This window comes from Gadus macrocephalus, chromosome 14 (assembly GCF_031168955.1).
Source record: "Gadus macrocephalus chromosome 14, ASM3116895v1".
Lineage (NCBI taxonomy): Eukaryota > Metazoa > Chordata > Actinopteri > Gadiformes > Gadidae > Gadus > Gadus macrocephalus.
The window spans coordinates 21472319-21544015 of NC_082395.1; the positions used below are offsets into that span (position 1 = coordinate 21472319).

Consider the following 71697-nt stretch of genomic DNA (forward strand, 5'->3'; position numbering starts at 1 on the left):
ATTAGGGCAAGTAAGATCTCAGAGGGGACGGTTCCCGAATCAAAAACAAAACATGCATCACAAATCAGTAGATATTCACTGATAAGGACAAACTGCCCAGACCACTCCTCTCCCGGCAGAGCCAGTTCGGTGCAGGGGGACCAGTGGACTCAGAGGGTGTGTGACCGGGGTCTGGCTGAGGGGTTCCGGGTTCCAGGGGCGCCCAAAACCAAGCCACCCGCTAGGCTCCTTTCATCCCGGCTCAGCCACTTGGCCAACGCATCCTGGGCCAAAAGGACGAGGGAGAAGAGAGAGAGGGGGGGGGGGGTTGTGGGAGATGGCCGGATTCCTCTGTGTCTCCCTGCGGGACCCCCCCCCCCCCCCCAGCGTTTCATCCACACAACCTCTGCGTTATTCACCATGAATTCTCTGGAACACTTTGATACTGCTTAATTTCCATGTATGCCAACAGGCTTTTAATGTATTTAAAACTTGGAAGATGTTCAAAGGAAGCTATAATTCCTCTGAAATAGGCCTTTTGAAGGCTTTATCTTGTTCTTTCTCTTCTGGCTAATCTCGGAGGCCCCTCAGCATGCCAGTGCAATTTTTCTAATGCCAATTAAGCTTGACATTAGCATAAAACAGCTTTTAAAGGGTTTTTTTCACCCTCCTTTGAATCAAAGAAAGATAGTTGAATGGATTCTTATTTACATTCAAATCATTCCGTTCTCAACATTGAACCACCTCAACGAGAACGGAGGCAGACCCTTCATGTCCGCCATTGTTGCTGCGCTGGCGATATCAAGGCCGCGATATTCCCCGTAATACCTCGACACGTTCTCCTCCGCCCTAATGAGCAGTCTCCCCGGCGAAACATAACTAATTCTGCTTTTTGTCCACCAGAAGGTTATACTATTAATGCAGAACATGTTGGCAGCCCCTTTTCATTTCTCCAAAGAACTGTTGTAATTGCCAACGAGTTGTGCTTTGAATCAATTAATTACCATGGGGGGTGCGGGGGGGCACACCCAAAGCGACGTGGGGCTCGGAGCAAATGGTTTTTCATTTGGTACAAATGTGTAAATGTGACCCTAAGGAGTGTATAAAAAAATATGCATTTAAACTCTTTGCAGATTCCCCATGCATATTATGCTTAAATTATGTGAACTATGTAGAAGTTGAGAAGCTTTTGCAGCGACTTCACCGGGGAAACCGAGGGACATCACGTTGAGGGGAGGGTGTTTCTCAATAGATTATTTATACTAATTTGGCCTTCAGCAAAATCTGGAATGGACTTGGCCTGCCAACAGATGTTGTGTGGGTTATTATCTGGATAACAAAGCGCTTCATTAAGGCAAATCGTTGTGAAATAAATATCCCCAGTGGAGTGTGACGTGACGTGAAGTTTGGATTCAGAACCCTCGTGATAGTGACAGTCTGGTCACCTGGCCGGACATACTAATCATGAATCGTAAGGAGGTTCAATTGGTTCGTATTATCAATGGTGTAAAGGAGATGAATACCACATTCACGGAGAGTCCCGAAGATAACTTGTGTTTGTAGGTTTGAACTAAGCCGAGAGTGCTGACACATTCCCAACGGAAAGTTGGAAAAGTGGCGGTGGGCTTTCCCTCCACCGGGGCTGCTGACAGGCCCAAGGCCAACCGCAACGCCGTGGCGAGATCCCTGCAAGGAAGTCACCAAAGGGCCATCTCTCGTCGCCCTGCTTTCGGTTTCGCGCCGGTGATACAACCCTTTAATCACACATTCGAGTCGTTTGGGGACAATTAGTTGCCGCTGTCGGGCTGTCATGTGAGGCCTCGCCCGGCCACAGCAGCTGTGATGCGCCGACCAAGAAGAATCCCCGGCCTTCCACGGCCTCAGAGGACCCAAAGAGAGCAAGAGAGATATCAGAACAAGAGCCGTGCAAAACGGGCCGTCAGTCTGTCTGAGTGTACGGCCAGGGGCGAACACATTCGTAAGGAAAACCCATTATTTTTCCTGAAAGGAAATAATGAAACTTGGCTGTCCGAGAGTGTGACACAGAGTCTTATTAAACAAGTGAAAGCCATTAACGAGCAAGTCACCCAAACTGATCATCAGCATTAGAACGCACTTTCAACTCGGCTGCCTGTCAGCAGGCCTGGCTATCTTGATGCAGCTTAACTTTTACTCAGAATCCTAGCGGAAGGGCCTGCGATGATAAAAATCTGCTGGAACCGTTTCATCTGTTTTCTGTGGAAAATGAAGGGGGTTTAAAAGGTTCAAAGCAGTTTGAATGAGACAGAGCAACCTTGACCATCTGAGACTGGTCACAAATGGGAAGAGGTGGGCGAGTGTTGAGAGGACGGTGGGGGGGGACGGCGGGGGGGGGGGGGGGGGGTTGGTCCGGGGGATAATCTCCCGTGTTGAAGGTATAGATTAACATTTTGTGAAGTGGATTCCGCCCCCAAAGTCTGAGGATCAAAGCGGCCTGCTGTCGGTTCCTTTCCTTTCCGGCGGTAATGGCTCGTGTTAATTTGTGAAATGTTGTGCTTGTTAGCACTTTCCCCCTCTGCCAGGCCAGGGCCAAATGTGTTTGCTTTCTGGGTGTTTGGGGAGAGGCACCACAGCACTGGTTTCTTGCACAGTGCACCGTTTGTGTAAACACACTGATGAACCATGGGTTCCACATGCATGTGTGCACTGAGACGGGATTGAGGTGCTTCTTTCTTTCCATTCAGCGGCCATGCATTGCCTGTTAAACAATTGATGTTTGTATTGGTTTGGATGTGGTGTGGATCATTGTATTTACCATTCATTCACGCTGTATGGAAGAGGCAGCACCAGGTAGTTGTTTGTCTAGGGCATATTGGTTCTGTGTGCTGAAGCGGTAATCATCGGTGCCAGCTGGCCAATGGGAGCTCAATACAAGCAAATGAACAAAGCAAGCGAAGCATTGAAATATTAACATCTGACAAAGCTCCCTTGTCAACGGGGAGCAAATACATAAATGTACTTCCAACTCGGAAAGCCGACATTACAGCATATCCACTGCCAATCTGGTGAACAAACAATGAAACAAATTTAAATCAGGCTTGAACATTACACTGAGAATTCTGTTACGAGGATTATCCTGTAATGAAGAGTTTAAAAACTGCTTATGCATGTACATCTTTGAAAACCCCAGACAGACAAAATATCCGTACGGCAATAGTGTAATAAAGTTACCTAAATATCTTGTCTGAGTTCATTAGTGGAGGAGATTTCTGTTTTAATGTAGGCAGAGCTAATTCCAGTCTGGCCTTTGGTATATGTGAGGCAACCCTTTAAAGGCGGCTGGCTTTTGAAGCATGCTGGTCGAGCTGTTCAAAGCTGCAGCTGTTTTTTGGCGGTGTTTGACAGCTATAATTGATGTTTATTTTGGCATTGAGTTCCAGTCCTTTCATGCAAATGTCCTGCATGCGGTGAAATGGGTCAGGGCAGCAATGGGTGGGCACAATTTGTGTGTGCCAGGATGAGAGCAAAGCGCTTAACGAGATGAATTTACATTTTAGATCAGAGTACCTCAAGGAGCAAAGCATGACAAAGAGCAGCCCAAGCCAACTCTTAAAATTAAAAACAAGGCTTAACATGTCTCTCTAATAGTAATTTGATAATGGAGGCTGAAACCATTCCTACATTAGTGGAATCAAGTCAACACTTAAGAGAGATACGTTGTTGTACTTTATTGACTGTCAATAAACGGAAAGCACCTTGATACATTTCTACCTCCAGTAAAGTAACCGATCACAAGATTGTATTTCATTATTATATAACTCATAAAACACCTTGCATAAAAGCATCTGCTTAATTTACTAAACGTAACAGTGTCTGAACGCAAAAGCCAGCCGTGAAAAGGGTCTCGACGTTCACAATGTGACATTCCTCTCGCCAAGGCCCTGCTGTCAGCAAAAAGGGAACGTTTTTTCTCGCAGAAGAAAACTGAGCGCTTAAAGAGGGATTGCGCCCGTGAATCACGCCGGCCCTTTAATTCAGACTTCCAGCGGGCACGAGGGCTGTTACGTTTGGAAGTCCTCTGGCCTCTTTGGCTCCTCCAGGGGGACCTCAGAGCCTCTGTGGCCCCCGGTGGCCCCCGGTCTGCCCACCTGCCCCGAGACCCGGCCCTCTCAGACATTCTGGCTCACCGCATGTTTTCCCCGAGACCCCTCCACAGCCTCGTTTCCCTCCGCCAGGGCCAGGCCTGACATCACCGGTGAGGCACGCAGGGGCCTCCTCCGTCTGCTCCCAATTACGGCCGCGCACACTCCTCCATGGAAAGGGTTTGGTGCATGGTGAGCGCCCCCTCGGAGGAACAACCTGGGAGTGGGGGGAAAGAACCGACGGACACCGACGCCACAGGGTCTGGGTGGGGCGGGGGGGGGGGGGGGGATGAAGGCGGACATGTTGTCATCTGGACGTTAGGAGGATGTGAGAAGAGCAAAGTGAAGGAGGGGGAGAGATGCTGTCTGATTCTGGTATTAAACCCCTGGATTTGTGTCTGGCATTCATTCATAGATGATAAATAGCACGCTTACAAAATGGATAAATGTCTTCTCCCAGGCCAACTTAAAGAAATGAATTCCAAGTACAGTAAATCAAATTTTGCAATCTTCACCTTCACCTTGACTTTTTGAAAGCTTGGTGTGGATTGAGCTACATCAAGTAGACTCAGAAAACACATTTAAAATCGCACCATGGTGCTCAGTCAGGTGTTTGAAACAAGGAAGGTTCCCAGACAAGAGTCAAAACTCGAATGTAATAATACAATAAAATAAGCTGCAACTGCTGAGGTGTACAGCTGGTACTTGTTTTCTCATTTCGATAAGATCGCTCTGTAAATGAACGGTAAAGCAAATCAACAACGATAACCCAACCGGGAAGATATCGACAGATATCTCCTTTTGCGTGTTTTACAACTGGTTATGGGAATCTCTAGGAAACTTTAACCCCCACAAATCACAGGTCACAAAGTCCTGGTTGTGTCCACTCCAGCACCCTGTCCATCGCACTCTAGTGAATCCGGATGATGCCTCCTAACTAGCCCTGAAGAAGTGGAATCCGTTACAACTGAGCTGGTTCAGTAAACCACGGATGAGTGGCTGTGGCCCTCCCTACCTCTGATACCATCCAGCCGCAGTGTTTCCACAGGTGATGGTAACAGCATGACCTGGCAGTGGAGAGTGTCCTTCCAGAGATTCTTCTTGAGATTTGTGACGGTTATAGTGACGGCCAATCGGCCATACACTCACCAGACGGGCTCCCTGACGTACAGAGGGAGGACGATTGGATCCACCCTCCGTCTGAGGAACCAATACTCAAACTTTATCATACTTATGCTCTATCAAACTGGTACTCTATCATACTCATATGCGATCTTACTCATATTCTATCATATTCATACTCTATCATACTCAAACTCCCCAAGATGTATCTGAATAAACTGTATGAGGGACGAAAAGGGTTATTTTTTATTATAAACAACTGTGTTTGTTTTAATGCAGGGATTTTGTCGTGGGAGTGGATTTTACTGGATAAATGTCTGAAAAGATGTAAGTGGGGGGAAATATACATGCCTTGCTCCACAATAGGGGAGATTTCAATACGTGCTGAAATATCTTTAATACTCTTTTAAAGGGGTATCTTGCACCAAATACTGTATTTTCCAGAGCATTTCTACCACTACCATATACATAATACATTTTCCATGTTCGTATGTGCCAGTGCATTCCTTGGACAGACAGACAGACGGACGAACGGACAGACAGGTTTGTCAACATTTCCCTATGTTTCTCAAGTGTTAGGCACGTTAATCGTCCACATATTAACAATAACCATGATTATTCAGCTCCTGACATACCCTGTCAATAAATGCATTCATTCCTGCTCTGTAAAGGCTCTACGTTATGATATTTAATTTCTCCATGATGTCATACGTGACATCCGTCAACATGATATCACCAAACACCACGTCCCACCCCAGCTCCTCCTTCTCTGACCCCCCAGGCCCCTCCATCTCTCTCTCTCTCTCTCTCTCTCTCTCTCTCTCTCTCTCTCTCTCTCTCTCTCTCTCTCTCTCTGTCTTTCTCTGTCTATCTCTGTGCATCTCTCTCTCTCTCTGTCTCTCTTTCTCAGTCTATCTCTGCGTGTCTCTCTCTCTAAATAACTCTCTCTCTGTCTATCTCTGTCTCTCTGTCTGTGTGTCTGTGTGTCTGTCTGTCTGTCTGTCTCTGTGTGTCTCTCTCTCTCTGTCTGTCTGTGTGTCTCTCTCCCTTGTGGCTCTCCTTCTATGGGAGCAGTGCGCTTCATTAGGGAGAAGAATTGTGTCATTGTGCAGGGCCCAACGGCCCCGTCGCTGGCAAGACAGGGCGGGCCCTTTGCTGGACATCAGGGCAGCACGCCGTGCCCTGGCTTCAGGGGTCAGTTCACTAACCGTTTGAAAGAGGGGCTCACGTAACGCATCGCTGGACCACAGCAACCGCCCTCCCCCCTCTTTCTCTCTCTCTGTCTCCCTCTCTCTTCCTCTCTTTGTCTCTCTCTCTCTCTCCATTTCTCTCTCTCTCTCTTTCTTTCTTTGTCTCTCTCTCTGTCTGTCCCTGTCTCTCGCTGGCTTTTCTCTCACTCTCATTCCCTCTCACTCTCTATCTCTCTCTCTCTTTCTCTCTCTCTCTCTCTCTCTCTCTCTCTCTCTCTCTGTCTTCCTTTCTTTCTCTCTCTCTCTGTCTTTTCTCTCTCTCTCTTGCTCTTGCTTTCTCTCTCTCTCTCTCTCGCTCTCTGTCTCTCTCTTTTTAACTCTCTCACTGTCTCTCTCTCCCTCGCTCTCTTTCTGTTCCACAGGAAGCGGAGGTCCCTGTGAAGATGATTGTCTAAGAGCCAGCCTGCATCCTGCGCTCCTACTCACTCTGACTAATTTAGTTTGCTCCGGACAAAGTTTAGCATCCCAGAGAAACAGTCACGGTTTCATTCAGACTTGAAGCTTTTTACCGTAATGGTCGATTTTTGCCAAGGCTTTTTTGAGATCAGCACAGATTGGACCATTTTTTGCACAAACTCCTGCCAATATTAGTCCAAAGAAGGGCCAGCCGAAAAACCACCTCATCTGCAGCACGGCTGTCTATCTGCACGCTGATCGCTCCATCTGTCTCTCATGATATGCTTGCGATCCACAACTTCATGATGCGCCACTGGGATATTCCATTACGTTCATATCCAAATACACCTGGTGTACCCATTCGATTCTGTTTCACCTAAGGGCGATATCACGCATTGATCTTTGCAAAGCAGTCGTTACTGTTTGCTCGCGGTCGTAGTGAGAGTTACCTATCCTAAATAACGCCCAGAGAGAGAGAGAGAGAGAGAGTGGGCAGCGGAGTGTTCAGTCCATTTTACCCCGACTGCAGTAATCGCCTTAGGTAATGTTGCAACACTTTCCTCTCATTGCTTGTGTAAGCGTCTGTAAGTCCGGAGGACTTTATCCAGAACATATGGAAAGTGGATGCTGTGGAAAGTGAGGTCTATTTCCCATGAACCTATAGCCCCTTGTATTTACGTTGGTCACGTTGGGAGAATTGATCAAACCTTAGTCAATTTCATTTAATTGATGAAACCTTGAGTTGAAGTAGGGCCATTACCATTACTCCTCTCCTCTTCATTAACATTACCAAACCATTATTATTTTATCTGTTGAGTCATTCAATATTTGTGAGACTGAGATGTCAGTTATATATTTACATTTGTAAATGCAGACATGGACGCTTCAGCTGATGCAGGCAGTTTGAATTTGAATATGATTTGAATAATTTGAATAACTTAGGATAAGTAAGTTATCTCATGTCAACCTTCTCTATAGGGGAAACCTTCATCACGCTATAACTTAACATCACTCTGTTATCCTTGTCTCATTAGAAACCTTCAACATTACTCTGTTAACCTAATCTTACTGGTAACCTCCAACAATACTTTGTGATCAAGGCTGTGAGCCACCTCGGAAATATTTGATTGTTTTCTTTCAGTCAGCATTATCCAGGGTTGTCCGGTAAACCAAGTGAGATTTATTTTACACAACGATAGTTCAGCTTCAGTGAAAGCGCATGATTGCCACTAGAGTTTTCAACCCAAGGACTGACTTAGTTAATACTTCTTTCCTATAGGTTTCTTCTGTTCTGGTGTTTTCCCCTTCCCAGTGTAAGCAGATGGTTTCCTGGCCTCCGCCTCATGTGTAGGTGAGAGGTCACGGGGCTTTCTTGGAGAGGAAGCATTGGCGCAACCAGAGCCTTCGGCCCCACTGGGCCAAACTTCTCGCCGTGTTATTCTGACGAGGGCCGCTCTACCGGTCAATATTTGGATATTTGTGGCCCGTTTTTCGGCGCCGGCTTTACGTCTGACAGCGCACCGAAAACACTGTGAAGAAGACATAAAACCCGACCGCCGCAACGCGATCACGTCCTCGTCACTGGAGCGGCGAGAGCAGTTGCTGCTCCAGGTCTATTGAACCATCTCGCCTTGGATATAAGATCCGCCTCCACCATTTCTACCTTGAAATCCAGCCCAAAAATCCACCTTTACTCCCTGGCCTTCCTTGTTCCCTAACCCTGTACTCCTGCTCATTTTCTGGGTTTCTGTGTTGATATTGAAGGTTACCTTTCATTTATATTATATATAATTACTATTATTACGACATATAATTACAATACTATTAATGACTATTGATTGAATGTGTTTTTAGTATTATTTGTCTTTTCAGTTATCCACTGTACAGCACTTTGGTCAGTTATGCTGTGTGTAAATGTGCTTTATAAATCAAACATACTTACTTACAGAGAGTTTCAGAGCCCGCTGAAACGCTTCAGAACCCTGACGCCCGGTGAATTCATTACCAGGGCCCGGCCTCCGTGTGCGGGGCACTCAGACTAAATAAACCCTGTCTGGCCGAGAGGTCCCATTGGTGGCGGCGAGAGCCTGTAGGGACCAGAGAGGGGGTCTGGTCTCCCAGAGTTCACTAGGGCACCCCCCCAACCCCCCCCCCCCCCACCCTGCTGCTGATGAGCTCATTTATGCCGAACCTCCAGTTTTACAACTCAGCTGTGCTCGGGGGAGAGCTTGGCTCCTGCTCATAAATAAAAATCCATTGTCACAGGCTGGCCACGCCAGTTTTCCACGGCAGTTGCCCTGGCTCGAGCTGATAGGAGACGTCTGAGGCCTTCCCATGGTGGGAGTGGTGGGCTGAGATGACTTCGCCCTCCACCCTCCCTCCCTCCCTATCTCTCTCTCTCTCTCTCTCTCTCTCTCTCTCTCTCTCTCTCTCTCTCTCTCTCTCTCTCTCTCTCTCTCTCTCTCTCTCTCTCTCTATCTCACTCTCTCTCTCTCTCTCTCTCTGGCTCTCTCTCTCTCTGGCTCTCTCTCTCTCTCTCTGGCTCTCTGGCTCTCTCTCTCTCTGGCTCTCTCTCTATCTCTCTCTCTCTCTCTCTCTATCTCTCTCTCTCTCTCTCTCTCGGTCTCTAACTCTCTCTCTCTCTCTCTCTCTCTCTCTCTCTCTCTCTCTCTCTCTCTCTCTCTCTCTCTCTCTCTCTCTCTCTCTCTCTCTCTCTCTCTCTCTCTCTCTCTCTCTCTCTCTCTCTCTCTCTCTCTCTGGCTCTCTCTCTATCGCCCTCCTCTCCTCTCCATTAACTATTCACATTTGCACCTTATGTGCAGATCACCATGGCTGCACAACATGGGGCCCGGCAGTTCAAAGAGCAGCGTTGCTTGGAAGTGTGTGCGGCTCCCCGGGGGGGCGCGGGCCTCAGACACCTGCAGAGTGGAGGGTGCTGAGAGCGCGGCCGTGTTTGGATCAGGGACGGAGTCTTCCCTCTGAAGATGAGGGAAAGGTTTATGGCACACTCCCGGGAGATCTGCTCTCGCGCTTTGAAGCTCCTGTCTTGGTGGCTGCTCTTATCTTGGGAAAGGATTATTTTATCTTCGCCTTTCTTTTTGTTTCACGCTCTCTCTCTCTCTCCCTCTCTCTCTCTCTCCCTCTGTCTCTCTCCCTCTGTCTCTCTCCCTCTCTCTCTCTGTCTCTCTCCCTCTGTCTCTCTTGCTCTTGCTCTTGCTCTCGCTCTCCTTCTCCTTATGTCTCTTATTTCTTCCTCCCCATCTCTCTCTCTCTCTCTCTCTCTCTCTCTCTCTCTCTCTCTCTCTCTCTCTCTCTCTCACTCTCTCTCTCTCTCTCTCTCTCTCTCTCTCTCTCTCTCTCTCTCTCTCTCTCTCTCTCTCTCTCTCTCTCTCTCTCTGCGTTCTGAGTCTCCTCAGGACCAGTGTTCACCCTCTCACCCTCTCACCCCACTCCTGGTTACCCCTCTTAAACAGTACTACCATGCCCCCCTCCTCCTCCTCTCCCTCCTCCTCTTCTTCATGACCCCTTCCCCCCTCTCTCTTTCTCCCCTTTTCTCCCCCACCACCTCCATTCTCCTCTTCCAGCACATGACAGACTGTGTAATTAATGAGCATCATAAACCTCTCTTTCTATTAGCTGGCCATTAGTAAACCTGGCAAGCCTGTCATTTTGGACAAAAACACACAGCCCCTTCATTTGATCCCCACATCAAAGGGGGAACCCCACTGTTTTCGGCTGAATACACTAATTGTGTCCTCGTTCTGGAGGGGGGCCGGCAACCCCGCAGCCTTAAAAAGCTCCCAGTGCGGACGGCAGATAGCAGAGAGGGGCCTCACAAGGCTGGGACAGACCGGGGTTGTTAAGTGCTCCATGCGGATGTTTGTTCCCCTGCCGCGGGAGGAGGGAACGCGGTCAACGTGCGGGGATGTGGAGGTGTTGTGCGTGTTTAGTTCTGTCGACAACGTCATCTTTGGTTGCGCACCTCCACGCTGAACACATTAAGAACACATAAAAGAGCTTTGGGGGGATTAAGGTCAAGTTAAGTTTATCTTTTTTAATTTATCCTCTGCCACACAACACATTAAAAAGAATTTTAGAGTAGGGCATAAAGGTTATTCGCTACGAGGCAATAGCACATTTCTGGAGCATGGATGTAATTAATCGTTGAGAGTCCACTTCAAAGGTTAGGCTCAGTGTTTGCATAAATTGTCTCACCAAATTGGATCATTTCTAAAACAGTATTTTGTCTTTATATAACTTATGGATTGCCTACCAAAGAAAAGCTTGATTTCATCCCATAACTAAAATGTTGTACTATTTCAAATATGAATTCCAAATGAGTACACGATCGTTTATTCTGTCCTGTAATAAAATGTCCCCAGACCTATTGTTATATGCCATATATAAGCAAAGTGACTTTAATTTGATGTTGTCAAATTATGGCATGACATGCGAGAACAAACCTAAATACCATTCTGTCTACACTACACTTGTCTCCACTACACTTACACAGTGTTCTCTTCGCTGTGTAAGTGAAGTTGAATGCCGCCGGAATGCAGTCTGTGAAATGTCTCACTCACATTTCGAGCAGTGTTTAAACTAGCGGATTGATATTAAACTCAGCAAACTACAAAAATATGAACACCCAGTACACATTCAATTGCAACGAGTGGAATTCGAAATTGCGCTCATGACACATGTTTGACTTCAAAGTTGAACTCAGGTCTTTATAATATTCATCGGTGCGTGATTGCCAGCCAGAACTTCCCCGGCCCAACGCATTACACCCTGGGCCGTGAACAGCCCTGAGTCACCGCTGCTGCAGGAATCAACCCGGTACTTCAATCACGATTGTCTTCTGCCCTTTACAACACGCAGGGCCTTTTGTTCATGCAGATAAAGGCAACCGTCACGTGTGTGCTTTAAGCGCCTAGCAGCTGTGTTCCAACCCCCCCCAGCCGTCCTCCACTCCGTGCCGTACCTCCCACCCCCCCCACCCCCCCGCCACGGTGGGGTCCCCAGGCATCGGCCCTTAACATTGTTACAAGGACATAAACACAGACAAAACATTGGACCCCCCCCCCCCCCCCCCCCCCTGGCTGAATCTGGCTGGCTGAAAGCGCCCTGTGATGCACGTTTCCAGGGAGAGTACAGCAGGGGGGTGTGTATGGTGGAGTAGGCCCACGCCTGGCCACCAAGGTAGGATTTCCGCCAGGGCCGGTTAATACCGGATCATCCATCAGGCAGGTGTTGGAGTGCCGATCCCTCGGAGTCAGATGGGAATAAAAAGGCAGACAGAGCCTCACCGATCTGCTATGCCAGCAGTGCCCTCTGTTTATTGTTGTGGCTCGCCTCCTTGTTGGGTTTGATGAAATGTCTCGCGTTCTCAGGGTGCGCCTCTGTCATCCCCGGGGAGCGGGATTGTTTGGCTGGAGGTTCTGGGGTCCGTGGGCATGAGATTGGAATTGTGGCTTTACACCCCCCCAGCCCCCTACCCGACCAACAAGCAGCAGCCGCGCCGCCTCCTCCTCTCTCAGGCGCTTCAAAGGGAAGGCTGCGGAGTCGGGCCCCGCGAAGCCATCTCTCCGTTGGCCTCTTCAAAGGACAGGAAGTGTGTCAGAGGGACAGGCCCTTCTTCCCCAGCGTAGTCAGCCGAGCGGCTATAATAACAAGCTCATCTGCGTGTCTGTGGCACGGCGGTTCAAAGGGGAGCCCGATTCCTGCCGGTGCGACATGTGATGAAAGGCTCAGGGTGCGGAAACCTCTGTTTAGCGCGGATGCGCGCGAAGGGCCTTCCAGACACGGGTGTCCAGTCCGCTGTAATGTTGTCACGTGCGCCGAAATACCTGGTGGAACAACATGGGCGCAGTTACACCGGGAACTGTTTTATATGTAAATCGGTGTCTTGGTTACTCGGTGCAGGACTTTGGCAGACGGACTGCGCCGGTGGAATACTCAGTGCTGCATGCGGTATACAGGTCAGGTAGTGCAGCTGCTGCTGCCCCGGTACAGACAGGTTACTAAAGGGAGCCTACTTCTACTACTGGGCCAGTCGTGTATAAACATGTAACACGTCGGCAGGCCCTCCTTCCAATGTGGGTTGTGTGGGTGTGTGTCTTTGTGTGTGTGTGTCTGTGTGTGATTCTGTGTGTGTGTGTGTGTGTGTGCGTGCGTGCGTGCGTGCGTGTGTGTGTGTGTGTGTCTGTGTGTGTGTGTGTGTGTGTGTGTGTGTGTGTGTGTGTGTGTGTGTGTGTGTGTGTGCGTGCGTGCGTGCGTGCGTGCGTGCGTGCGTGCGTGCGTGCGTGCGTGCGTGTGTGTGTGTGTGTGTGTGTGTGTGTCTGTGTGTCTGTGTGTCTGTGTGTGTGTGTGTGTCCCTTGCGTTTGGTAGGCCCATGAGATGTAAACCAGGCCTGTGAACTTGAACATGGCCTTCACTGTAAAGAAGCCCCAAATGACTCGGGAGCCATGACTGTTAGACCCAAGGGAGCCATCCACTCCAGTAGGCCCAGTTCTATACATCTGTAGTCAGAGTCGCCATCTCCAGTCTGGACTTGTACTAACCACCGAATTTATTTTGCCATCGAGCTAAAAAAAAATTCTCTTATTTTGAGCTTCTTGTCTGGTTTTTCCGGCATTGTATGTGAAATATGTCCATAATGATCATTTATATATATATATTACGGTACTATAATATGTAACGTGTAATGCAACACAACTTAACAACAATTCCCATGATCTCATGATTCCTTTCCCTGACCCCTTAATTTAATAACTAAACACAATTAGGATGTTGTGCAGAAACATAACCATTCTTGATCTATACATTCAACCCTCCCTGTTCCGAGTGCGTCAGTAGGGAATGACAAGCAGTCATTGTGCCCTATAACCCGTTTAGGGTTAGGGTCTGGGACTCTCCTGCCTTTAGGTTTATTGTTCCAGTGGAAGGAGGAGTGGTGCTGAGGAGTATAGCAAGTATTTACCGGATGAACACTCTCTACTGTAGCTGGCAGATGGTAAAGTAAAGGTTTGCATTTTGAGAGTTCCGACTTCTCTTTATTGAGCAAACGATACAAACAGCAGGAAAATTGCCCCACGGGTACAGTACAGTAAATTGAAAATGTACTGTCAATTTGTGTCAACAATAGTGTATCATGGGCATTCAGTTGTGCCACAAAATGTAACAATAGCCAGCCATTGATAGATAGATAACGCATTATTAATTAATTAATTAATTAGTTTAATTTTGGCCGGCCATTATTATAATTTTTTTCTAAAGTCATATGAATACTTTCATAATCGTTAAAGGTTGACAATCACACGCCCATATAGCACGCGTTCGTTTGGAGTCTTTGTCTTTACAATGTGTAAGTTGTGTAATTTTTGTTGTGCAGAACACAAATCAAGCTGTATCTTATGCCAACCTAGTTTCATCTAATTTACAACAATTTGTGATGAGGCACCGTCTTTCCTCTGATATTCAGATTAGCCATTGAAGCTCCACGGAGCAGTCAGGCTACAGGCTCATAGTGCGCTCAGGCTGCTCTTTTTTTCTTAAAGTTTTGAGACTTCAAGGAATTTGGTTTTACTTTCATGTGCTGCGTCGGCCCAATAAAGCAGACAACTGCCAGCACCTCGTGTAATCTTGGGCGAAGTGTCAATCATGTTGTTTGAGCGGTTGAAGTGCGGGTTTTGGTAACCGCCTCCTGTCCGCTTGGAAGAGAGAACAGGGGGAAGGGAGGGGGGATGCAGGGGGGAGGGGGACTCGATCAAAGACTCTCTGGCTCTCTCGCCGTAGGATGTACTGCTGAGCGCAGACTTGCTCTCTGGACGGACGGCGTCTGTGTTTGGAAATATCGCCGCTTTTGGATTATATTCTTCCGTTGCTCTTTGAATCACAACCAGATGAATAGAAATGGGTAAACTGCATTCGAAACATGGTAAGTTTAACAAAATAAATCTTTGGAGAAATGCCATCTGTAGTGGGTCGGAGCACGCCGGAGCGCGGCGGTACTTTGGAGTTAACCTTTTTTATTGTCTTCTCCCTTTCCCCCTTACTTTGGGGTTTTCTTCGAAAAGCTGCCGTTTGTAAACCGAGGGAGAGTCCGGAAGGTAAGCGATACGACATATCAGTTACTGTATCATTTATTATTTGAGAATTCGGGCAATCGAAACGGCACTTTAGTTCAGAGCTCCAGTGGTTGAAACAGAGCAGCCACCTATGTTACTAACTCACAACGAAGCTGTGCGTAAAGAAAATATCGGTGTTATACTTATACAGACGCGTAAAACAACGTGGATATTAACACGAGTCACTCTTTTGTTTCCAGGCGACAGTTTCGTAGTGAATGCGTGCTTGGCGAGGAAAGGCATCGACGACTGGCTGGTGAAGCAGCAGTACTACTGCACCGGGTCGTCGCGCCTGGAGCACGACTGTCACCACAAGAAGACCTGCGGCTCCACTCCTCGGGTAAGGGCAGGAGTTTTATGAGGACTTACTCACTGATGTGAGGTCAGTGAAACGTTATAGTGGACCCGGGTTTTGGAGAGAGCCATCTGCTGGGCCATCGTGTGATGTACTGGATCGTGTCCGTTTGTCAACTTTCTGCTAGTTGAGTTGATAGTCAAGATGTTTGGATGTTTGATCCATCATGGATATAGGTGTTATCGTAAAGTAGCGGATTTAGGCTTCTCCCGAAGGACTCACGGACGACGCTTTGAAGATGAATAAGCCTTTGAAGATACAATGGAACGCTTTGTGCTTGTTTGAGTTTTTATTGGTAGGCCTACGATTTAATCACAGAATATGTTTATTTGACAATCGGTGATGTCGTCATGTCTTCTCTTTAGGTGAATGACTGACTAAAAATAATCAGTCATTCTCTCTCTCTCTCTCTCTAAAAATAATCAATTAACTTGACTAACATGCCTTCAAAACTCATCCATAAACTTGAAAACGCTCCAACTGAATGAAAAGTACTATTTTACACTGCACATTATGTCGGATAAAAAGTAGCCTATTATTTGATAAAAAATCTGTGGTGCATTGTGAATAGCTCCGAGTTGAAGGTCATGTCTATTTTGTATTAGGGCATTCTGATGTTGTTGTCTGCTTCGAAAATCCTCTGGAATCACTTCAGAGTGTCCCTAAGCCGCTTTGGCTACAACGCTTTCCTCAAGCGCACCACGTTTGAAGAACCAAGGCAAATTAATAAATAAATCATCTGATAGCTAATCCCTTTTCCACAACTCCAGTGTCCTAATTGCATTCTGACCAAAATTAACGAAATCCTCTTCTATTTTGAAAAAAGAAAAAAATCATTTGGATCAACCCCTGATCCACAGATCCACTGTTAATCAGTGGAAGGGCCAATGGCAACGCAGCGCAGAGGTAGAGAGCAACAACGATACAAGTGTGTCCGCAAACTGGACGAGAAGTAAAGTAGTTCAGCACGAGTAATTAAGAAACAGCATCGGGGAATATAAGGTGCTCACTGGAACCTTACTGGAAGTGACACTGACGTATTTTATGCGCAGCCAAATCTCCCCTGATCAGGGTCCAAGTCGAGGTCCAAAGTATTTGGCCGCTGCTGCTGCAGTGTGGTCCTAATAGTTGTGCCCCGGGGAGGGGGAGTGCTAGAATCTGCTCTGGCCGTCAGTGTGGGACATGACCGACAGTGGCCACTTTCTAGCCGCTCCGGTTGGAGGTGACGTGCGAGCGAGCGAGAGTCGCTCAGCGTGTGCGTGCATCAGCGCAAAGCCAGCAACGACCCCCCAGCGACGCTGTCCAAGTCGCTAAAACCTGACATGTGTCCGGTCCACTCATAAACATCGTGTAACCGGAGCCCCCCGCGCACGGAAAGGCGCGGTGTCAGTGTGCGCCGTGGAAAGCGCCATGGGAAACATTTGGGAAAAATGTATTTCAAGTTCCATATTGTTGCTGGAAGTGCGGATTATTGTCGGTCTCAGTCTCGCGGCTGTTGTTTTTGTCACTCGACGCCAAGGTGGTCGTGGGGAATAGCAACCGCGTCCCGGTTCAGATTCACGAGTGTGGAAGTTTGAAAACACATCTGTAGGAATTCTTTTTTCTCCCGCTTGTTGAAAAACAGTGTTATTTATCCAGATGTTTACCCCCCTCCCCCCCTCTCCAATAGCAGCCTTGTTTTTGTTTCCAAGAGGGTGTGAAGAGAATCTTGGCTCTGGTTTAAAAACAATCCCGACTGAAGGGCTTGATGGTTTTCCCTATTCACAATTAAGATTTATGTGCAGTTCTATGGCATAAATAATTCAAATTGGTGTGTCTAATGGATTCCATAGCCAAGGGGGAGTCGACATAAAAGAAGAGGAAAGATATTTTTTCCAATATCAATATTTATTTGGATGTTTTTCTTCTGTTGCGTCCTGTCGGCTAGATTCTAGTTCAGTAAATAGCACAAAGAAGTATGGCAGTTTTTTTTTGCATTAACTCATTGGCTCACATACTCCCCAACACATGTAAGCTACTCCACAATATTACTTTGCCATGTGCAACTGAATAAATCAGTCCCTCCCAAATAAGATGACTTAAATACCGGCAACTAGCTGTAAAATGCTTGTTTCAGATTTCAGTCCATCCCTAGTTTGCTTTTGCCTTCATAATTTACCACCACACGAGTACCGCACTAAGCTCCACCCAAACAACGACACAGGAAAGCAAAAGCCAGGGAGGTCAGAGCTGTTAGCCCTAGAAGCGTTCTGCCGTCAGTTACGTATATATGTGGTTCTTACCCCATCTAAGCAACATATAGATCTATTTGTAGAAGATTCAGGGTTAGATAGTTATGTATACATGTTGTTCTTACCAACTTTGAACAACATATAGATCAATTTGTAGGAGATACAGGGTTAGGTTGTGTCGTTTCTCTCCAAGATTTGGATTCAGCAGAATCTGTGTAGAGAGAAATCTACACATCAACACATAAATCACATAAATCTATTCCTCATCATGATATGTATACTGCTATATTGGGGAATTACTCTTAAATTATTATTTATTATTACTTGTTATTATAATGTGGTGTGTTTCGTTAACCAAAGCATGCTCGGGGCTTGTTGGATGCTCTCAATCTGCAACTGCTCCTGAGTGCCAGCAGGAGATGAGAATAGGACAAGTCCTCAAAGGTTAAAACTAAGGCCCCTTTTCACACCGAAGCATTAGCCTCGGAAAGAAAATGTGTTTTCATTGTTTGCAAAGGGTCAACTTGTGTTCTCTGAACTATGTCATTCACAGGGAGGGAAGGTGGGACACTTTGCTATGAAGAGGCAAAGATTTAGGGTGCTTTTTTAAATATATATTCTTTTAATAACAGACCTTGTGGTTTTGGGTCTGGAGGCGTGGCATCGCTTCTCTTTAACAAAAGATGTGCTGGACTAGCTATCTGGTACATCAACCCACACTTGTAGGCCCACATCAGAGCCATAGACGTAAGAACCAAGACAGAACGTTTTACCTTTCGTGTGACCAAAGTGTAGTTCGGTCAATTCAATACTCCTGGTTTGACACAGGTTGTTAGCACAAAAGGGCCAGTCGAAGAAGGAGAGATAGAGATAGTTAATCTTTTACGAATTGAAGTCTGAAGGGTGCTACGTTAGCTTTGTTTATCTCCTGTAATCGTGACAGTGTACTCGTGATATGAGCAGTATGGCGACAGGCCCGGGAGGTTACGGACACTGACGGCTGGGGGCAGGTGGGGTGCCGCAGGCCATGTGAGCAGATACACTTTCCCTCCGGTCCACACCGCGTTGTCTACACCTCTGCTGGAAATACATCTCACATGTTGCCGTGAGAGACGCGGACGGCATCAAACGCTTCAACCATCTGTGATCTTTCAGTTTGAATTTCTGGTCGGCCGTTTTGGCAGCGATCTCCTGACACTTTGTTCTTCTCGCTGCGTCTCTCGGACGCTCCTGTCTGACGGGGGGCTGGTGTATATTCCGTACCCGAGATATATCGCTTGCTCCATCATGTGATAGCCTTGGTTTGTCTGTACCGCGCCAAAAGTCACGCGATCTATTAGGTGATTTGGCTTTTCTTTCGTCTTTCTCCCTAGCAAAGTTCTCCTTCCTTTCTACTATTAAAAGCGTGTGTACCCCCCCATCCCCCCTTTCCTGCCTCCTCTTTCCTCTCTCCTTTGGTCCTCCTCGCTCCCTTCCTGGACTCCATCTGGTTCTTGGGTTGACTTTGCGGTCGTCTGCGGCCGAAGAAACGAGGGGAACACTTCGAGTGGTTCCTGCCGTGCAGAGAGGTGTGAGCTGTGACCCCCCAGGGCTACCCCTCCTCCTCCTCCTCCTCCACCCTGCTGACGTAGCCACCCCCCCCCCCACCCACTTCCTCCTCCGCTTCCAGTTGAAAAGCCAAACCCCCAACCTTAAAAAAGCGCTGCCTTGCATCGCAGGGCTTTCTTATTTCCTGGCTGCTTCTCCTCTCAACGAGCTTCCATCTAAACAGATACAGTCTCCTAGACAACAAGGCCAGCGTTCATCTGACGGCGAGGCACGTCCCCGTCCCCCAACCCCCTTGTTTCACAGTAGGGGACCGCCGCTCTGATATTTCCCTGTGACTAGAAAGTTTCTCTTGCTTTTATGGAAGTAGGCCTAAAGCTTTTAAACACATTGTTCCTCAAACGCTGAGGCTGATAAAAGACACGGCAGGCCTCGCGCTTCATTCATTTCTCGCCTTCGCTGTCGTGCCTCTCTCGCTCCTTTAAGCCAAGAGCCCCTGTCTCGGAGCTGAAAGCTCTCTCTCTCTCTCTCTCTCTCTCTCTCTCTCTCTCTCTCTCTCTCTCTCTCTCTCTCCACCGTCTCCTCTCTCTGCGGTGCACTCTCTCTCCCCCGCCTGGCCCCCTTATGCGTGCTTCATGTCGCCCCCCCCCCCAACCCTTCTCCCACCGGGCCCCCCCCCATGTGGGACCTCTGGGGGCTGCATGGCTGCTGCTGCTTTTTTGAAGAGGCTGGGGGGGGTGGAGGAGGTGGGGGGGTGGAGGAGGTGGAGGAGGTGGGGGTGGGGAGAGTTTGGGGCCACACTCCAAAGAAAAGAAAAGCCTTGGCCTTTTGTGCACTGGGGGTGGGTCGGGCCTTTGGGGCTGGGTAGGGGATTCTGGGGGTGGTTAGGGGATTGTGGGGGTGGGTAGCGGCTTGTGGGGGTGGTTAGGGGCTCATAGGGGTGGGCAGGACTTCAAGGGGCGGGTGAGACTTGTGGGGATGGGTGAGGCTTGTGGAGGTTAGGGCTTCTGGGGGTGAGTCGGGGCTTGTTGGGTGGGTAGAGGCTTGGAGGGTGGGTGAGGCTTACGGTGTCGAGTTGAGGCTCGTAGGGGGGGTAGGGGCTTATGGGAGTCGGTCAGGGCTTGTGGGGGTGAGTTGGGGCTTGTGGGGGTGTGTAGGGCCGTGGGGGTGAGTTGGGGCTGGTGGGGGTGGGTAGGGGGGGGGGGGGGCAGCACCTGGCTCCAGAAAGGTTCTCGCGTGTTCCCGTCTCTCCGCTTTCCCACGAGGAGACGGGAAGGATGCCGTCTCCCGCGCGTACCCGGAGGTCCACCCCGGGGCCGTCGCCGCGAGGACGGGAGGTTCAAGGGCACGTGGGCGGCGGCGGCGTCACACCACGGATCGAGTGTAACGCCAGCGCGCTCCGAGCTGCGGGGCTTCTACAGCGAGGGGAACACAATGCGGGCCAGGAATCAACACGTCAGGGGTTTTGTTGCAGGGAAACGGTGCCTTCTGGCAGCCCCGTCTGTGAATGTGCCGTGAGGGTGTGTTGACAGTGTACCTGTCTGTCTGTCTGTCTGTCTGTCTGTCTGTCTGTCTGTCTGTCTGTCTGTCTGTCTGTCTGTCTGTCTGTCTGTCTCTCTCTCTCTCTCTCTCTCTCTCTCTCTCTCTCTCTCTCTCTCTCTCTCTCTCTCTCTCTCTCTCTCTCTCTCTCTCTCTCTCTCTCTCTCTCTCTCTCTCTCTCTCTCTCTCTCTCTCTCTCTCTCTCTCTCTCTCTCTGTGTGTGTGTGGATGTTGTACCGGGGGGCTTTTAGTGGTGGGGTTGGGTGGTGCTTCAGCAGAGCCTCTGTGTCCTTTCACTTTGGTGGTACCCCGCACAAAATAAAGGAATCAAACATGGCATGTTCCTTCCTGCCAGGGCTGTCTGATGAAGCTTATTGGCTGAGACTGGGGGCGTGGCAGAGTGTCTCTTGAACAAAAAGTGTGATGGGCTGACACACAGTCCACATCCACCCTCACTGTGAAGCACAAGTCTGAGCGGTAGACCCTGGCCTGAGACAGTATGCACTCTGTTTTGTCGGCCATGTTGACTTTGTTATTTTTTTCCTGCTATCCGATCTTCTCCTCACCTTTATTTCTATGATTGGTCGAGCACTTCTAGGTCGAGGGAAGTTAGTCAATATGAATATATGTTTCTTGGTAAATAATAATTTATTCCTTCTTAATGTAAGTAGGTCATTTGTCCGGGTTATTTATCACTTGTTTTGTGATGTGGTGTGGATTTTTTTATCCGGCAGTCGTTTCGCAAATGCAGTTGTCACTTTTTTAGACGTCTCAATTTGGAAACAAACTCTCACTTTGTTTTATATGCATGCTTGGTTAAATATAGTCAGCGGGCACGCGAGGTATGGGCATGTGGCCATGTGGCCATGTGGTTTGGAGTGGAGCCGGCCTTACAGCACGCACACACAAACGTATACGAGTGTGTCTGTAGGAGCGTGTGTGTGTGTGTAAAAGCGTGTGCGTGAGTTAGTGTAAGTGTGCGTAAGTGTAAGTGTGCGTGAGTGAGTAAGTGTACGTGTGTGTGTTAGCATGTGAGTAAGTGTAAGTGTGTATGTCAGCGTGTGTGTGTGTGTTTATGAGCGTGTGTGTGAGCGTGTGTGTGTGTGTTTATGAGCGTGTGTGTGAGCGTGTGTGTGTGTGTGTGTGAGCATGTGTGTGTGTGTGTGTGTGTAGTGAGCGTGTGTGTGTGTGTGTGTGTGAGCGTGTGTGTGTGTGTGTGTGTGAGTAAGTGTGTGTGAGTGAGTGCTGTGCGTCTAGCGTCGGTAGTCCGGATGCACTCCGGAGATCAAAGGCGTCTGCGGGAATGTGTTTGGAATCCCGAGGGATTAGCGGCGGAGGATTGCGCTTTGTTTCCCCCGGTTATCTGCTCACTGTCCACCGATGGTTTCAAAGCGCCCGCTCTCCTCTCCTCTCCTCTCTCCGGCTCTTCGCCGGGTTTCTCAGGCTGCCTCTGAGTGAGTGCCGGGGTTTGACATCGGAGAAATGTTGTGGAAGCGTGCGAAATGCAAAATTATGAATCTCTATTGAAGGTTGACGTTGGTTCAGGGATGAGCCCGATGTTTTTTCGTGTGTCGTTTCTTTATAAAATCGCGATGCAGACCTTAATCCCAACGGAGACGGCAGTGATTTCCTCCAAATGTCTGGTCTGTTTATCAAATGGAAGATAGCCTGTAGGCTTACTGGTTGCTGTCCAAATGCACACAGCCGGACTCACCCAAAGTGACACGGGCTCGGGTTCAAGAAATGTTCTGTGCTGGCGGCGCACTTTGTACTGCTCCCTAACGACCAGAGTCTGCTTGAGCAAGTGTTCGATCAGCGGGGTCATGATGACTGCGGCTAGCTCTGCTGCACCTTACGATGATCAGCATGGCCAGCAGCACCCTTGCACCTGCGCTCGGTATGATATTGGACGCTGAAGGTAACAGGGGAGGGAAACAGTGAGAGGGTCCAGTTCTAGCGTTGGACTGATTCCACTTCTGCTACTGATCAAGCTCTGGAATTCACGTCCACAGACGTTTTTTGGAGTCACCCGAAATCGTGGGTGTCATGGTTGCAAAGCAATTCTACTATCATGCGTGATCGTAATCGGGGTCATTCTCCGATCCCAATACCCCATTTCATCAATGTATGAGGTCCCCAGGATCGTACCAGTGCAGCCCAGAGCAGCGCCTGTGTCTGGGGGTAGGAGGGTCAGTCCTCCAGGGGCGATTCTGGAGCCAGCTCAGGCTCCCATGGCGGCCCTGAGCCCGCTTTAATCAGCCACTTGAAAGGCTATGCTGAAGTGGGTGTTTAAGTGTTTAGAACCCTGAATCATTCTCTCTTGTTTGTTTATCGGCTCCCCCTGCGGGCTGTGCTTTGGCCCGTGCAGTAAGCGCTGAATAATTCGACAGAGCATGCAAAGTGGCTCTTGTAAATTGCATCAGATCAGCATCTGCATAAAGCTGTTACAGCAGAATCTCAAGAGAACACATGCATGCAAAGACCACACACGCACACACACACACACACATGCACACACACGCACACGCACACAGACAGACACATACACACACACACAACCATGGACAAAGAGATGGACACATAATCACACAAACCGAAACACACACACACACACACAGCCACGGACAAAGAGTTAGACACATAATCACACAGACCGATACACACACACACACACACACACACACACACACACACACACACACACACACACACACACACACACACACACACACACACACACACACACACACACACACACACACACACACACACACACACACAGCCATGGACAGAGAGACAGATACATAATCACATAGACTGACACACACACAAACACACACACACACACACACACACACACACACACACACACACACACACACACACACACACACACACACACACACACACACACACACACACACACAAGCAAGGCACTTGCATATCCTCACACACATAAGGGACACACACATGCTCTCAAATACCTCACGCACAAGCATACACACGCGTCCACACACACACACACACGGATGTGTTGATCAGAACCAGGCCTGACGGGCACAGAGACCCAGCACGACTCTCCCTCCCCTCCCCCTCTCCCCTCCCTCCCCTCTCCCTCTCCTCTGTATTTATTGACGCGGTTCAAAGGACCCCGGGACTTTGGGAGACACCCCGAGACCGGCGGCCGTCTCCTCTGCCGCCCCCACGGGCCCCGCGTTGTGTTTATCCCCCGCCGGGCCCGGGGGGCCCCCAGCGCCACCTGAGGAAGGCAGAGCGGAGGATGTGGTCTTTAGGTAAACAGAGGGGGAGCGTATTGTTCCAGGTCCAGACAGAGAGACCCGGGGCTCTTCCCCTGGCGCCCGCGGGGCCAGGCAGGTCTGGATTGTCTGCTAGGGGATGTTTTCGGTGGAGGGAAAGCCAAACAGAGGGGCGGCTGTGCTGAAAGGAAAAGGCCCCCGCCCCCTCGGTGTGTTTATGCTCCACAGGGGCCCGGGGCCAGAGAGGAGCTCACCCAGGAGGGGCCTGAATGGAGCCCAGGAGCCCAGGAGCCCAGCAGGGCGGTGTGGTCTGCCTGTCAACCTCACACACATGCACATGCACATGCACACAACACACACACACACAGGCGCACGCACAGACACGCCCGGACGCATGCTCACATTTGTTCATACTTTGTTTGTATTTTTTACTACCTTGAAGAAAAACAAATCTCTACACAGCGGTCAAATTCCTGTCTTGTTATAAGAATTTAATTAGGCAGAATGACCATGTGTTGTGCTGAACATTTCACAATAAAACGCACACACGTACATACGCACATACACACAGTCAGACACGCACACACACGCATTCGGACACACAAGGAAGCACTCGCCATCCATGGCAGGGGAAACATTACCAACGAAAAACAACCAATTAGCACACAACTGCCTTCAACAGTTCGTCCTGTCGTAGTCGCTGCATGTCATGTATAAACATGTCACACATTGGCAGGCCCTGCTTCTGGTCCCGGGTCGGTCGGGTCGGTATTCTGCCTGCATCGTGTTGTGTGTGGTGTAAATGCGTGCGCAAGTGGAGGCGCACGCAGGCCATGTGCGCACCACATTGCCAGCGTACGTTCGCACAAGTGTGAGTAACTCCCCCTACTGTGAGTTCTTAACGATGCGCCGAGACACGAGCCTCTAATTCCAGCCGGCTATGAATAGACACATACCACTGGCACCGGGGCGCTTGTGTACAGTAGTTGAAGTGTCTATTTCTACCGACTTGTTTACTCGCTTAGTTGAAAAGTTGTCTGTAATTACAGAGTCTTTAAGTCAGAAGTTAAAAAGGTCAGATGTATGGTATGTTTAGAGGTGGTGGCTTGTGGCTGGAAATGGTCTTCTCCCCAGCCATTCTGTGAGTGTGTGTGTGTGTGAAAAGGAGTGTGTGTGTGTGTGTGTGTGTGTGTGTGTGTGTGTGTGTGTGTGTGTGTGTGTGTGTGTGTGTGTGTGTGTGTGTGTGTGTGTGTGTGTGTGTGTGTGTGTGTGTGTGTGTGTGTGTGGGGGGGGGGGGGGGTGAAAAGAAGAGAGAGTTTGTGTGTGTGCGAATGTGTGTGGAGGGGTTCTTGCGCTTGTGTTTCTGAGTTTATGTGGGGGGTATATCTGTGCATGGGCTGTATTTGGGAGGGTGTGGGTATGTGTGGAAGGGTACTTGTGCAGGAGTTTGTGTTTCAGAGTTTACGGGCGTATATGTGTGCATGGGCTGTATTTGTGTGTGTCTGTGTGTGTGTAAATGTGTGTGTGTGTGTAGAAGGGTGCTAGTGTGTGAGCGTGTGTGTTCTGAGTTTATGTGGAGGTTATTTGGGTGTATGAGCTGTATTTGGGTTTGTAAATATGTGTGTGTGTGTGTGTGTGTGTGTGTGTGTGTGTGTTGTGTGTTAATGTGTGAGTGAGTGGGCTTTTAAATTTTGTGTTTGTGTGTGTGTGTGTGTGGGGGGGGGGGGGGGGGGGGTGAGCACAGCCAACTTGGTGTCCAGGCAGACTTTCCAGCTGTAGAGAAGCTGTTGCTACGCAGTACGCACACGTCTGAGCTTTTCCACACACACACACACACACACACACACACACACACACACACACACACACACACACACACACACACACACACACACACACACACACACACACACACACACACACACACACACACACACACAGGGAGGGAGTGGAGCTGTCAGCCAGAGTGACGGGTCTGGGCAAGTGGTTCTGAATGAAGACAAAAGCGGCGGCCGGCTGGTGTCGACGGGTCGCCCTCACTGCCTGCACGCTGTACCGTCACACTTGTCAATGGAATCCTCATCGCTACAGTTTGATCTTGTGACGGTTTTATTTAGAGATCATGTCGATTTTCAGGTCGATTTCAATGGCACAGCCCTTCATCCCAGTTAAACGCTCCTAATGCTAGTGATGGTTTGATTCTCCTAGTCGTGGTTAAATGCTGCTAGTGTTGGTTAAATTATCCTAGTGATGGTTAAACGCTTTGGGAGCAAGATGTGTCTGGGTAATTTTAAAGACAGAGGCACCTATTTACCAAATGTTTCAGTAATGCTCTCTGGCTGTGATGAAAGGTGGAAACACTGTTTATACTAAGCATCAACACGTGGGCTCACTATCTGGTGCGGGGTAGTCAGGCGACCAGCCTGGTTCCTGTCAGGCTCTGCTGCGCTGGGGAGACAGGCTGCCCAAGCCGTGAAACCATCCAGTCACACTGTTCTTTAATGATACCACTGCCTTATTAACGAGCCAGTAGCCGCACACACACACACAGACATGCTACCACACGCACACACACACACACACAAACACACACACACACACACACACACACACACACACACACACACACACACACATACACATACACATACACATACACACGCGCGCAAGGGCCAGTTCTGTCATCATGAACTACCATCTTCTTCCTTGGTTAGAAAACCTTAACTGGCTCACCTCACACGCCCTTGGTGCTGTTCTGCATCACCAACTCTTTCATTCCTGTCCTATCTCGCAAAAGAAGAGTTATATTCATGTTCGTTTGTAGATCTTGGCAGGCTGTATTTTGTATTCTCTACCAGGCAGCGGCAGCAGGAATTCAAAGCCACAGTTGTTGTGTGCGTTTCGTTGACTCCGTGTTGAAACTGGTGTACAAGGTTACCTAAAGTTAAGCTACACAAGAACCAGTCACTCAGATGTTCTCCCATCTCCTGACAAGCCGGTTTGGAGGCAAAGGGAGATTGACACGAGCAAAACGCCTCTCTGGTCAATGAAAACAAACGTGCCAGAGCCGGTCTGGTTCTCAGGATGTCAGGCCTTGATGTACGGCCCTCCTCTTGTCTCCGGGCTGGGGGAAAGCTTTGATAAACACGCTGATAAATGCTAATTGCTCGGGTTACATATTTTTCAAAGCTAATAAACGGCAGGAGCCTTGAGAGACGGAGGGCGCCCGAGGCGAGCGGCCAGGGCCGTTAGGGCTTATCTTCGCAGGTGTAAAAGTTGAGTAAATGGGTCATTAAAGCGTCGGCCAACTTCCCACATGAAGCGCAGGAGAAAAAAGGGCAGCAAAGGGGAAGGGGGGGTAGGGGGGTAGGGGGGTGGGGGGGGCGGCGGCGGCGTTGCAGCAGCGTGGAGCTGACGAGTGGAGACGAGAGAGCTGTAAATCTCTGCTAATGTTTCACTGAGCCTTTTCAGAGCCGGCCTTTGATGTCGGTGAGGTAATGTGACCGGTCGTGTTTGCTGTGTTAATCCGGAGAGCAGAAATGATTGGTGGCTGCACACAAACGGACTACAAAAGGGCGGCAGCCAATCACACGGCGGCTCGCAGCGGCTGTGGAATCAAACATCTGAAGCACGCCGAGCCGCGCCCGCTCGCACGTGTATGCGGCGCTAAAATGGGCTTTTTTTTGTTGTCGCTTGGAGAACTGTGATAAGCCGAAAACAAATTCACTCCGAGCAAGCCGTAGATGAGATTTACAAATCCTGAATGCATCACATCGTCTTGTAGTCTGTCTGTCTGCCTGTCTGTTTATTTGTGCGTGTGCGTGCATGTAGGGGTGTGTGTATGTGTCCATCTGAATATGTGTGTGTGTGTTTTTGTATGTATACAAGTAAGTGTTCATGTATGTGGTTGTGTGTGTGTCCATCTGTATGTGTGTGTGTGTGTGTGTGTGTGTGTGTGTGTGTGTGTGTGTGTGTGTGTGTGTGTGTGTGTGTGTGTGTGTGTGTGTGTGTGTGTGTGTGTGGCAGTGGCAGTGGCAGTGTACACACACACAAGCATGCATGCATCCGGCTGACGTGTGCGGCGGAGCAGGGCTCAGAGGGTCAGCCCTTCTAGACGGGCTGCTCCCCGATCGCCTCAGCTCCTACACACACACAGCACAGCGTTGAAAGAGAACCACCGGCGACCCACCGGAGCCAAGGACACCAACGTCATTCACCCCAACCCCCCCAAATCTATACCTCGACCGTAGACCTGGAGAGAAGATGTCCACCAGGCCTGCTGTCATTGTGAAACCTCACGCCTTGGAGAGGTCTGCTGCTTTTGGGGAGCCGTCCTCCACTCATAGAGACACTTGATCTCGCGTGATTCAGATGTTTAGACGGGAAGACGCAGGCTGATTTGAGTCTATGGGGATTCGAATCAAAACGATAAACAGAGCACAGAATATAATGTCTCCGAATTCGAATGCCGATACATGCAGAATATTTCTGGCCCGATATCCCTAACAAATACACAAAAATAATCCTAAATTTGGATTTCCTCTTCAGTCTTATAAGTGAGGTTGTTGAAACATAAGATCTTCCTCCCTCTCTCTCTATAAATGTCGTTTAGACCCAGGCCCTTCCGGGCGTGGGGGTCAGCGGGCGGAAGCCTGGGTGATCCCTTATCCTGCAGGGATCCCCCAGGCTCCGGCTCCGTGGCGGCCCGTTGGCTGTTTGAGTCGGCCTCCTGAGCGTCTCGACTTACGTTCGGGGGGAGTCCTCAGTGAGCAACACGACACCTAGACGCTAATTTGCAGCTCCAGAGCAAATAGCTTTTCTTCTTTGTTGTTGTTTGACTCCTTGGCTTTCAGCGTGTTTGCCAACCCTGGAGTATAATACATATGCCGGGGCTTGGAGGGTTGCCCATTAATAATTCCTTCAGGTGGGAAACTTCTAAGAACCAATGATAATAGGGAGAAGACAATGCCCCATTTAGGTATTTTCTTTTAACCCTGCCACAAAGTATTTCACGTAAGCTCTCCAGTATAAAGCTGGAAGTGAATGACCTATATGTGACATGTGTCATTGAGTGTGAGTGTATACGGTTTTAAAGCCTCTGATGTGAGGCCAAAAATTTCCGGCCCATGCTGGGCAAAAAAGTCCTCCTCTATTCTGTTCTATTCTATTCTATTCTATCATTGACTGCAGGCATTACATGAAGACAAAAAGGGCATTTGGAGTTCTTGATACTTGAGCTTTTAAACTAGGAGGTTGTGTGGAGCAGAAAGAGAGCCAGCATTTCCCTCCCTCTGAACTCTCGCAGTGTCTCTGTCTGTCTGTCTGTCTGTCTGTCTGTCTGTCTGTCTGTCTGTCTGTCTGTCTGTCTGTCTGTCTGTCTGTCTGTCTGTCTGTCTGTCTGTCTGTCTCTGTCTCTGTCTCTGTCTCTGTCTCTGTCTCTGTCTGTGACTGTTTCTCTCTGTCTGTGACTCAGTCTTTCTCTTTCTCTGTAGTTGTGTCTGTTTATGTGTCTCTGTCTCTCTGTCTGTGACTGTTTCCCTCTGTCTGTGACTCAGTCTTTCTCTGTCTTTCTCTTTCTCTGTAGTTGTGTCTGTTTATGTGTCTGTGTCTCTGTGTCTTGTGTGTCTGTGTGTGACCTGATGAGCAGAGTCCCGCCCCCAGAGGTTGGATGAAGACTGGGTTAGAGACAGTTATGTAGCCAATACTCCTGCGGCCTGCTTTGCCTCGCTCCCTGGCCGGGGGCCACGGGGTGCTGTAGTCGGCCATGTTAACTGCCTGTGTGGTGTGGTGTGGCAGAGACAGACAGCATGGGTCAAACCCTTGTGGGAGTTGACCACAGCCACGCATAAACACAGATCCCTTGCACTCCAACAAACACACGTCTCTCTCTCTCTCTCTCTCTCTCTCTCTCTCTCTCTCTCTCTCTCTCTCTCTCTCTCTCTCTCTCTCTCTCTCTCTCTCTCTCTCTCTCTCTCTCTCTCTCTCTCTCTCTCTCTCTCTCTCTCTCTCTCTCTCTCTCTCTCTCTCTCTCTCTCTCTGTGTGTGTGTGTCGGTACATACCGAAAGAGGCTGGAGAGGAAGATAGAAATCACTTGGCCCAATCATACGTGTATTCGCTGCCAGGGTTAATATGGTGCTTGACACCAGAGTGCAACATTGCCAGAAATAATCACGTTCTGCTCACGTTGCCTTTCATCTTGTTCATCGTCTCTTTTGTAGGAGCCAATGGATTATGACACTTGAATTAGAGCCTGTTTGGTGATAATACAGGCTCAACGGGTTCAGTAGTGGTTTAAATATTATCCACAGAAAGCTCAAGTGAGTAGGTTGTTGAATGGGAGTCATAGATGCCTGTTGTAGGTGTTAGTAGATAGAGTTAAATCCATACATATCATATCAGTTGTTCATGGATAGCTACAATTCAAACTGCTACCATCCATAGTAAACAATATCATTGTCTACTGTTATGGCATTGTTTGACTTGAGTTTAGCATTTCAAGTAGAAAGTACACATTCATTAAACATGAAGCTATGACAACAGACGACTGACATGTGTCCGTTCTGGGCCGTGTTCATTTAACGTCCCAAAATAAACAGTTCCCTAGCAGAAACAGGCCTGTACACGGGACACTGCAGCGGGCACTTTGTCCACACGTGAACAGCCTGGAAATAAACACAGTTGGGCCGTCCCATCCATCATTCCTCGGTCCCTGCGTCCCCCAAAGAGCCTGTGGAGGGAGCTGGCCGGGGTTGAAAGAGGCACACATTATGCTCTGGTTCCCAGCGCACATCAAACATCACGTCTGGGAAGTTTGTTTTCCAGAGTGTTGAACAAAGACACTTGTTTATGTACCAAAGGCCTTTCTGGGTGTTTGGAGGATTGCAGCGGACTCGTCTGCTTCTCTCACGCTAACTTTAAAAAATACTTACATGGTACTATCGTAGATATCTTCCATGCTAACTTTTGGAAATATCTTGCACGCTTACTATCGTAAATATCTTAAACGCTAACTTTCGTTAATATCTTGCACGTTAACTATTGTAAACAACTTATACGCTAACTTTTATAAATACTTTATAGTATTTATTTGGAGCGTGGAGCATAAGCTGTGACGTAAACATGAGCGAATTGTAAGGCAATAAACACCAGAGAATAGCAAATGTTGATTCTCTGCTTCAATTTGGTCATGCAGGCTAGCAAGTGGGGATATTCACTAAATCCTGTTGGCGTGGCCGACTATTACTACCACTCTTTATGACTTCTTCCGACGACGTGACGAACACAGTGGAGTGGGCTGTCCAGTCTGCTGTGCTAAAAATAAAGATAATTGAACTTTGACCCCTCAGCGACTTAAAAGCCCCCCCATGGCATCGAGTGCTTGATTGTCTCATTCACTTGTTGACCTTTCAGAATAGAGGATGCTTTGATCTTCTTAATCAATCTCACAACCCTAAGGCGAGCTATATGTGGCTCTTAATAGATCATAAAGATGTAAAAAAAACAAATTTTTCCTGTTCATCCACTAACAAACATTTCTTTTTTCGTTTTTTACTTATTTTTTGTGTCTGTTGGTTGCTATGCTGGAGGAATCCCTATTTATTTGTCGTCACTGAAGCGCAACGGCAACATGATGATACAACGATGATAACTATATATAATCTTCTTCACCCAAGTCTCTAGTCATACCCTTTTAACACAGACCAAATATGGCCTAGGTATGAGATTCCACTCTTTGCATCAATAAGCGAGAGAGTTGTGTGCTTTTCACTCCTTATCCTGGCTAAATATCTCAGATATTTAGCGTCCACACACTCCCTTCCAGTGCAGCTCTGACCTCCTCAGCTATGGGGTGAAGATTCCCTCTCCCCACGCATAACAGCTCAGCCCTCCGGCCAACTGCATTTAGTTTTTGACTTTCCCCGCTTTTACTTTGTAGGAAGAAGAAGACGAGCCCATCCCCATTAGTCCATCATGTTCTCCACAGCGGTGTGTTTCCACCACCATGTGCTCTGCCTAAGTGGGCCTGTCTGACACTGAATGACCATGTGTCATCTTAAACGCCCCTCCGTCCCAAAACACACACACACACACACACACACACTCAGACACGCTCAGACACACACACACACACACACACACACACACACACACACACACACACACACACACACACACACACACACACACACACACACACACACACACACACACACACTTAGACACACACACACACACACACACACACACACACACACACACACACACACACACTTAGACACACACACACACACACACACACACACACATAGACACACACACACACACACACACTTAGACACACACACACACACACACACACACACACACACACACACACACACACACACACACACACACACACACACACACACACACACACACACACACACACACACACACACAAACACACACACTTAGACACACACACTCAGACACCAACACTCACACACACACACACACACACTCTGACACGCACACACCTGGCTGCCGTTCTTCACACATCCTGTGCGTGCCACTGGTCTTGTAGTCTGGTCTAAAAAGAGCAGCCAGTCAAAAGCTTTGAGCGCGGCGCGTCCGGACCTCCGTGACCATTGATCCCCGGGGAGGGCGTGGCCCGGGATTGGCCCCGGGTTGGACTGTGTCCCCGGAGTCACTGTGGGGCCGAGGGGGATAAGCCTCTTTTTCACTGGCCTGAATGGGGCTCCGCAGCCCGACCCCAGAAAACCTGCGGCCAGGCAAATATTCTTCCTGTGGCTGTGGAAGCCTCCCGTTCCTGCCAAGCGGCGGGCCCTCAGAGGGACAAAGGGCCCGTCCCCATTGTTCCCTTTGAGGGGGGGGAGGGGGGGGGAGGGGGGGGAGAGAGGGAGACAGGCACATATTTTGCTGATAGACAAACAGCGGCAGTCCCTAGTTTAAAGTCGGTTGGTTTCTGGTTTGTATTGTATTTTAGGAATCGCCCGGTGACTACTAACTGTCTGGTCGATGAGTGTACACGTCTTGTAGCATGGCATAATACCGAAGTTAAAATAGAACGGAGGAAAACGTTACATTAATGACTAAAGAAACGGAGAAAGAGGATTCTATCTGCAGTATATTCCCCGTTAAATGTGGTCAACATGTTACCAGAAGAGCCCCAGTTACCGAGTCATTCCCAAATTGCTACAGAGAAGATTTTTCTTCTTTTGAAAACCAAAGCGTGCCAGCAGATAGTTGAAATAGCTGTTTCCCACATTCGGCATTGAAGTGGTTGGGAAATTTTGATTTTATTCCTATGCAATGCCAAAGATAAAAATCGAACCTGAGGGACAGCACTCTCTCTGGTGACAAATGGCTATTGCAGCTGGTATTCCTGATTGGATGAAATTACACCAAGCGATGATGTCACTTGTCTCACACACAGACTCATTTGTGTCTCGTGCCGTCCCTGCAGTTCGAACACAGTGTTCGGTTCATCTTTATTCTTGTGTCAACATAAATACCCTCTTATGTTTTATAATCCCTGCTTGAGTGGCTTCATAAAAGCTGGTGCCTCATCTGTTTAAGAATATGAATTTGCGGTCATTTTCCCTGGAGATCACCGCTACAAAGGATGTGTGACCGCCCATCGCAGAGCGTTCCCAGCTAGTCCTCCCCTTTGTTGGTCTTCTCCCCGACATACCAGCCGACATTCAGGGGTCTGGAGCCTTCGCTGAGAATGAGGAGGGGAGGTCAGGGGTCGGTGAGAATGTCTTCAAGTTGGCCGTTTTTCAACACATTTCGCTTTTTTGGATGTTTTCCTTCGCCGTTAACATTAGCCAGGGCTATCCTCAACCCTAACCTCGGCACGCTAATAATACAGCTGCCATCCATCAACAGAGACAACAACCAATTAGCACATTCCTCTCTCCCCTATTCTCATGTATTGGTCCACCCACGCAATGACTCAGGGTCTTACATCAAAATACAACGAAAACACACACAAAGATTGTGTATGTGTGTGCGAACATTTGTGTGCGTTTGTGTTTGCGGGGGGTGGAATGGGCATTAGTGTCTCCTATCCTGTCTCCTTGCCCTTGGGGGTCCGAGTCGCGAGAGTTTCAGAGCGGGAAAGCGAGGCTGAATGTTCAGCTCAGATTCCTCTGATTGTGGCCTGCCAATCGGTCGGCCATCTTGCCCATCAGGGGAATGTTGTTCGTGGGCGATGGTTGTTTGTGAGGCTTTCTTTCTCAGCAGTCAGGGGCCGCGGTTACTTTTGTTACCGTGCTCTGCTTATGGCGTTCCTGCTTTGGTATGTCAATCACATGGCTTCAAGATATTGGCAAGCTTCCTGTAGCCTCAAACATATTCAGAGTGACAGTTATTCGCCTTGACGTTAAGCTATGCTGTTTTCTGCGGTTGTACCAGACTCAAAACAACCTAGATGCTCTGCTAGTTGTGCCCTATGGTGTTATGGTGTCTCAAGTGTTTGGAAATACCGGCATAACACTTTATCCATTATCTTTTATCTATCTTTCTTGTCTTGCTGCCACTCTTTGACAGTCTCTTTCCCATACAGACGGATTAACACAGTACTCTTTATATTCAGCTAATCTATTTTAAAATTAAGAATCAGGAATCATCAACTGAAGCAAACTATATAACAGAGTTAATTGTTTTTTATGAGAATGGATGAAGATGCAATGTGCAGTTTAAATGAGTTTGAAGTTGTAGAAAATAAGTTCTGGTTAATTTAGCTTCAGCTCAGGCTCCGTTTCCATCTTTGTATAGTGTGTACATTACAAAAAACAGCTAATATAAATTCAATGCCTTGTGGACTGTTTGTTTCACTGTATACTTAATTATGCACGCTTCTAATACTTCCAGAGCCAAACAAATAACAACAAATGGTTGGTTCAGCCGTAAATCAGGACTACACTGGCTGCATGGTACCCACTAGGCTCTGGATTCTCAGCTCCATGTATCTCTTTGAGTCAGGCTTACGTCACACTTAACATGCACAGCTTTCATATGACACATCAAAGCACTGTGGTGGGGATTTGATTGAAACCAACATATAGATCAATCAGTCGGCCAGCCAGCCAGCCAGGAGGTCAGTCAGCCAGCCAGCCAGCCAGCTAGTCAGCCAGCCAGCAAGCCAGTCAGCCAGTCTGTCAATCACTCAGCCAGCTAGCCAGCCAGTCAGCCAGAAGGTCAGTCAGTCAGCCAGCGAAGCAGTCAGTCAGTCGGTCAGTGAGCCAGCGAAGTCTGTATCTGTAACGAGAGGAAACATTGCGAAGCAGTCAAGCATCACTCCGGCTGATTGGCTGTTACATCTCCGCTCTCGTTGTCAAACCCGTTCAGCGGTCTGTATTTTACGCCAGTGTGGTGGGGTGTTTATGTGCGCACATTTCCTTGTGACTGCGTGTGTGTGCGCGACCATCGGGTGTGTGGCTGTCCGGGGCCCGTTGCGGCCGTGCGTGCGTGCAGGTGCCTCTCTGTGTGCCTGAGAGTAATGGTTACGGGTCCTCGTGATGTGGTGCCAGAGTGATATATGAGACCCACTTTTCCACCGACGAGCCCGGAGCTCCGTGGCTCCCCCCGTATCCCCCCGTATCCCCCCCCCCCCCCCCCCCCTGTGTGGTATTCACTCGGAGGCACGGCTGCCAAGTGTGTGTGTGTGGGAGTGTGTGCGTGTGTATGAGAGTGTCTGTGTGTGTATGACAGTGAAAATGTGTGCGTGTGCGCATGTGTAAGTGTGAGTGCATGTGAATGAGAGCGTCTGCATGTGTGTGTGCGTGTGTGTGTGATTAGTGTGTGTAGGAATGTGTGTGTCTGAGTGTGCCTGTGTGTATAAACGTGTGTAAGTGCCTGTGTGAGTGTTTGCGTGTGTGTAAGTGTGTGAGTGTGATTGTGTGTGTGTGTGTGTTTGTATCTTCCTGTGCGTGCGTGCGTGTGTGTGTGTGTGTGTGTGCTTGGGTGAGCACAGCAGGGAAAGGAAAGCCTATCAATGAGTCGGTACTCGCCTGCGATGAGACAGAAACTGACGAGCAGAATGGAGGGGGTTCTTCCGTTGGGGGGCAGATCCTTAGTTTTCCGTGATCCAAGTTTCACCCTCTCCGTATCTGTCTCAGAAACTCATTTTATCTTTAACTTTCCACGGCGTGTTATACATATTTAAACTACTCATGGTGATGGTTACAAACCTCTCCTACTAACGTCGGATCGCACCTCCAGTTTCCACCCAACAAAGTTTCTCGTCTCTATGTCATTCATTCAAGTGTTTCCTCACTGTATGGCTGACTCATACTTTTTGCCTCCCTCTCTCACCTCTCCCTCACCCCTCTCCCTTCCCCTCCCCTCCCCTCCCCTCCCCTCTCCTCTCCTCTCCTCTCCTCTCCTCCCTCCAGGACTCTATGGATGAGTCCTGTGCAGAAGGGATCAGCGATGAACACTACCGTTTAGAAGGTAAGCCGCCTGCCTGCGCAGCTCTTGAACCACAGATAGTGTACTCCAGACACTCGTGGGCTGGGACCGACCCAGAGAGTTTATCAGGCAGCCCCACCTCCTGCACCTGAGCCCAGACCTGTACCGTGGTGGTTAGGCCGTTTCCCTACCGCTCGCTCGCTCCCTCTCGCTCACTCCCATCCAGCCAGCCTCCCCCCCTGTTTCCCAACCTCCCCTCTCAACTCTCTCCCTCTGTCTCTCTTGCTCTTGCTCTCCTTCTCCTTATGTCTCTTATTTCTTCCTCCCCATCTCTCTCTCTCTCTCTCTCTCTCTCTCTCTCTCTCTCTCTCTCTCTCTCTCTCTCTCTCTCTCTCTCTCTCTCTCTCTCTCTCTCTCTCTCTCTCTCTCTCTCCAACCTCCCTCCCTCCCTGTCCCTCCCAACCTCTCCATCCCTCTTTCCTAATCTCTCCCTCCCTCCCTCCCTCCCTCTCTCATTCCTTCCCTCTCTCATTTCTTCCCTCCCTCCCTCCCTCCCTCCCTCCCTCCCTCCCTCCCTCCCTCTCTCATTCCTTCCCTCTCTCCCTCCCACCCACTCCCCAGCGCTACACCTCTTTATTTGAAATGGATATATCTTTACACCAGGCATCATCTATCATTTTCTCTGACACATGAATCAATAACTCATGTCTCAAATAGATGCTGGTCTGCTAACGATCTCAATACAATGCAGTGCAGTGCGGTGAAACATTCCATCGTTTTTTTTAGATCTAGAAAAGAGAGCATTAAAAAAATTGAGAAAACAGAGAGGGTGAGTGGAGCGATATATTACATGACCGAGTGCACATAAAAGCCTTCCTAAAGGGCTTCAGGGGAAGTTCCAAAGGAAGTTTGTGAGGATTAAAAGAGCGTAAAAAAAGCAGAAATGAACATCAAATTACTTGTTTTTTTTCTCCAGATGCTTGACTCTCCCCATCGCTTTCATGTATCATATGACCCTCCTTTAAATTCAGTTTGGTATTAAGCTTAATATTCTATTAAACTGGATAACCAGGTACAACTAAGACCTTTTCTGGCTAAACTCTTGAACATTTTTTATCACTAGATAAATAGACCAAAACATCCAAACGCCTTTTAGAGTTACCATCGTAAACTGTTATTTAACATTAACCTTACACATGAATCTTTCAATATGTACATAACACAACGGACATCTAAACAAAATGATAACGTTTGCCAAATTCTGCTGGCAACCTTGCCAATACTTCAAACAAGGTCATTAAGCTGTTAAATTGACTCAGTTTCTCAGATTCCCCAGAAAGGAATGTTTTCCTTCAACCTCCATCATGCTATAAATGTTAACATTGCCTAATAAAGCTGCAGACGCGGTTGGCTGGAAGCATTTCAGTTCTGTAGTGAAGCAATAAAATGCCAGAGGTGCCTTGCTTCCTGGTTCTACACCAGGCGTTGCATTGGCTGGAGAATGTGGTGGGCGGGTTCTGGGAAGTGAAACCATCCAATCAGCAGGCTAGACACCGATCTGGTCGCCGGATCCAGAAAGGGAATTTTAACGGTCTGTCTTCAGACGTTAAATCTTACCACAAAGTGGTGAGGGCTCTCTGGCTACGTGAGTAGACAGATAGATTACCTCATATCGTTTCCAATGTAGTTATCACTTATCAGTCTAGTTATTTCTGGAATTGAAACAGTCCATTGTTCTTGATCTGGTCTGTGTCTCTGCCTTAAGCATATCAAAGAGCTTGGCCGCCGTTCATTATGATGGCCTTTGTGTGTGAGTGCGAGTATGTGTGTGCGTATGTGTGTGCGTGCATGCGGGTATCTGTGTGTGTGTGTGTGTGTGTGTGTGTGTGTGTGTGTGTGTGTGTCTCATCTACTCGCCTGCTGGCCTCAATGAGGCCCTATTGGAACAGCCTCCTCTCACACACCATGAGCTGGCTATGGCTGGCCCCGCCCCTGCCTGGCCCCGCCCCCACCTCCCTTCAGATCTGAAATCCAGCCAATCCCCTGGCGGCGGTTCCTCTCATAAAGCGGGCTTATGTCTGTGATGGGAATGTCAGCGAGCAGGGGGAGGAGGGAGATGCTAGATTACTGTTTCTCCTCCCGGCATTTCATTAGCCCTGGCGATAGGCATCTCACTAGCATATTGAGCATGCTACAGGACACACACACACACACACGCACACACACACACACACACACACACACACACACACACACACACACACACACACACACACACACACACACACACACACACACACGCACACGCTGTCCTCCTCTGAGCGCCTCCAGTGATGATCAAACGACGGGGTCCCGTTCAACGGTGCGATCCAAAAAGTTGGTAAAAGCTCCCTGGGACGGGGCCTTTCATTTTCTGGCATTTGCCTCCACCCAGGGATAGGACAGGTCTGCTTTGATCTGTTTTGGATCAGGAGGAAAGAAATTGGGGCTGTTGTGTCTGCTCAGTTGGCGAGCACAACAAACAGTGTTTCGGATTTGACTTGGCTTAATTAATTAGCGATTCTGTTTTACAGCCGGTCTGATCCTCTTCCAAAAGGTTTGAGAATTAAACTTCAAAGTGTAGCGGGAGGGGGTTGGGTGGTGGGTTGGGTGGGGGTGGAGGCTGGGCTCGGGTGTGTGTTGGTGCACACATATCACCATGCAAACCCCATTTTGCTCGCACACTCAACCCCCCTCTGGTCTCCGCCGATGAGGCGAGGGTGGTTCTTGTGATTGGAGAGGCAGACAGAGTTTGTGTTTCAAGCCTGCTGGTAGCTACCGTACCAAATCAGAACCCCACCTACCTCATCCCTAACCCCCCCCCTTGGGTCTTGGACTAAACCGAAGTAGGAAGAGGTGCGCGTGGAGGGTCTGGCTCGGTAGGCGGTCTCGTATTGTTTTGCGTCGCTGAACAGAGTTTACAGGGGGACCTCAGGGCTGATCGCAATCTTAACGGGAACTAGGTCAGTGCTCGGAACTTGTGGTGCCGGCTCCTCCCCTACCCCGGCAGCCACTCTAGGGGGGTCTTCCACAAACACTCGTGAATTCAAAGAGACTCTGTGTCCAAGGTTGACAACCACCACCGCACAGGGCAATCCTTCAGTTTTTACCAGGGGAGCCATCGATTAGCATGCGTGTTATTTTCTAAAAGCAGTGCATGTGGTTTCTGCGGTTCACAGAGGTGCCGAGGAACAAGCCCAGGGCTTCCTCTCCCGTCTGTTGCGTTGGGGTAGAGAGGTAATGCAGAGTGAGAGAGGGCCATTCATCACGGTTATGGGTTCAGCTGCAGCGGGGGCCCAGACTGAGGGGCCAGGCGTGAGGCCTTTGATGTCGGCTCGCCCGGCTCCCGCAAAGCCATTTTTCCTGGAGTGGCATTTAATATCCTGTCATGGTGTTTGCATGTTATGTCATTCTGCTCAATGTTTGACATTATTCTTCGCCCTTTCAACCCTGCGGCGCCTATAATGTGGTTAGCGACCCAAAACATAGCATGACTGTTTCATTAGTTTGTATTTTACGACACATTTGTGTTCTTGGGCTGAACTGAAAAGATGAATAAAGTTGATATTGTGTTATTGGAACATAATTCTTTTGTGTATGAATTGAGATGTGGGTAGACAATGTTTTTCCTGTTAAAACTGTTGATTCAATAATAGTCCTTTTTAATTTGTATGCATTTGTTTGAATCGCTAAACAGATCCATTATTTTAAATACATCCTCACTAATCTGTAGTTTAAGGTAATCCTCCCTGCATCAGACACATACTTTCAATAAGCGAAAGACATAAACAGACTTTAATATGTTTTATAAGTGTTAGTCACAAGTCATAAAAGTGAAAGCCACGAATGGTCCTAAAATGGTGAGAGAAAGATTCAAACTAATGTAATGACACCGAGAGAAGATGATAATGATGGTTTGAAACATCTAAGCGCAGAACTACAAAGAGCACTTTAAGTTAAGTAACGTCCCCAGGTCACGACCGCATTCATCCTGAGGCTCTCCCTTTTATCTTACCCTGTGTTTGTGTGTGTGTGTGTGTGTGTTCCTGTGTGTGTGTGTGTGTGTGTGTGTGTGTGTGTGTGTGTGTGTGTGTGTGTGTGTGTGTGTGTGTGTGTGTGTGTGTGTGTGTGTTTCTGTGTGCAGTGGCTCTACCCCCGGAGAAGCCAGACAGCTGCTGTGTGGAGAAGATTCAGGAGAAGGACAGCCGCCCCCCCGCTGGGCCCCACAAACAGCTCCAGTTTGAAGTGAGAGTCGACTTAGATGATGACACTTACTACCTTACCCCCTCCCCCCGCCACCCCCATCTCACAAACACACACAGACAGACAGACAGACAGACAGACAGACAGACAGACAGACAGACAGACAGACAGACAGACAGACAGACATGTACACACGCATGTACACACGCATGTACACACACACACACACACACACACACACACACACACACACACACACAGAGACACACACACTCCCTAGTGTTGATAATCTTGTTTGTGTGTAGGAGTTGGAGTGTGCTGTGTCCGTTGAGGAGGACAGCAGGCAGGAGTGGACCTTCACCCTGTACGACTTTGACAACAATGGCAAGGTCACCAGAGAGGTAAGAAACATCCCACTTTCAGGCCAACTTCACTTCACACAATGAGGTCTTTATTATAATTAATATCTTTAATGTCCAACTTAAACTAGGCAAGCAGTCAAGTGATGAATTAAATATTGATTTGAGGGATAACTGCTGGTTTGTGGGGACTAGACATAATGGTTATCTGGTGGTTTGTGAGGACTATAGACATAATGTTACCTGGTGGTTTGTGAGGACTAAAGACATAATGGTTTCCTTGTGGTTTGTGGGGACCATAGATCTGAATGTTACCTGCTGGTTTCTGGGGACTATAGTCATAATGGTTTCCTTCTGGTTTCTGGGGACTATAGTCATAATGGTTTCCTTCTGGTTTGTGGGGACTATAGTCACAATGGTTTCCTTCTGGTTTGTTGGGACTAAAGACATAATGGTTCCCTTGTGGTTCGTCAGACAGGGTAGCAATCTGAGACCTTTCTAAAGCACTTACTTCTAGAGCAGTTAAGAGATGTGAGCGGCCCTCAGTCTGCTAGGGTTCTGCCAGCGTTCTTTCCTTTGTATACCCGGGGCTCCAAAGTAAACCAGGAAGCTTGATACACAGAATAAAAAATAACTTAACTTCAGACACTCGGGCGGTGGGAGGTGGGGGAAAATGAGCCAGAAAGTATGTTTCTTTTTTACGCGACATACATGTCTGAAAACGGCATGTGGCACTAGTCCCAGAAGAACACATAATCATCCTTTATGTTCGGATCCAGAATAGCACACTCGTTTGAATGTTTATCTTTGGCCTCGGAAGAAAGAATGTAAAGAAAACAGCTCAAGCTAATTCCAGAAAGATTTTGGGGGTGATTTTGTGAGTGAAGGTTTTTTTTTGCCGTAAAAAGAGCTCTTGTGGAATTACTTTTGCTACCGTCCGATGTGGAAAAACCCTAACGACAGACGTTTACTTGTGAATTGCACTCATATTGTAACTGCCTGTACCAGCCCATCAAACCAATCATATTGTAATTTGTGTGAGGCTAAATGAATCACATCCAATGTTTGATATTGTACAGAACCAAACTTGAACAAAATGTAATTGTACACTCATGTTAAACAATTCATACCCAGCCAATGCCTATAGCGAGTGCTTTGTGGCATGAATATATGACCTACTTGAATTTGCCATTTAAATGTAAAAATACCTCTGACAGTCTTTTGTTCATTTCGGTCTCATTCCTCAACTCACATTTCCCCTCCACGTCTGCCGAGTTGGAGCCCTGCTCGTCTGAGTTCCACCCTCCCCTCGGTGCCTCTGTTTCCTCCTCTTAAACGCACATACCGCGTCGTCCATCCGTGGGTCCGCCGCTGCGGTTTCCCCCAGCGTCCGTTAAATTAAACGGTGTGTCTCCCACTTTTACCACCGCGTCCCCCCCCGGCCCTGATTCATCTCGTCTGTCCTCTGTCTGCTCCCTTCTCCCTCCCCTGTGCTGGCCCCAGGCTAGAGGCCCTAACCGTGGCCCCAAGCAACAGGCCCTTCCACACTGAACCGTGGAAGGGAATGTCGGTGCACATGTGTGCGCTTGCCTTTTTTGACTCTTTTCGCGAGTGCGGATGGTCATCGCGCGCATGCATAGCTCTGAGACCCATCCATTCCTGCTCTTTCCCCGCTCCCCCAGAATCGGGGTTACAGGGGGGAGGATGGGGGGGGGGGGGTCAGCCAATCAGGGCGCCCCCCTTCTATGGCAACTTCCTGCTGCTCTTCCTGGGGGGGATCTCTAGGCACATAAGATATATATTATAGGATTTATCTCTGTGTGTGTGTGTGTGTGTGTGTGTGTGTGTGTGTGTGTGTGTGTGTGTGTGTGTGTGTGTGTGTGTGTGTGTGTGTGTGTGTGTGTGTGTGTGCGTGCCTTTTTGAGTGATGGGTCTGAACACAAAGAGGCAGCGTTAACAGAGCCCGCCTGACATCTGCCTCATCCCCTCTGTTCCCTCCAAGACATTTGCTTTTATGAATTCATAACTTCCCTTTACCAGCCCCTTCTGATCTGCGCTCTCGGAACGACAAACTTACAAGGCTGACGTGGGTTTGTTGTTCACTGGAGTCCTGAACGACTGGGTTGTAGAGTCATAGCAGGAGCGAGTTCAGTGACAAAATGTGGGGGGATCTGATCACTCACACTTAAAACTTGGGGGGGGGGCTGGGGGGGGGGGGGGGAGAGAGAGCGGGAATACCCAAGTTTTGTCTGTTCAGTCTGTTCTCCTGAAACAGCAAAGATGAAGGATGCCGGGTTCATTTATCTATTTGTGTTCCATATGTGTGTAAGGGTGGATATCCATCCTATCAATGTCTGGAAGGAGATCACACCCTAGGAGTTCTTATCGCAGGACTACTTTCCGGAAAAACTTCTCAATAGCAGTATCAAAATATATAAAAACACTCAATTAAATGGAAAGAAGTTGTTAAAACGAACTCGATAAACACTAAAATGAACCTCAAAGAGACCGGTAACCTCCTGCTTCAGTAGCAATGCTGCCGGTGAAGTCTTCGTTTAATTCAGCTTCCATTTCTGACTCTCTATGTTCTCTCTCTCCCTCTCTCCCTGTCTGCTTTGTCTTTGTCTCTGTCTCTGTCTCTCTCTGTCTCTCTCTGTCTCTCTCTCTCCCTCTCCCTCTCCCTCTCCCTCTCTCCCTCTCTCTGTCGCTGTCTCTGTCTCTGTCTCTGTCTCTGTCTCTGTCTCTGTCTCTGTCTCTGTCTCTGTCTCTGCCTCTCTCCCTCTCCCTCTCCCTCTCCCTCTCTCTCTCTCCAGGACATCACCAGCCTGCTTCACACCATCTACGAGGTGGTGGACTCATCGGTCAACCACTCCCCCAGCAGCAGCAAGACCCTGCGGGTCAAGCTGTCCGTGGCCCCGGACCCCAGCCAGCGCTGGAGGAGCTGTGGGCAGGCTGGTACAGTTAAAGGTGGGCAGAGCCAGGCGTGGCCGGGGTGGGGCCAGGTGGGGCCAGGGTAGAGGGAGAGGGTGTGGCAGCTTCAGAAGCAGCATCGGTTGGGAAGGGGGAGGGATGAGAGGGGAGGGATGAGAGGGGACAGATGAGAGAGCGGGGGGGACGGATGAGAGAGGGGGGGAAGGGATAAGAGGGGAGGGGAGGGATGAGAGAGGGGGGGAGGGATGAGAGAGGGGGAGGGATGAGAGGGCACAGATGAGAGAGGCGGGGAGGGATGAGAGAGGAGGGGAGGAATGAGAGGGGAGGGATGAGAGAGGAGGAGGAGGGATGAGAGAGGGGGGAGGGATGAGAGAGGGGGAGGGATGAGGGGACAGATGAGAGAGAGGGGGGAGGGATGAGAGAGGAGGGGAGGGATGAGAGAAGGGAGTGATGAGGGGGATGAGAAGGGAGGGGAGGGATGATAGGGGAGGGAGGGATGAGACGGAATAAGAGGGAGCGCGGTGAGAGCTTCCCTCCCGTGTGTCAGCCGCCGTCAGCCCAGCCCTTAGTTGTGTTTATTGTCACGCATGAAGGCGGCTGCTCGAGGCCCGTCAAGGGCTTTCTTCGACGCCGCTACCGCCTCCTTCCTGCCGCTCAATGGGGTTCATTTTTAATGATGGCGGGAGTGACAGTGCCGTGAGAGACACACCCCCCCACCCCCCTTACACACACACACACACACACACACACACACACACACACACACACACACACACACACACACACACACACACACACACACACACACACACACACACACACACACACACACACACACACCGAACCCCGCCACCACCACCCCCCACAACTCTCGTCTTCAAAAACGCAGAAAGAAACCTTGAGAGATGACTCGAGTCTTTTCTGATAACAGCCACTTTTCTTTTCACCAAAGTTGCCGTTCCTCACCCTCTTCTCGCCCGCACCACCACCCTCTCGCTCGGAGCTGTCAGCGAAATATAGCTTATGTTCAACTTAAGCTTTCAAACTGAAGGCTCGGTAAACAAGGGGGTAAAAAGGGGTTATATATAAACGTTATATATATATTTTTTTTATTACGGGTTTTCTTTTTTAATAGGAGTATATTGGCGGGTTTGCCTTCTTTTGTTTTGGCTATTCATATCCACACACTGATTCAAACGGCGCTGGCTTTGAAATGCGTCTGGATCTCTTCATGCTAATTTCAAACCACCCCAGATCTCGCACGCTTAATAAACTATTTGTGTTGCTGTGGCTCGGTTTTCTTACTCTCGCTTTCTCATTCTTTCTCACTCCAGTGTCATGCGAGACCTGGAGTGAAAAATAGAATAAATGAAGCATTGTTGTTTTTTCCTCGCCTATAGATCTTCAAAGTAAAAGCCCAAGAACAAAGGTTCTTGTGAGGCTTGTGAGACTGTGTTAATGTGTTCAGTGTGGCTGCTCTGTGGAGCACTCTTTGATAATGGCCTTCTCTCTCTGCCACTCTCTCCCTCAACCCCCTTCTCTCTCTCGCTCCCTCTCTCTCTCTCCTCCTCACACGCACAGAAATGTCCCACACACGACCGAAAAGCGACAAGTGTATAGAAGACCCCAAGAGTGAAGACAAGAAGTCCAGAGCTCTCATAAGGCAAGTTCTCCTTCAGCGTGATCCACTCAGAGTGGAGGTCCAAAGGACATGACCTCCACGAGGCCTCATGTTCCTCGAGCACTGGGAACGTACGTGTAATCAAATCGATTACGAAGCACGAGGGAGTCGTTTAAACAAGAAAGAGTTACAGTCATTACTGGAAACCAACCCCTAACACATTTAAGAGAACTCTGCGCTCATAAAATGAAATGAAATCCCCCCTTTGATTCCCAGGCTCGTTTTTTTTTTCCGTTTAAAAAAATAAAAAAACGACAAATCCTGACGTTCTCGCCCTCTTCGTCCCACAGACGGGCCGTCACGGGCGGCGGCTGCTGCGCCCGTCCTTCCCTCCCCGGCGCCCTCATCGTGCGGCTCAGTGAGCACACTGCCGGCCAGCGTTGCCGCCTCACCAGAACCGCCGCGCCCCTCAACGCCCACAGGCGCAAGCACTCGGACCACCATGCCCAGCCCGCCGCCCCGGCAGCCCAGCCCGGCCGGCCGGCCGGCCAGCCGCACAGCGTGGACGAGAACCTGGAGCGGAGGAACCACTACCTGGACCTGGCTGGCATCGAGAACTACACCTCACGCTTCGGGACCGGTGAGTGGAGAGAGAGAGAGAGAGAGAGAGAGAGAGAGAGAGAGAGAGAGAGAGAGAGAGAGAGAGAGAGAGAGAGAGAGAGAGAGAGAGAGAGAGAGAGAGAGAGAGAGAGAGAGAGAGAGAGAGAGAGAGAGAGAGAGAGAGAGAGAGAGAGAGAGAGAGAGAGAGAGAGAGAGCGCGAAGGAGAGTCCGCCTGAGACAAAGAGTCAGAGCAGAGAGAGACAAAGAGTCAGAGCAGAGAGAGACAAAGAGTCAGAGCAGAGAGAGACAAAGAGTCAGAGCAGAGAGAGACAAAGAGTCAGAGCAGAGAGAGACAGGGAGGAAGAGAGATACGAGATCAGAGAGAGACAAAGAGTCAGAGCAGAGAGAGAGGGAGGAAGAGAGAGATACGAGATCAGAGAGAGACAAAGAGTCAGAGCAGAGAGGGAGAGGAGGGAGGGAGATAGAAGAGAGGGGAAAGAGAGAGACAAAGAGACGGAGAGAAACAAAGAGACGGAGCAGAGAGAAAGAGACGGAGCAGAGAGAAACAAAGAGACGGCGCAGAGAGAGAGAGAGAGAGAGAGAGAGAGAGAGAGAGAGAGAGAGAGAGAGAGAGAGAGAGAGAGAGAGAGAGAGAGAGAGAGAGAGAGAGAGCGAAGGAGAGTCCGCCTGCTCTTTGATGATCCTCCAGGGTCCCTAATTACTGCAGCACCTGTCTAGAGCCAATGGCTGAACTGCGAGCCCATTGTGAGGCGGGCCAGAACCAACATCTGGGCCAGGGCCAGCCACAATACGTCAAGTGTTCCAGGCCACGCCGCTCCACAGTGCCGGCTCTCTGTAAGGAGCCGCCTTGATCCGCCTGTCAGCGATGACAGGGTGATTATTTGAATGCGTGCCCCTGTTGGTCCGGTGCTAACAGAGACCTGCTCGTCTTGTCTGCAAGAGTTAAGGGTGTGCGCTCACACAAGGGGTGGCCGTGGGCACGGGCCTGCCAGCGGCACCACGGGGCTTTCCAGCCGAGGGTTATTAGTGAGCAGCTGGAACGAGTGGTTCTTACGTAATAGCGTTCTGAGGGTATTTTTTATTCTGGTTTGCTCGCTGTAGATTTGAATCATTGTAGTGTCCACAGAAAGAGGGAACGGTAGATTGTAGGAATCTAAACTGGAGCCTGATCATCCGTTTCGTACTGTACTTGATTTTGGTTTCGTACAACGAACTGCATTTAAAGGTGACTATTATACCACCAGGTGTGAGAGTCTTAGCCGTTACAAGCCATTTAGAAAATCTGACATCATAGGTGGGTGTGTCCACTTAGATGTGTGACGGATAATCACACTCACACCTGGTGGTATAATATGTCACCTTTAATAATAATAATAGTGATAGAAGCGTTTTAGTCTAACGCCTGTATCTCCTCCTCCTCAGCCACCAGCACCGAGCCCCCCAAACCCGAGCCCACCCAGACGCGGCCCACCAACCAGGCCCGCTCCCGCTCCCACGAGCCCCAGAACGGCCACTCCTACCCCCCCCACCACCGGCGCTCGCAGACCGCCGCCGAGCCCGCCATCCCAGAGAGCCCCTGCCCCGCCCGGCTCCGGGGCCCGGACCCGGGGAAGCACGGCGGCCCCCGCTCCCCCAAGACCCAGGGCCGCACGCCCCCCGCCCAGCCCGGCGCTGGGGGGCGGGCCCTGAGGAGCCGCGGCACGCCCCCCGCCCCGGCGCTGTCCGGCCTGGCCCCGCCCCACCAGGCCGCCGCCCCCTACCGCAAGCACAAGCAGCGGGCCAAGGAGAGCCAGGGCTACCGCGCGCTGGGCCCCAGCGCACCGGGGGCCCCCCTGGGGGCCACCACCGCGCCGGACAAGGAGCCGTCGAGGGAGGGGCCCGGCGTGCTGCTCTACGACGGGGGGCCGGGGCAGGTGGTGCAGCGGCACGAGCACCACCACCACCACGAACACCACCACCACTACCACCACTTCTACCAGTCCTGAGGCCTCGTCATCGCCACTCGCCCTCGGAGGCCTGGCCGAGCTCGCCGCCCTGTGGGGGGGGGGGGGGGGGGGGGGGCGTGACGCGGACTGGGACTCCAGGGGTCCGGTGATAGACAGCCAGGACTGTAGCAAGTGGCCCCGCAGAGGTGGAGCCTTGGAGCCGGCCGTCTGGGAGGGAGACGGGGGATGCTGGTATCCAGTGTTGGGGAGGGGGGTGTGGTCTGGACCTCACGCGGCCAGGGGCGCGGCACTTCAGGCAGCCTATCAGGGGGGGCGGAGGCTGGGAAGGGGAGACCACCGAAGCGCTGTCACGGCCCGTTCAGGTCTACTGGATCCGTTCGGGTTTCATGATTTTGCCCGATTTGTCGTATTGTTCCGGTTTCTAAATAATTTTGTAATATATCTCAAACTGTGTCGAATGCTACAGGGTGGAAAGTGATATGTTTTTGTCAACATAATATATATTTTGAAACATTTATTTTCTAACAAACTCGGTGCAGACGTGCTTCCTTCATCGAAGCCGAGAGTCGATGCTGAGGAGCTAAGCTAGATGGTACGTTTCGGTCGTGCAGCTCACAAAGCTTCAATACGACCCATAAAACAATTCATCTTCAACGCGTGCATTTTAAGTGTTAAGTCCACTGTGGACTTTGGGCATATTTATATGTAATTATTTCACACCATACTGCCAATGGAAGGGGACCGAGGATTCGCACTTCGGTGGTCTACTGAGAGTCTGAACCCTGGCAGACCGTCTGACCTTACGGCTCCCGTTCCTCTGCCCAGAACCAGATCCCAATCTAGAACCAGATCCCAATCTGGTTTAGAACCAGAACCAGGTCTGGTTCAGAACCAGATCCCAATCTGGTTCTGAACCGGTTCGCTCCGAGCACAGACACATGATAATTTCTGACCCAGGAGTCAAGTTGTGTGAAACGGATGGAATATTAGGAGGAAGAGGAGGAGAAGATGAAGAAGAGACTGATGTACTGTATATAGGAATAACTAATATGAAGGAATATACTAAGTGAACATGGGCACAGTGTGTCTTGAGTGTTGTGTGTGACATTATGACTGCTGGTGTGCATGTTGGCGGGCACAATTATTTGTAAGGGTTTGTGTGTGGCTCTGTGTGTGTGTGTGTGTGTGTGTGTGTGTGTGTGTGTGGCTGTGTGTGTGTGTGTATCTGAGAGTATGTGTATGTATGAGGTGAAGGAATCTGTTTGCGTGTGTTCTGATACCTGTGCCACTGTTGAAAAACCACTTGAAGCCAGTTTAAAGGTGCAGTAGTATTTGATGTGTGTCAGACAGGAGTTGAAGCTAAACTATATACATAAGACTCCAGATTCCCCGAAAAGCAAAAATGAAACTGAAAATGAAAGTTTTTTCTTTGTTTGAGAAATCCCAAATCTGCTGCTACCTCTAATTGTAATTTTATGGTGACATTGAATCCATGTCGACATGTTCCTTTTGAAATGACTTTTTTTTGTAAAGATGAAATGCCAAGCTCAATCTGCAGTATATAAGTGCTAAAAAGTTCCTTTAATTTGGTAGCTGACATATTTTGTACATATGTTATGTACAGTTGTTATAAAAATGGATAAGCTTTATTGACAGTGTGACAATATTGAAACATTTTTGTATTCACAATTTTATGCTTTCATTTCTCACACAGGTCACATTTTGTAAGACCACTAGCAGTGTTGTTTTGAAAAGAATATTGTAAAACACATCATATGATCGTCATTGTTGTAGATACAGTAAAATCTGACCACTACAGACTAGAAATGGTCCAATGGCTATACTAGAACTAACTTCGCAGCCTGCCGGTAATGATACCCAAATGTTCAGCTCTCTATGTAACAGCAGGACTCTGTACCAATGGCACTTTTATTCTAAGAACAGGGAAGCTAAGTACAAGGAAAGCACCTTGTGAAATACACGGGTGTCATTGGCAGTGCATATTTCAAAAGGCATATATCAAACATGTTTGTATTATAATCTGGTTATTTATATAAGATGTTATGTGCTAGGCTTTTTGTTCTGCATTAGGATTCATGATGAATAGCCTTATAATACTTAATAATATATGGTCTGCCTCCCAACTCTGAAATCTGTGTTCATTGTGTGTGCGTTTACATCTTTACTGAGAATCTGTGTGACTAAACGTTTAAAACGATGGCCTGTTTATTGCCATGTTTAGAACAGTGTAAAACCGCTTCTAACAAAATACTTATTTTGAAGATTCTGTGTTCATGCAATTTATTTATTAAAAACTCAATGTTCCTATCTATGAGTTTAAAGATAAATGAGACAAGAAGGGACTAACATGTAGTTCCTCTAACGGCTTATGGCGGAACTTCAGACAGTGAACCACCTAAAAGCCGTTAGTGGAACTACAAGTTAGTCTACGCAGTGTGTAGACTAACGTGTTGTTCCACTAACGGCTTATAGGTGGTTCACTGTAGAGGCTAACGTGTAGTTCCTCTAACATAAAGTTAAGTATAAGCATAGGATAAAGTAAAAAAAGTAAATTCGAAAAAAAAGGGATTTAATTCTTGGAAAATAAGACTCATTACTTTGTTCTTTAAAGATCTCAGTGGTTAGTTCTTGCCTCTATGTATTTTGATACTTCCCGTTTGACAGTTTTATTTAATTAAAACGTTTTTAAGGATTGAATATTAATGATATTGAAATTTTGAATATAGAAAAAATCTAAAAGGGTCCGTAGAACGCAAATCTACACCCTCAAAACGGTCTTGTGGACAACCAATAAATGTCGGGTCGTATTCTTTACCGTCTCTGCCCAATAAAACAATAAAACGTGTGTAAAACCCACCTAAAAAACGATGAAAACACCAGCCTGACCGCCAGCAACCATCCAAAACAAACCCACGTCGTTGAAACGAAAGACCTATTCCAGACGCCACGATTGGTCGGTGCGCCTCGGCCAACCAACCTATCAGAGCGAGCTGGGCCTCCTGCCCCTCTGTGGCCCCGCCCCACTCCTCTCGGCCCACTGCTGTCATCCGGCTTCAGATGACCTGTGTCTCCCGGTGGGACCCGCCGGGTCCCCCAGCTGTCAGGGGCTCTATCAGCGCAGCATGTGTCCCCCCCCCAGCGCCCAGCCGACCAGCCTGTGTGTCTGTGACTTGGACCGCCTGGAGGGGACCAGAGGCTTTCAGCTGTCATTCCTCCGCTGGTGCTGGGTGACCGGTAGTGGCCTCCTCCCCACAACCACCAGACCCATAACTCACTCCCCTGTCTCTGTCTCTTCCCCCTGTTTCTGGCGCTGTATCTACCTCTTTCTCTACCCCCCTCTCTCCCGTCCCTCCCCTGTCTCTCCCCTGTCGCTATCCCCCTCTCTACCTGTCTCCCCCCCCTCTCTGTCTCTGTCTCTGTCCCTGTCTATCCTCCCCCTCTATGCCCCCGTCTCTACCCCAGTCTATGCCACCCTCACTACCCCCCTCTCTCCCCCTCACCCGTCTCTCTCCCTGTCTCTACCCCAGTCTATGCCACCCTCACTACCCCCCTCTCTCCCCCTCACCTGTCTCTCCCCGGTCTCTACCCCAGTCTATGCCACCCTCACTACCCCCCTCTCTCCCCCTCACCTGTCTCTCCCCGGTCTCTACCCCCTTCTCTGCCCGTGCTTCTCCCTTCCTTGGATAGCGTGCCCAGTTCCGTCCGCGTCTTTCATCCGTCGAATACGACCACCGCCAACATCCTTGTGTTCCTGACGAGAGTGAAAGGCCCGGGGCTGTAGGTGGTGTAACGGTGACCACAGGTGTGTTGACACCACGGTGGAACCCTGGTGCTTTCTTGTGCCTTCGGAAGTTATCGGAAAGATTCCGTTTTCTGGAGGTCCACACATACTGCTTTCTCCCTGCTTCACATGGCCACAGTCACACACATTACACAAGAAGATGTATTTGCCTCTAGCGCTGCCAGCGTTGGCTCTCAGCTACCCGAGGGACGGAAAGAAACGGTCTAAGAAGCCCGATAACAAACCATTACGAGTGAATTACAGATCGGTACCAAACAAATTCGGTTGGAATGAATTCCTGAGCACTACTGGGGCCCGCAGTAAAACAACAACGAGTTGCTCATGGCGGTCCAAACTGAACATACCACATTAGAGGTTAGTGCGGCCTGGCACTTTAGTGGGATTCCGCGTGTTCTGGACCCACAGGGAATGCAGTGAATGCCAGGCCTGTCCTGGATCTCCCCCCCTGCGGTGCGGGCTCACAGCTGCAGGCTGCAGTCTTTTATCCAGAGGCACCAGGCAGACGGGACGTCCCATGGGACCCCGTCAACCAGCGGCCCCCTTCCCCGGGGGGGGGTATCCCCGCAACACAGCTGCACCTCACATACCGCAGCCTTCCCCACCGCACACCGCTTTTACGGCGGTTTCTCCGTCTGCTCCGCAGCACTATAACTCTTTTTGTCAACGTTTTTCACCCCCACCCACGAAGCCTCCTGGGTGTCGACACCCACGCCTGACCCGGGATCACGGAAACGGTCGCGGGGATAAATTAGAGGACAGACGAGGACTTGGAGGGCTGCCCGGTCTCTCAGGGTGGTCCCGGTTGAACGACGTGCTCCTCTCTGCAGCGTCGGTCGATTCAAACCGCCAGTAGAGTGTTGACTTCCCTTTCCTTTTGGTTATTGTTTTGATCTCGTTAGTACTGCTGCTTCACTTTCCCTCGACGATCCTCTTTGTCGTTTTTATGTGTCACACACGGAGCTTGATCACTTGGTGGTGTGGTGGACCATGACGTTTTGGTCATAATCGATAGCTGATGTTGAGGTGGAAAGCCCGTCCACCCACTAAATCGCTCTAAGGATTCAGCCATATATACTCAGCCATTTCAATTAGAAATCGGCCTGCATACAAATATGTTAACATATACATTTGTATGTCAAATGTAATGGATACTAATTTAATTGTGTAAGTCTGCTGTAGGTCTATGTGTGTGAGTGTGTGAGTGTGTCACCCTAACCAAGGATACATGACAAAACGACAAAGCTCCACGACTATCTCTGCCTTGTGCGTTTGAGCAGCATAATGGAGCTGAAAATGAAAGTCTGCTCATTCAAACGATGGGGCTTTGTGAGAGTCCCTTCCATGAGGTAATCTGCAAATTAGGCAATGATGCAAAGAGACCTGGTGTGGTAACTGCATCTCTGTGTGTATGCGCGTGCATGAGAGTGTGTGTGTGGGTGCGTGCATGTGTGCGTGCATGTGTGTGTGTGTGTGCACGTGAATTGTGTGTGTGCATTTGAGATTCTATCCCTCCTACCTACGGAGCCCCACAAGCTTCCCGAATCTCCCTGCCCACAGCTGTTCCTCGACGCCACACTCTACATGCACACCCTCTTTCATCCTGGGCTCAGAAGCTTATCTGGGTCCGGGCCAGAGCCCCGAGTGGTCTCCTCCCCGGCCGTCTCAGATGCAGCATTTTTAAATAGAAGTGCCCGGGAAGCCAGTGATACCGCGATCGCCGTGACAAGCCGCCTCATCTCGTGCACATGTGGCATCTGGCGGGTATTGTGTCCGCTTCTCTTCATTCGTTTTGAGCTCGCGGAAGCTTCCGTCACGCCGCGACACCCCGGTGGGCTCACATCAGGACCCAGAAAAGTAGCGAGCCGTACTTCAAACGCTCGCCTGGGTTTGTCTGGTTTGCGACTAAGCATCGTAACATTACGACTAACTTTAAGAAATGGACAATACTCGTTTGATCGTTGCTTTTAAATGACTGTCTTAACAACCATAATCTCTGGCCCCCATGACTACTAAAAGTAGGCATATTGTTGTCTGTCCGGCCGTCCGTTCTTCCATCTGTCCGTCCACACATGTATGTTAAGTATTTGTTAAACCGTGATACGATATGAGCTTGAATAAAGTAAACAAGGTTAAAAGACCAAAGAGACCAAAGTCCTTTCCTCCATCCATCCTACTTTCCCAAAACACCTCTCTCAGCAGCACCACCTGCTCCAGCGCTGAGGTCTTGATTAATTTCGCTGCTGCTGTCCAGGAGTGGGGAATCTGTGGAGGCCAGTGGGTTAGTAAGTTGCTGTGCCAGCTGAGAATGCATTATTTATGAGAGAACACTTCCCACTGTTTTACAGCAATTACAATGAGCAATTACTGTGCGACGGGCCTTCAGAGACCCTGCACGCACATTACACTAAAAAGAACTAGCGGGCAGCCAAGCCATGGGAGCCACGCTAGCACACAGCACAGTGGTACTTAGGGATAAAATATGCCGTGCTTCTCCTTTACTTACAGTTAACATCCTTCACTGTGCGCTGAAGAGTAATTGATGCATTTTCTATTTCCGCTGGGATCTATAGGAAATCTTTGAGTACCTAGGGATAAATGATTAGCGGGGCTTTCAGAGGATAGACTGGAGGAGAGGTGAAGGTTGTAGTGAGGCATGGGACAGAATGGTTGGTAACAACTCAGTCTAGGGTTGCATCACTCAGGGGGGGGGGGGGGGGGGGGTGTTGAGGGTCGTTTTCTATCAGCTGAAGGCTGTTTTAATTACTCACAATTATGCTCTTTAGTAAACACACGGTTGTTGTGGATGTTGTGTCTGGCTAAATAGAAGCATGTAAATTAGGTCAATTTGTTGCTGCAAACCTGCATCACTTAGGTTTGAAAGAGCAGGGTATATCGTTGACTCGAGGTAGTGATGGGATCAGGGAATGGGTTGACCTAGCGATTGTTAGTGCTTGGCACTTGGTTCTATGAACATAATTTTACCTTACCGACAGCGGTATATTGTTGTTTCTCTTTCTTCTGAAAAATATACTGATTGTAAGTCACTTTGGATAGAAGCGTCTGCCAGATGCCCTGAATGTAAATGTAATCTTCATGAGAAGTCAGGGACGAGGGGTTAATTTTCCTTGGAAGTGATTCATGTGTTGATCAGATTGATAAGATATTCTTCTTCAAAGGCTTCGGCAGGCCTCAATACTGTATGTTGCGTTATTGGGATAACAGGGTGGGTTACAGACCATTACTCCTGTTGATGATGAATAAAGCGCGTTCTCACCGATATTGATATAAATACGGGGAAATTAAAGGCTGGCGTAACGTGGTATTTCGGCTTTGTTTTGGGCAGAAAGGCAGAGCGCTTTGAAGTACAGGGCTGGCCCAGCAGGGGGCGATCCTCTGTAGTGACGAGATGCTAAACGCTGTTGATGAGAAGGACATGAGGTAGTCTATTACAAATACAGGAGCAGGAGGGGAGGAAGAAGAAGCAAATCCAATGATAATGTACATCTGTTCCAGGGAATTGATGGGCTTTGAAAATGTTTTCATGCAGGATAAGCAGGGTTCCTTTTCCTTACAGTCTCTCAGAACTTCAAAGCCGATTCACTTTGGATAATGCAAATGATCCGAATGTGCCGGCTTGTGCCTACAAGAGCATGAAGAGACAGAGAAAAAAGACCATTAGAGCTAATTGGGCATGGCAGTCTTTTATGTGTGGGGAAAAGGATAAAAATAAAGCACTCCAATTATTGTCAAGTCCACTGAATTTGGAAACAAGACAAAAGTGCTTGAGTTCAATACGGCTGACCTAGTAATCATTCGCAGTAAATGTCACTTTCCTCTGTCGACATTTGCTCTCCACTCACTTAGTATATCTGGTAAATTGACAATTGTTTAGGATTGACTTGTCATGGACAATCTCTCAATCACATTAAACTGCTGCGGTGAAGTTTATAGCGATTCAGCCCATTTGCCCTTTCCCTATCATCGGGATAATAAAACACAGCCTGAAACAGGCCCTTCACATCAAGGGCTGGGTAATGTCTTTTTGTATGTTTTTGCAGTTGTGTATGTATTTATTTGACATTGTATTTTATTTATTTGTTGAGTTAACAAGTTGCTTTATTTTGGACTATGACTCTCTTCTTTGGTGGACCAAAAAAACGTGAACTAAAGTTGCACATCATAAACAGAATGTGTTCAGTACTCGGATTACTGTTAAAACTGAACCTATCCTAGTTTGTTAGACTATTCGAACATATTTCCTCATATCTGTGCAGAAATTGCAAACATATTCTCATTATGTTTAAATGTTGACATACTTTTAACGTCACACAATTAGAGCAGAACAACACAATCTGTGTTATTACTTTTCCAAATGAAACACATCTTATAACTCTAAACATAATCAAAGCCACTGCAATTTATTGTGCAATAATATATAAATAGACATAGCACTAGACTAGGAAATGAATAATAGATGAACATTTCTTCAAACAACAACACTATGTAAACACACACCAGACACGTTTTTTAATACATTTTTGATATTTGAAAATCTTTGAAGAGAATCTCCTTCTTTGCGTTTGTTCTATGCTTAAAGTTTAGGGTATGGTGAAGTGCCTCTGGCTTATGATAAACTATTTCAAAGATACTTGAGCCAGTACTAGTGGTATCAGGATAAAGCACTAGGCCTCGAGTTCAGCTGTGAGGGAGCACCAATAATTAGGGAGCCATCCTGCCTCCACTTCCTGCGCCCCCCCCCCCCCCCCCCCCCCACACACACACACACACCCGCCCACCCCCTCTCCCTCCCTCTCATGTACCCTCACACAGGACTCTCTTACAAGTCAGTTGGCATTAGAGTCAGGTGAACCCTGCGATAATAGAGCTACCATTAGCTTGCTCACCCCTCCGATGGCACCCGCAGGTGTTGTGATGTCAAATGTCAGCTATTCCACAGCTATGTTTGCTTGCAGATTGCCTTTTGCCACGCGGACATGATACTGTATGCACTGTAGGCAAACGGGCTCCCTGTGGTGAACTGGTGTTTACTATGGGAAAGCAGTCAACAGCTCAAGGCCGGCAATGTTTTGGCTCGGCCAGAAGGTCCCGTTGCTGCAAACATGCCATCACGACTGAAAGTACCCAGATACAACCCCCAAAAAAAGGAAAATAGTTTGGATCAAGAAGCATTAAATAGATTCCTCCATCTACTTCGTTTATAGTAACATTTCTATGAATCATTGGTCTCTGTTAAAAAAACGGTTTCTGTTTGTGTCATCATCATCATTTCACACTTGATCAGAGGGAGTTTGTCGACACTCCAGTGCGTCACCAGTCCTGTGATGTTTAGGACTAAGCACAGCATCAGCGTTCCCCCGAAAACAATCCATTTTAATTCCTTGCCTAATGCACAAGACTTGCTGTTAACATTTGCCGCAAGCAGGAATGCCAAAGACACATGAAACAGAAAGAGAGGAACAACGCAAATTGCTGCAACATTGGATAAAAGCAGAAACAACTGGTTTAGATTGATGCCAGATGGGCTCTTGCACAGACATTTGTGTGTGTGTGTGTGTATGTTTTTGTGTTGTATTCCATATGTCTGTATACCGGTGTTAAAGAGACAGCTGTTAAATAGTTTTTCCATGTGCTATACCCTCAATTATTTACAGTGATAAACAGTATTCCCATAGCCATCATGCTACAGTAGTTTACTTCAATATGGCGAAAGCATGAATGGTATAGGCAACATTAAGACTGTCCCTGGCTGCACTTTGGTAACAGGAAAATCAGAATTCATTCATTGTAGACAAGGTCATTGGACGAGCCATTGGACAGTTATGGCTACGCGGAAAACATTAGAAAGTAGTGTGAATAGCGATAAGCCATGCTTAAAACATGCGTGAACTATCGCTTGAATGTTTGTGGTCGGGCCTTAGTTAATGGGTATGACCTTCAATCAATCAGGGCTGCAAGCATTTACAGTCTTAGCTAGGACGGAAGATGTCATTTCACATTTGATAATTTTGTTTCACAGGCGACACACTCCTGATTTAAGGGTGGAAGACTCATCCGTTCCACGCAAAACCAGGGATCCAGAGTCGGGAGTTCTGGTCCTAAGAATCGTCTGAACCAGTTAAACTTCTCCATGCTTACCTGTGGGCTGGACTTCTGGAAGCTGTGTGCGGACTTCTGGAGACGGCGAAGGACTCCGAGCCAGCTCCTGAAAGTTGCATGGGTTTTTAGCAGATCATTGGCGCCCTTTTCTTTTTGTAACATCAAAGACAGCCCGGGCTCTTTGATGTGGCAGCATGCTGTTTAAGGTACAGAGTGAATGAAGAGATGTCAAGCTGCAAGGTGCCTCTGTAGTTTACGTCTAGTGCTGCAGCGAGCCGCAGATGAAAGGAGCAAACAGAGTTTGATAATGAATGTCCAACAAGTAGGACCCATCTCAGTCTGCGCCCCGCTCAGCAGGGGGGCCTTCCAGCGCCAACCTAGAGCGCGGCACCCTGGACCCCCCGGGGCGCCGCTGGAGAGCAGGCCCCTTCAGAGGACCTTGCCGCTCCCCCAAACACAGGAGGGGACCCTCCGAGGTGCGCTTTAATCTTCCTCTCCATGAAACGCGGGCCGACGACACGCGCACGCATGCCCAAACGTTGTGCCGCAGTGCCGCAAGGACGCGCGCGCTCCAGGGGTTCTCCGTCTCGTACGTCCACGCCCTAATCTGCTGCATGGTGTCCCGGTCTGAGTCCTCTTCCTTTGAGAACTTTCTAGTTTTGATTCTGGAGTTCACCCCGGAAGAGGTCTCAGGTCAGCTCACTCCAATAGTAGAATGCACTCTCGTTAGGTTTTACCAAGGTTCAGCAGATCTGAGGCAGACAGAGATGGTAGGATGGTAGGCGGTGTTGAAAGTATCTTGTATCCCTCTGGGAAGAGGAATTTCTGTTATATCAGAAACTTGGAACAAACCATAAACATTTTTTTATTAAAAATAATACATTTAGTGACCACGATGTCCATTGTTTCTTGGTGTGAATCACCCCTGGGCTGCATATATTATACGCTTTTATAAGTTGAGAAAACGGAACGTCCAGATGAGATGAACAAATACAAATATCTTCATCTATTAAAGGACAATTCCGGTATTTTGAACATTGAGCCCCCTTTCTGGTTTGTTTAGGATGAAATAGAGTGGGTGACACCGAAATTAGTCCTTTCTCGGGTATTTGGCTCATTTTGAATCGCTCCTGCCTGCTTCACAATGGTTGTCTGTGTGCATACACAAACCTGTCAACCCAGCAACCCTAAACGTTCGTTTTCAAAAATGTGCAAGTAACCGAGTGGTTAGTGGCATTTCTGAAGTTTAAAAAAAAATTATCGGCGCAATATATGTTTTCCATCCGTGTTAGTTGCTAAATTGAACTATTTTTTCAGATACCTCACAACCGCACATAAACTTCCGCACAAGGTCCCACTCCGTGCAGCACCTACTTTCGACTTCCGTCGGCATCTGCCTGCACTCCACCCGCCCGTGATCCTGGGGGGACCGCTTCAGCCGGAGCTTCAGGCGCCTCCGTAGCCCTAGCCTCCATCTCACGTAGCTCCTCTTGGGTGAATTCTGGTTCAAAACGATATCCTCTGCCGTCAAAATTGAGTGCGTCCTCCAGAAGCCACCTTTCATAATCCATTTTCAGTGATTTTCTATGTGATTTTCCCTAATCTGAAGTGCTCACGGTACAAGACTTCAAACCAACGTAAACAGCCCACCTTTCCGGTTCGGCGGAGTAATATCATCGTGCAGTAATGAGTCTTCCAACTGAAATCAACTGGCGATAAATGTGCAATAAAACACGACAGAAACCATATATTGCGCCGATATTTTTTTTTTAAAGGGGACTTATTATACCACCAGGTGTGAGTGTGATTAGCCTTACAAGCCGTTTCGAAAATCGGCCTAATATGACATCACTAGTGGGCGTGTCCACCTAGATCTGTGCTGGATAGATCTATCTACCAGCCTACCCAGTGGACTGAAGTAAACATTGCTCATCTATCCAGCACAGATCTAGGTGGACACACCCACTAGTGATGTCATATTAGGCCGATTTTCGAAACGGCTTGTAAGGCTAATCACACTCACACCTGGTGGTATAATAAGTCCCCTTTAAACTTCACGAATTCCACTAACCACTCGGTTACTTGCACATTTTTGAAAACGAACGTTTAGGGTTGCTGGGTTGACAGGTTTGTGTATGCACACAGACAACCATTGTGAAGCAGGCAGGAGCGATTCAAAATGAGCCAAATACCCGAGAAAGGACTAATAGTTCAAATTTCGGTGTCACCCACTCTATTTCATCCTAAACAAACCAGAAAGGGGGCTCAATGTTCAAAATACCGGAATTGTCCTTTAACAACCCTGGTTCCATAACAGAGTAAACCAAATACTTCAAAAATAAAGATTAAGGCAAAATAAGAAAATAAGGTTCTTAGTCAAGCAAGCCAAGGTCTTAAGACTACACTCTCTCAGCCAAACCACCGCAACAGGTCTTGAGAGGTCCTTTAATCACTTGTAAGTATGATGTTTCAGCAAAGCTACACATTTAAACTACTTAACAAAATGTATTCGTTTTAAATAATAAGGTCCTAATGTTTTTTAATAGATGTTTTATGTTCCATTAATCTGACGCCAATATCTCACCCTGCGTTAAGGCAATAGCTCTATCTAGTGGTTGTGCCTCAGAACTGCAGCCTTTTGGCCATAGGCATTTTCTGCCATTAGACCGATATTACATTTTCACCAACAGGCCAGGGTAAAACGTAAGCGCTGACGGTTGCACATAGTCCGAGATAACAGCACAAACTAGGACGTTGAGACATCTGATACAATAATCAAGTACAACTTAGTTTAGTCTTTCTCCCTTGCTGCTTTTACAATAACCCCGGAGGAGAGGCAGCAGAGCAGAGATCCCAGCTGGACCACCGCGTTGCTCCTGGCAACCGCATCACTGGTCCTCCGAGTGTGCGCTTTACATTTCAGACAGCGCGAGAAGACGGTGCAGGGCTTCTAGTGATGAAACCCTGTGTTTTTCCATCATATACCCATCTCCGTTACGTAGTATCACACAGGCCATAGAGTATTACCAGGAGTTTCTACAATAAGATTCAACTTCTTGAACCTCCATGACAGAGTTGTTTGTTGACACATTAGATAGCATTCATGACCCCAGTATGATCAATACTACCAATCAACACATTGTTCCGCCGACAAGTGACTCGGACACACACACTGAAAAGTACACTTCACTTTTCCCTTCACACACATAATGCGCCTACAAATACAGTGGAACTGGTGGTGGAGTTCCCATATCACACCAGTATGGCACATGCAAAACATGTGATCAATGCCTAAAAAGCCCCGGCGTTGACGTTTAACGCACTCAACCAGCTCGCCATCTCGCCATCTCAGCGCAGCCTGGGAAACCCCCGTGGTGGTGCGTAGTCACAGACGCGCTCCGACGGCCAGCCCGGGCACAGCACAGAGGCGTGAGTGACGAGCCCCACAACGTCCCTCTGAGGTCCTGTCAGGTCGTCCTCTGTACCCCGTCCACCGTGGATCGATCCACATGTCGTTTGGTGCACGTTCTGCCTGACGTGGGGTCATATGTGTCTCTTTCGGGAGGCGAGCCTGCCCGCATACGGCGGATTAGCCAGTCTGGTGCTAGCCTGCTGGAGCTAGGCGGCTGAAGCTAGCCTACTGGAGATACCGTTCCGGAGCTAGCCTACTGGAGCTAACCTGCCGGAGCTAGCCTGCTACAGTTTGTGTGTGTGTATTTAGCCGTTCGCTAGCCTGTCGCTAGCCTACTATTGCTACTTTGTACAAGTGTAGCTGCTAGCTAGCCTGTCAGCTAACCACCAGCACCATCTAACGTGAGACGGGTTGTTCGGCGTGACACCGGCGGGGATGATCCACGCACCATGCACACTGCGGCGGCTCCTGACGTGTGTCTGAACTGAACCCCGCGTAAGGTGAGTGAGATGCGGCTCTGACGTGAGTGTCATAACGTGTTAATGTTTAGCTAGCTGCCCTTATGCCCTGGAAGGCCACAGCTGGCATCCTGCAGCAGATGACATTGTTGTGATGGCTGTCAGTGGGGACGTTGACACCTTTTGCATGTTCGTTGTTGAGATTAGGCGCTGAAGGCACCGCAGCTCATTAATGTAAATGGTGGACCGTCTCCCCTCACTTTGGGGCAGCCATTGACCCAGCTTTGATACTGTATTTCTCTGTGTGTGTGTGTGTGTGTGTGTGTGTTTATTTACACCACTATCGTTCTTGGTATGGCTGGTCGAACAAGGTAATTGTTTACCTCAATATCTGGTCCCTGCCCTTATATTTTCATACCGAAACCAAGCAAGCTGTGTGATGCCGCTCATGCCAGGTTTAGATTGTACCCATATAACCTATGTCATCATAGGGGTGGTCCCATCACCACCGTCACCACAGCAACCTGTATCCGAGGTATCACTCACAATTCTTTATTGATCCCTGGGAAGATGGTTGCCTTTGCTATTGCTGTCGTATCCCAAGGTAATTTGAGAAAGAGATGACAGAATACAAACACAGCATACAAGTCAAAATAGTGTTCATGAAAACAAGCATACTCATCATATCTGAGAGAGATGCCCCCCTGATGTACATGCCAAATATACGCCTATGTAGTGGTCCTTTTTTATGCAGTGATAGTACATTCTGGAAGTGGAAGCAAGCATTGAGACCTTCATTCTTTTGTCCCTCATCCTGTCATTGGATATAGGCCTAGTGCTAAATAAATTATTTCATTTGTTAGTGTTGCAGCTGCAGTTCCTTAATGACCTTATGCTGGAGGTCATGGTTACAACAATTCTTGTTTTGGAATTAACAATGACAATGACCATACAATGTTTTTAATGTTTAACGTGGCAGTTAATGTTCAGTGCTGTTCTGGCAAAAGGGGATAAAAACATAGAGGTAATATGTAACAGGTAGGTAATCGGCAAATGGCTGATAGGATGTGGGTATCGATTGAGCTCCGGGTAGAAGGAAGACAACAGCTTGGGACTGAAAGTCTCAGTGTATTAACGCTAGTCTGGGCAGTAGAGTAGGCACGGCAATACATCTGCTGCTGCTCACTGTGCACCTACTTAATCAAGTTGCCTACCGTTGCATTATGTTATTTAGCAGACCATTTTTTTTTATCAAAAGTGATTTAAATATTAGTCCAACAACAATCCTAGTGTTGATGTAGGGTATTGTGTGCTTTGGCCTGAAGCCTTTACAAACAAAACAAAAGCCAAAAAACGCCAGTAAAGTTTACGACCGATGTCCTCTGCCAGAGCGGTCGGTTTAAAGGGTTTCCCCTCCCTGCAGACCCCCGGCCAGGCTCGCCCACGGCGTTAGACCCGACGTGGAGCATGCAGCCATGAGCTCTTCCCTGTGGAGCCAGGAGAAGCCCAGCGCGGGCTTCAGGGAGGACTGGCGCTTCTACATGGTGGTGACGGAGTGCGTGGTGGAGAAGCCTCCGCAGAAGACCCTGCGCATCCCCCGCGGCAGCCTGGGGCAGGCCTGCCAGGAGCGCAACAACCTGGGCCGCACGCTACCCCCCAGCAAGGGCAAGAGGAGCCTGCGCATCTTGGACCAGACCAACGTGGTGCTCAGCCTGGACGAGCGGGACGTCCTGGAGCTGGACGAGAAGCTGGCCGAGATGCTGTTCCCCATCACCAACTGCGAGGAGCGCTACGCCCTGCTATGCAACAACCCGCGGCTGGAGCGCGCCCGCATCATCGACTGCGGCTCGAAGGTGCACGTTCTGCTGCGCTCCGGCGACGAGCCGCTGCCCGGGGTGGTGCGCTTCAAGGGCTCGCTGCTGCCCGACCGCGCCATCTCGGGGGTCTGGTTCGGAGTGGAGCTGCTGGTGAGAACGGGGCGACTTCTGGGGGTGGTCGGTCCGAGGGCCGCCTATTCAGTGTTTGGGTTCCAACGGAAGGGATTCCATCCACACCCACCAAAACCTTTTAGGTTTTCAAATCAGACAGACATTTTACAAACGTCCTTTCTAAAATAATATTAGAATTAGAATAAAATGATTTAATATATTAAATCATTTTATGTATATCCTTTTTTATTTATTTTTATGATTTTGCCTAGAACTAGAGATACAAAATAACGACTTCAACCAGGCACTGGTGTCCCCCCTGACACGATTAGTAGAACAGCCCGCCGTTGGGTAATTACGTCGTAAAATCAAATGCCAGCCCACCTACCCGTCTTGCGGTTGTCCTCTGCCATGCAGCATCTTCTGTGACAACGTGGGGAACATAGTCACACACAAAGGGCTTCTCATTCACAACACAACGCTGCATTTATCCACAGTCCCCACCGTGGGCTGCCAATACTGACCGACCAGGGACAGACATTCTGACCGTCACTCGGTGTACATTCCTTCAGTGGTTGGTGCATCCAGTCTCAGTAGCCCCTCAGTGTAGCGCTTAACAATATATTAAATATCGAGTTATGTTATTCCCTCATCAGCAAGCAAGCTTTTTATTAAGTTGTCCTATCCTTCCAAATGCATCTTTGTGTTCATCTCTGCATGAGACTATTGGATCATGTCGCATATATTACTTGCATATAAAATTCTGCAACTCATTGGCAGAAAGTATATATTTTTTTACAGGCCCACTGCAGCAATCAATCAGAAGCCCTCTGTAATCTGATGATTCTCCTGCAGAGCGCTGACCAAGCATCCTAACTTAGACCTCTTGCTCTTCTACAACGATAATATTTACATCTCCTGGCTGGCTGCGTCCCCTTCCCTCTCTCTCTCCCTCTCTTCCTCACTCCCCCTCTCTCCCGCCCACCCCATCTCCCTCTCCTGGCATCCTGCGTCCGACTCTCCCTCTCCCCCTCCCCTCCTCCCTGTCCTCGTTCACCCTGCCCCAGGAGGAAGGGCGTGGCCAGGGCTTCACGGAGGGCTCCTACCAGGGCCGCCAGCTGTTCCGCTGTGAGGATGAGTGCGGCGTGTTCGTGGCCCTGGACAAGCTGGAGCTGTGGGAGGACGAGGAGGAGGAGCACGGCGAGCTGGAGGTGGACCACGTCGCCCTGGTGGAGGAGGAGCAAGACTACCCGCCCCTGGACATCAACTCCAGGGTCCTGGTGCAGACCAGAGAGGGGCCCGAGAGGGGCACCATCATCTTCTGCGACCTGTTGCCTGACAACGAAAGCCTGGGCTACTATGTGGGCGTCGACATGGTAAGAGAGCGGAGCTGCAGTAAGCGATGGAAGAGTTGTGGCTAATGCAGCTGGTTATGCTGAAGTGATGAAGCCATCAATTAAATATGCAACTTAATGGCTCCCACAGCTGTGCAAAATGATTTTCCTGACCTTTGGGAAGATATCGATTTTTTTTTTATTACCAAAGCCGGAATATACGTAGAATATGTTAATGTAAAAATCCATAAATATGTTGGTCAGGGAAACCCCTGTCCTGTTTACAGATCCCAGTTCTCTGAAGAGCGGTAAACCGCTCTTCTAGGCTCTTCTTCTGCTTCTGTTTGTGTTTGTGAGCTGCTAATGTCTGCAGTCACCCGTTCCAATAGGGCTCGGGAACGTAGCCATCGGAGGAGGCAAACACACGCCGAGGCATTTGACGGAGACTGATGATAGTGAGCCGTAGCAATAGCAACAACAATAACAACAGCAGCAGCAGCAGCAGCCTTCTCATTACATCGCAGCCATCCAGAGAAAGGAGAGTCACGCGCAGTGTGAGGTGTAGTCTCAGCGCTAGCTATGACCCAACAGTGTGGCAGAAGGCCAGCAGCGAGGCGAGGAGTAGCCCACTGCTCTGCCTCCCTCTCTGCTCCCAGCCTCTCCCTGCTGCCTCTGCCTGATAGTGGCACCACCAACCGTACTCCGTTAGACCGCCCTGACCGTAGAGAGGGCTCACAGCACAGCATAGCAGCGTTGACAAGAGAACCTCAGTGGGATGTGTTTTAGAGCGGAGCTCGCTCCAGCTGCGGTTATTTATGTTCTAGTTGGATTCAGTCGTTTTGTCGTCGATTTCTTGTTCGTTATTCCGGTTGGGATCTAACCCAAACGGCATGGTGTTCCTGCGAGATGCTGACCGGCCGCCGCGGGTCTTAAAGGTGTCGCATGCTGTTTCAGGACAATCCCATCGGGGACTGGGACGGCGTGTTTAAGGGGAAGCTGCTGTGTAACTTCGCCAGCCTGGAGCACACCCTCCTGGTGCCCATCTGTGACGTGATGCCAGGTGAGCCAACCAGCGTTTTCTATCAGCAGCCTATCGGCATCGATGGCTCGTGATTTGACATGGAACATGTCTAATCATGAGCCTTTGGCACCGGTAGGAGCCTCTACGGCGGCGGCGCCGGGGCCGGGGCCGGAGCAAGCGCCGGCGCGGGGGGGTTTGCGTTTGCGCAGCCAGCGAGGGAACAGTGGCCCCTTTGTGGCCATGATGGCCCCTCGCTGGCATGTGTGTTTTTTTTTTTTTTAAGTCAAGAGAGCGCCTCTGAGGCTCTTTGTTCTGCTTGCATTGGTGTATTGATTTGTTTATGTTTGCCTCGGCCTCTCCTCTCTTACGGCGCCCAAGGAGGAAATCAAACCCAAAGAAAGCTTTTTGTTTTGGGCCGTTTTTTGGACTTCCCTTAAGTCCCCTTGTCCTTGTTTATTGAAGAGGTCGGGGACTGAGTGGATACTATAGTGCTCCATTATTGTTTAATGAGTGTATTTTATTTTTTGATTGACATTTTTTGTAACCCTTGCCAATTTGCACCAACTTCAGTGTCATCATTACAGATATAACTTGTGTGTTCAGCTGACTGTACGTGTGTCTTAATCAAGAGAGAACAGTGCGGAAAACTGCAAACTTAGTTTGACATCCGAAGCAAAATCACTATTAAAACTAAACTAGTTCAAATATTTGCGCCCCTTATATTAAGACTAGAAACAACAATGCATATCCAGTGTGCGAAATACCCGTCAATATTCGGGGGGGTCCCCCATCCCCAGATTGTTGCTCAATACCGATCAAAATTTTCTCAATATGCAGTAGTCTTATCACATTACAATATTTCATGGATGCAAGCAATCAGTCTATAGCCTACATGACAAAACATACACTTTTTTTTTATAATCCGATATGCTATAGTAGCCTATTTGCAAAGCAAAACTTGGATGCACGTTGTTTTACAACAAGGAGAGGCAAAGTTGTGCATTACAATGCAAACACAACAATAATTGGCACCAAAATGGCGCACTTAGAAGAGCAATCAACAACTGAATAAATGCCAGGTATAGACTATCGGAGACTGGCACGCAATCAGTGCACTTGCAAATGAGTGCCCGCAGTATGACCGATTGTGTGACATTATTTAACCATCCATCTACCGCAAAAACAATCAGATAGATACATCATAGAACACATACACAAAGCACATTCGTCCAACCACGGCGGATGCTGACAACATTTAACACAACAAGCCAAACATCACCACGGCAGGTGCTCTCTCTCTCTCTCTTTCTCGCGGTCTCTCTCTCGCAAGCACGTAAACAATCACTCTAACTTATACAACTCCAAGGCTAGGCTGCTTCACTAAGACCACAACCAACCACAAGGCCTTCATAACCGAGCAGTATGCCGAAGCCGGAAAGGACATGCAGGCGCACAGTCGCACACACTCATCGTATGCACAACAATCGGTTCTATCATCACAATTTAGTCACAGCAAAGATTAAAAAAGATAGTCTCTTACTTTAAGTTGGAATAGACCCAAAGTGTGTGACTGATACACTCTGGTTTAGCTTTCGCTTGCTAGACGTTTTTAGTATGACTTGTCAACATTACGTCTTTCTACTGTTTGGCGAACATGGCTTATTTGCATACACACGCAGGGCTCAGCAAAAAATAACATATTTGCGAATACATGTTTTGATGTCTGAATACTGGACATGGTGAGCTTAAAAACATTTAAGTGACCATAAGTGACAATAAAATACTTTATCTTGTAATTTTTTGACAAAGTTTGAGACCCCCATCAAATTTGGGCTTTTGAGGCTTCCAGGGGATCTCATGTAGACTGGGTAGCCCTGCCCATTCTACGATTTGAATTCTCCCTGCAGAAGGGTCTGGAGAAGAGCAATACATTTCTTTCTGCTTCCGATATTTTTTTGCGGGAGCCAAACACAAAGCTGGCTTCTCCCCCCGGCGCGCTATTGGCTGGTTTATCACATTCACGACAGGGATGCGGCGGCAAGCAGCCAATTGTGTACAGAGTCAGTTGAACTAGGGAGTTGGGTCTGTCTGCGTCCTGCAAGACGGAGGCGTAAGTTGTAGTAGGAGGCGTAAGTTGTAGTCGGAGGAGGCGTAACTTGCACTAGGAGGCGTAACATGTAGTCGGAGGCGTAACTTGTAGTCGGAGGCGTGTCTAGTACTTTTCTAAATCGCGGAAGTGACCTGTATGTAGCAGTGGTGCGCGGGTACATAAATGACCGCAACTCGGACCTCAAATATTAGGCCTTACCCTACATGCCCACTACCTCTGTCAGTCAACGGACGTGGGAAGGCGTGGCTGACTGATGGGGGAGTAGTCTTTGCAGAGGCATCCGTCAGCCAATCAAATCGCTTCGCCGGGTTCTTCCCGCTACTTCCTGCTTGTTGCGATGCAAGATGACCCGCTTTCCCGCTTTCCAGTATCGTCAGAGCCTGAGTCGCGTCACAGTGCTTAAATTTGCATACGCGATCTGATTGGATGACGGATCCGTCGCTGCCGAAAAAGTTGAAAATTTTTCAACTTCTTGACTGAGCCGAAGGCTCCAACGGACGGACGGATCCACAATGCATTGCGCGTCCGTCTCCATTCAAAGTCAATGGGGATCAGTGGACGGAGGTAGTGGGCACGGGGCGTTAAATTGACTTACCGTCATGAATATCGGAAGACCCGACTTCAATGAAGATCTCGTGTGAACCGTGATTTACAACGCTTTTTGTTTACCGCGAAAAGAAAAAGAACTCGCTTGGAACGCGATTTAGAAAATAACAAGTTACGCCTCCTAGTACAAGTTACGCCTCCTACTGTTACGCCTCCGTCTTGCAGGACGCAGACAGACACTATTGGAGTTAGGCCCGATGATCACGCCTCTTGAGCTGAGGAAAATGACAGTGCAGCTTTCCCAACGTGTATCTACGATTGAGCTTGGGTCTGGCAATAGCCAGGCTAGCTCTCATGGGTAAATCGGGGGACCCCCTGGACCCCCCCCCCCCCCCCCCCCCCGTATTTCGCACACTGCATATATCTAAATATAAAAATTAACATTGATATATAAATTGTAAATATATCAGTTCAGTTAATAAAATGGACGGTACTGTAAGGTCATACAGGCAGGGTAAGACCATATTGGTCGCTGGTTGTGTCCTGACTCTAATGGGGCGCATTCACTGAATCCGGCGTTGCGGCTATCACTGCAAACTGCTGCGACGATGTATGGGGGTCACTCCATGGCTCATTGGTGTGACGTTATGCTGTGAACTTAAAGCAGTCCTTCACGGCTGGGTTGTACCGCTCTGGAAAGGCCACATGGCGGCCATCATCACAGTTGCTCGGTAAACGGCGGAATGCTAACGTCTCCAGAAGTTGATCTGTTTCAAAGTTTCGCCGTAAGTCGGCTGAGTTTCTTTAAACGGCACGCGCCCCCCACCGTCGCATCTTAAATGAACGACCCCCCGTTCAAATGAATGGTCGAACTGGTATTATCGCAGCAGCGCCTGATTCAGTGTGGACAGGCCCTAATGGGGCTGTGTTTCTCGGCTGTGCAGAATATTCCATGCAGGACCAAAGGCTGCAAAAGCACAGTTTTGCCCCCAAAGGCAGCATCAGTGACAAGTCCTCCTCTGGCCAAAGCAGACCAAAGAGCAAAGGTACTGCACGGCTGATTTACCGGAAATGTCACAAATATTACAGAAATATAAAGAAATATAAAGAAATACGATTTTGGCTGCTGACTGACTGCTGTGAGCACACCAGTCAAGTGCAGTCAAGTGAGCACTTGACTGGTGTGAGCACACTTGAATAAAAATACAAGTCTGGTTCAGGATCCTCATTTCTTGATATTGATCAATTATGTATGTAATATGGCTTATCCCGAAAGCTATATTACAATTTTGTATGGTTAATTAGTTATCTTGTTTTTTACGTGTTGCATGAAGTTTAATTTCAAACGGTCTGTAACAAACCAAGCACTTATTTTTTTACTTTTGTAATGTAATGTCAGTAAAATCTTTCTTTAACTGTTTTCCTTTTCTTGTTTTTTTTGTGATCTTCAATCCATTTCCTGTTTGATTTATGTTATTGATATCGATGAAAGGGAATGAGGTTGTGTTTTAAATATAAGTGCATTGCAACTATCCACATTTGTTAATCCCTGATGCTTTCTTCATCTTCTAATCCTCCTCCATCCTTTAAACTTTTTTTTTACCTGTCATTTTGTTATCTGCACCGATGTGACACCAGCATACACATTTTATTTATAACTTCTGTATTTATTTATCTTCCTCTACATTTGCGTGTGTTTGCAGGCTTAGGTCACCAGTGTGGCAGTAGAAGCAAGTCTGAGTTTTACTATACTTTAAATGGCAGCTCTGTTGACCCCCCTTGCCAGCCCAAATCCAAAAGCACATGGTACATTGATGAAGGTAAAACCGGACCTGAGATGTTCACTTGTCCACGTGATGTCACTGTCTTGGTAGCAAGCTCCTGCTCATTCAAAGGATTTCACCATCTGGCTAACATTATAAACATGGGGTTGGTTCGGCGTTCTCTTCACCTGAATCACAGAGGGAGAAGGGCTTGTACATCGTGGCGTAACATAGCATAAGAATTTTAATGGTATTATTAGTGTTTTGGCCATTGTTTTGTAAACATCCTGCAATGACATTGGTAATGTTGAAATTATTTGTCATAATGGGTGACATGATTCTCATGCAAGACGTTAGCTTAACAAACCTTTGATTAGCCTAGGATACGGTATATTTAAGTTTATTTAGGATTTTACATTACCGCAACTTACTTGAGTACTCTCAAAATAAATATGCATCTGATGTACAAGCCCTATACCCAACATAACAACAGCAAATCTGGGAGTTTTGGGACGCGTATTGGAGAAATGGACTTTACACAGTAAAAGACCAGAAAACACATGAGTTGGGCAACGTGAGGTTCTCAGTAGCTTGCTATCAGGACCCTCCCATCAGGGTCCAGTCATTCATGTCCATGCACAGTAAGCATCCACCCGCATGGAGCTTCTCCAGTGGCGCTTTCCCCATCTCCACCCAAAGGCTTTTAAGAATGTCTGGCTACTTTTTACACGACTGTCTTTATCTTCGCATCTCAGGCAAAGCGGTATGTGTCCAAAGACTGTACATTTGTGAAATGCTGTACGTCAATGAAAGTCTAGAAATGTGGAGCACGAAACCTTTTTGTAAATGTCATTAGTAAAAGCCTTTGTCTCGTGTTGACGTCTCAAGTGGTGTGGGCAGAACGTTATCCTGGTATTGTCCGTTGCCTGTATCACCATTGAAATCACAACAGACCGAGTTCTGATTTGTTAGAGGCGAAAATGGACGTGCTGTTCTCTTCTGTAAAGGTCAAAACGCAGGAAAACACTGCAATGTAGACCGCGCTCTCAACCATGAGACGGATGAGAACTCCAAGCTAAATACGGTGCATCATAAACCTGCATTACATTTCTTTACATGAG

The 71697-nt window shown here is 48.5% G+C and overlaps 2 protein-coding genes across 4 annotated transcripts in view; both read left to right on the forward strand.

Annotated features, from left to right (window-relative positions):
- The first annotated feature begins 14629 nt into the window (after positions 1 to 14629).
- nkd1 (NKD inhibitor of WNT signaling pathway 1) lies at positions 14630 to 48140 on the forward strand. Its single transcript, XM_060071438.1, has 10 exons — positions 14630 to 14805; positions 14945 to 14977; positions 15196 to 15335; positions 36328 to 36385; positions 40527 to 40627; positions 40891 to 40986; positions 43758 to 43911; positions 45457 to 45538; positions 45847 to 46136; positions 47541 to 48140. Exons 1-10 carry the CDS (start codon positions 14781 to 14783, stop codon positions 48101 to 48103), a joined length of 1542 nt encoding a protein of 513 aa, XP_059927421.1. The 5' UTR covers positions 14630 to 14780; the 3' UTR covers positions 48104 to 48140.
- Positions 48141 to 61350: 13210 nt separating this feature from the next.
- cylda (cylindromatosis (turban tumor syndrome), a) overlaps positions 61351 to 71697 on the forward strand; it is a 23362-nt gene continuing 13015 nt past the window's right edge. Inside the window, exons 1-6 of one of the 3 annotated variants that reach the window (XM_060070772.1) lie at positions 61351 to 61916; positions 63298 to 63841; positions 64870 to 65178; positions 66091 to 66196; positions 69758 to 69859; positions 70517 to 70633. In XM_060070772.1, the coding sequence (XP_059926755.1) occupies positions 63350 to 63841; positions 64870 to 65178; positions 66091 to 66196; positions 69758 to 69859; positions 70517 to 70633 (1126 nt within the window). In that variant the 5' untranslated portion in view covers positions 61351 to 61916; positions 63298 to 63349. The remainder of the gene's footprint in view (positions 61917 to 63297; positions 63842 to 64869; positions 65179 to 66090; positions 66197 to 69757; positions 69860 to 70516; positions 70634 to 71697) is intronic. The other 2 variants (XM_060070773.1, XM_060070774.1) reach the window with 2 other exon arrangements.

Coding starts and splice junctions, on each gene's coding strand:
- nkd1 (XM_060071438.1), top strand. CDS start 14,781: ATGGGTAAACTGCATTCGAAACATG. Junction 40,987..43,757: donor ATGGCAAGGTCACCAGAGAG/GTAAGAAACATC, acceptor CTCTCTCTCCAG/GACATCACCAGCCTGCTTCA. Junction 46,137..47,540: donor CACCTCACGCTTCGGGACCG/GTGAGTGGAGAG, acceptor CCTCCTCCTCAG/CCACCAGCACCGAGCCCCCC.